The following is a 72,089-nucleotide window of genomic DNA, read 5'->3' as shown; positions in this document are numbered from 1 at the left end:
CTCCTATACCAATTTCCCCCCCCCAAACATGTCAAACAAGTTCAATTAACCCTCTTTCTTTTGAATTCTAAAGGTGGGTCAAGATTTCTAATTCACGGCAAGGGTGAAGAGCATACTTTCCTACCACCAAGAGACCATAATCACAAGTCTTATGTGCCTATGAAAGATAAATAATTAGTAAGATTATTGCACATAAAATAAGGTAAATATAAGCACTTGTTTAATTTTTATGCTTTTATGCATCCCTACAAATAATCATTAGTACCCTTTTTTCATTTGAATCTTTGAAATGTGTTCTTTTAAGGAAAATTTTCAAGCAGTTTGGGAAAAACCTACAAGTGCAAACATTAGTGAAACAAAGGTTAATTCCAAAAACAAGGTGGAAACCTATAATAAACCTCCGTCAAACAACAAGAAATCTGAAAAACCCAAAAAGAAGTTTGCTAAAGATCCAAAAACTGATTAAAGAACCCAAATAGAAACAAGTTTTAGGTTGGGTGATATTTTTTAGTTAACAAAATATCATACCATACTTTTTAGTATAGTGGTACAATATTTCTATTCTATGCAATATTTCTCCCTATATCTAAGAAAAAAACTTTTCTATGCAATATTTTTCCCTATATCTAAGAAAAAAACTTTGTATACTAGTGCAAAATAGTTGTATATGGGTGCATGAAACTTTTACTAGAAAATTATCGCACAAATAGTACTAAGATCTATTGTACAATACTGAGAAAGTATAGCCTGATAATCATGACTGCAAAAATAAAAAAGACTAGACAACAAGTGGAAAATGCAAGAAAAATGTGTAGATTAAGAGGGAAAACCATAATATTTTTCCCCACGATGGGCACCAAAAATGTACACTAAGAAAGTACACTCCTCTAAACCTTTCTATCCAAGAGATCCTATGAATTGGAATTCTTGAATGTTGGCTTAGAGCTCCCTATCCATGGAGTGTGAAGGTGCATAAAAAAGTATGGAATGAGCTCTCAAATAGGCCTTAAAGATGTAGCCTCTACTAGTAAACTATGCAATGGGAGGTTCCTTAGACAAGAACAAGAATGTGAGTTTCCAAGAGAAGTCCTCAAATATGCAATGCAAGTATGATCTATGCTAAAATGAGATGTAAAATACAACTAGACTAAGAAAATGAGAGTATTACAAAAGCCATGCTAATTAAACTAGGTGATTTAGACTATTGCAAAGAGAACTAGACTACTTGGAAAGGAACTTAAGCTAATATGAGAATGGTGATGAGAGAAATTACACAAGAAATAGAAGTTCTCCATAAGCTCTAGGAAGATCTATTGAGAAATGTACTCCATAAAAATACTCAAGAAGTGGATCCTTTGAGAAGGAGAGAGCTCTCTCTTTTAAAGGTAGATAGACAACTGAGATTAAGATCAAGAAGTAGATAAACAAGGCTAGGGGTGTCATGCCACAAATCTTGACGAAAGAACACAACCAATTTTTTTTTCTTTAAAAGATACATTAACATTTATTATTTAGATGAATGATTTGGTGTACACTATACAGGGGTTTATACTCCTATCAGGTTGTGGTTATACTTGACTATTACTCTGTGTAATTAAATGTGTGAGTTGCATTCTAAGTTTATAGTTTACGATGAAGATTTAGAAGTTGCTTGATTATTCTAAATGTGTCGATCAAACAAGAGGATACACTATCCATATTTAAACTCGAAGTTGTTTAAGTTCACTAACGGATCAAGATGGCTCCACCTAGGAATTTAGATTATGAGCCCTTATTGTTCTGTACATACACCAAGACACTCTAATGTGCAGGTGTGATCCAAATTATGCAAATATAATGGTGATAGCCCTAAGAACTACAACAAGAGGATGAATCATTAATCAATTTGCTTCCATCAGTATTAGGGTTACCCTTATATCAATTATTATTATACTTACTAGCATTAGTTAACTAGTATTATAGTTGTAACTTAAATACACCCATAGCCCATATTCTTCGATTACATCTTTCATGAAAATGCTAACATTATCATTATCAATTATTAAATAAATCAATTATTAAATCAAAGCTACTATGCTTGGACTCATTATGCAATTATTATCTTGATTAGATTACCCTCTAATCTCGTACCTCCTTATATTGACATCAAAACATCATTAATTTTGGCTAAGAACAATGGCAATGGCCAAGAAATTATGTATCAACATATTCAAAATTAAGTGTCCTACTTGTTTATCTTATCTATTCTACTCCTGACCAAAATAACCACTAAATAATATAATGTATATTTAGATAATATAATATAATATAAATAATATATATCCTAATAATATAACATAATACATATATATATATATATATATACAATAATAATAGTAATAATATAATACATATCTCTAATTACCCATTACATCCCCAAATTCCTATAATCCTTTAATGTTATCATCAAGTATCCTAAATTAATAACATATTAACATTACCATTTAAATGATTAAATAACCCAACTTTTATATCAACATAACTTGTTAACTTGTTTGCCACAATAAAATTCAATGAAGATTAAACTAGGATTAACCCCACTTGTCCTACCAATCTAGGCTTTTTTAAAACTAAAACTACTTTATTATCTTTATTTCCTTTCACTTCCATCTAACACTTATACTAGGTTTAGCCTTCATCATTATGGTACTACAGCTGTCATGTCACTCAAATCTTATGCAAACTAGACCTTCCTCCCTTTTCAAGTGCATGTGTTTTTGGTCAACTTTGTATATGGGCAGATTTTGTTTAAGAGCAAAACACCATAAAGTTTGTTAAGTTTCCTCCATGTTAACTTTCCACATGGGCACCTAGGGGTGAGTGGAGGTGGGTGAGAGGATGATGGAAGAGTGTGTGCACTTCCATAGACACCCTCCACTATATTTCCTTCCAAAATCATAAGAAGAATGTCCCTGTCATGAAGGTGAAGGACTGTTATGATAGGGTTGGAAACATTTAATTCTTCTTAGTGCCCTTTTCCATGTCCCCGAGTGATGACACCTAGATTTGGTTCACACTTGGCATTGGATAAACTTAGTTTACTTTTTTTTTTTCATCCTTGTTTATTGTTACAAAAGAGGGAACCTTAGAAGTCAAAAAGGCTATCCCAAGAGTCATGCATAGCATTAATTTTAGCATTATTATATATAGTTTTAATTTTTTTTTTCTATGGATAGTGATTAGACATTTTGGTTTTATAGTTCATTGTTTATTTTGAAATTATTTCTAGCTAGGAATGTCTTATTCCTTTAGAGTCCTAGGTAGGCTCTTAGCCAATAAAATATTACTCTGTAATAGAAGGAGGGAATTTAGTTACCTTTCCATATAAATTCTAGAGAGATAAATGGCCACCTTTAGCTAGTTAGTTTTTATGTTCCTTACACTTTATATGTATTATTTTGATTTTCTTCTCCCTTAATAGAGGTCATCCACCATAGATTATTACAATGATACATTATGAATTATTAAAATTATTCTTACATTTTAAATTAATAAACTTATTAGATCATTTGGACAAGGGACTCAATTTGAAACAACATATGGAAAAACATGTTGGAAGTCTTAGATGAATCAAACTAAATAAATTCTAATCTATAAGTATTGAAATTGAGTAAATCACTTGCTCAAGAGCTAGTATTCCATTCATCTATAAGGATCCAATGCTAGTATGCATGTATCTTAATTTATTTAAAGAAATTGAAATAAAATTTCCATGCCAATACTATTACATGATCTGATACTTCTAGTTAATTCTATCCTTTCATGATAATGAGAGTCATTCTTGCAATCTAAATAGATAAGAAGAAACACATCAACTTAAAGAACCAAGACTACATATCTCCTCGCACATTTTACATGTTTCCATCAATGATTCTTCCCATACATAAAAGGTTGTGAGATTTTTTTAGTCAGCTAGTACAATAGAAATGCTACTCCTTAAACTTATATGTTTCTCCAAAACTTCTTGACAATGGAAAGCACTAAAGCTATTCAATGTTACTCATAGCTTCAACTCAAAATACAACAAGAATGTTTCCAGCTCCTATGCACATGGAAGACATTGAGAGCTCCAAGTTTTCAAGAATCATTCAATAAGGACCTACAAATAAGAGATAAAAATAATGAACCATGGAGGCTCACCTCCCAACCTAGGCCTCAAGGAGACCACACCGCAATAGGGGAAACAAAGCTCAACCAGGATACATCCAAACATCACCAAAACAACATGAACTAACAAGATCACACATTTAGCAACACATTTACAACCCCAACCAAGGTTTGCACAATGATTCACAAATGGAATCATAACATTGGGTGAAGGTGGGATTTCAATTAGGAGACTTTCCATTATATACCAAAGCTAACATAACAATTTTCATGCCCTTTTGGGGCTTCCACAAATAAGGAAGTTTTCATGCCCTTTCGAGGCTTTCACAAACAATAAGTTTTCATGCCCTTTCGGGGCTTTCACAAACTTCCTCCAATCATACTCCTATCAACCAAAGCATCCTTGAATTTCCATACTTCCTCAACCTTCTTATCACACCATGACTCTCCTTACTATCCATAACAAATTATGAAAACATATGGCATAAAATAGAGGCCATACTCCAAGGTTCTCAACTGTAACTCAAGCCCAACTAACCCCTTCACCCAAGGCTTGCTCTTACCTCCCAAGGATGAGTGAAGCCTTCACACCCATGAAAAAATTTCAATAGGCAAACAACACAAGAAACTTTTAAAGGAACCCCAAGAAATTTCATGAACAAAACACACCCTCACAAGACAACACAACACAAGAATTCCAAGAACAATCCTACAAAAGGCACTCCTACAATTTTCCAATTTCAGCTATATGATATAAACAAAGCATGGCATGAAGCACTAACTACTTAGAGGCTATGACAATGGAATGAAGACCTCTTCCTTCTTGGCTTCCAAACTTCTCCTTTCCAATCCCCGTGTGTCTCTAAAATTAGAGTGTGGGTGAATGAATCACCAAGATTGGCACAAACTCCCTATAAAGACCTTCACTTTCATCCTCACCTACCTCTCTTACTTTCTTGTATCTTTCCACCAATTAGGACTTAACCAAGTGGTGTAATGAGGGAAGAAGTCAAGTGATAATATGATTTTCGAATTGGCTTGGAAATGACTTTCTTTTTAGGGTCCCCTAGGTCCTCTAGACCCACCTATGGTTATATTTAAACCCCCAACCCATACTATTACCATGTGAGTAACTTATTTTCACAAATTAACACTTAGGAATCACTTTAGGCTCTCTAAAGTTCCTTTTTCCAAGAAGGTGACTCTTCCTAACATTCTTCAAGGTGGTTTAATTGATTTTGCAATGAGGGTTAGGCTTAGGTTAAGTGACTTCATGCCAAAGAACCCTATTTGACATGTCATTTACTCATAGACAATACAAGTGTCAAATGACACACACACACACACACATAGAAACACTTTACACATTACGATGACATGTCCTTAATTAATCATGTTATCTATCTATAAAACTCATGCACAATCACATTATGAAATAAACACAATACAACGAGGTTTTGAATCTTCCAAAGATTCACCTTGGCTTTACTATGTCCACATAAGATTGAACCTTGTTTCCCCATTAATCTCCATGGTGAAAATTTCCTACACACTCAACTTAACATCAGTAACCCAATAAAATAATATAGGATACATAAAAACATGTACAACATAGATCCAACATCTCATACTTCTCATTAACATATACAATTAATTATCATCTAATCATTTATGTTCTAAGTACTATCAATAAAAGATTGCAATATCATATTCCATTTAACTTTCATCTAAATGCATATTCAAAACATTACATTACCATTCTCATAAAATATTTAAAACATTGAAATATCAAATATGTGTATCAATAGTAATCTTTCTTTATATAAATCCTTTTCAATCAGAGTATCACCACAACTCTTTCTCACATAACAATGAAGCTCTAAGTCATCTTTAGTGAATCATAAAAACAATATAAAATGGATATGTGTAGACTGGTTAACTAGTAACTTTAGATCAAGTTAAACATAGTGACGTTCCTAGCAATAACCCCTTTATCACATTATGAGGGGTTTGTGTGATTTTCGAGGTTTGACTCCATAGACTGTTAGAATGTTTCAGTAATTATCTCATAATAATTTAGAACCAATTTTCAAGCATATCCATATATCTGATTATCATCATAACCTATACTCATAGTTGTTCTTAGTAGGCTAAATGTTATTTTATCCTTCCTAACTACCTAGTAGATCATCCATAGTGTCTCATGGTCAAGTTCTTGTCTTGAACATTTTAAATCTCATTTCCATGTGGTCTTATCTTATCGAACTAATGTTACTGGAGAGAGTATCAAAATCTACATTAGTCTCATATAGGATCCTTTAAATCATGATTTGTAAGAAAAACAAAATGTAAATCATAACTCAATTAACTCCTAACCATTTTTATTTCATCAGGATCTAGAATAGGGTACTAGTGTGGGCCTTACAAGGGGTTGACTTTTGGTATGATCAATATGTAAGATAAAGTCAACTAATGAAAAGGAATTGACTTTTTATGTGAGATGAAAGTCTTTTCTTTTAATTTTTAAAATAGAAAAAAGACTTTATGTGTGCACCTTGAGTGGGTTAGAAGAATAAGGTCTTTTATTTTAATTAATAGAAGACATGTTCTTTTAATAAAACATGGACATAGGATAATATAGTCAAACTATAGGTTAAAATCAAATAAATTGATTTTTTTGAAATTTAGCATAGGCAAATAATTAATTGATTTAGCCAAAATGTTGAGAAGGGGTCTAATAGTCTAGATGACCATTTTTAGGTGATTACAATCTCAACTCCACTATTTCCATCTTTTTCCTTATTATTTCATGTTTGTTTCATATTCTTCTTTGTTTTTTCAATGTCTACTTTCCCTTTACCCTTTGTGTTATTGTGATTTGTTGTTAATACTTGAGTCCTACAGTTTTTGCTTGAATGTCCAAACTTGTAACATTTGGAACATACATTTTTAGGTGCACGGTTATTCCTTTGGTTTGTCCAATAGGTTTTTTTTTGTGATTTGTGTTCTTATTCTCTATGTCCATACTTTTGACAATTTTAACAATAGCCTTCAAATCTAGGTATAGTAGATGAATTTTTCATTCTTGATCTACACTCATATATTTGATGTCCTTGCTTCTTGTAGTAAAAGCATTAACCAATACACTTAGGTTTAGGGTTTTACATACCATTTTTTCTTCTGCAGATGTTTGTAGTATGACCAAGTTTTCCTTAATGATAATATGTTGGTTTTTCTTTTGACTTTGCATTTCTTATTTGTCTACTCTTAGATGATTCTCCTTGATTGGTAGATGAATATCTTGATCCAAAAGTGCTACTAGATGAACTCATCAGTTCTTCAAAGTATTCCATTTCTTCATTAGTCTTATTGAATCTTTCAACAAGTTCTTTCTCAATTTTTAGTTCATTCTTCAATAAGTCCTTCTATGATCTCAGATTTACTATTTCCATATCCTTTATGTTCAACTCCTGATTTGCATGCATTAGTTGATTCATCATGTCTAGTTGAGTTTTTATAACCTTTTGCACATCAAATGACCTTTCTTCAAGTCTGATTACTATTAGCCTTTTTCCTTCCTTAGTGAAAACCTTGTCTTCCTTAGATTTCTTCTTTTTCTTAGTCACTTCACATAGCCTTACTACATCTCATGTTCCCTTTTTAGTCCTTTGACTTCTTCATTCATGATTTTTTCTATACTAGTAGATCTACAATAGTTACATCATGTACACTCGAAAGTGTCCCACTCTAAACCCTTCTATCCAAATGATTCCATGAGTTTAAAATGCTTGGATGCCGGCTTAGAGCTCCCTATCCATGGAGTGCAAGAGAGTATATTTCAAGAATAAGAAGGCTCTCAGATGAGCCTTACAGATAATCTTCTTGCTAGTAAACCATGCAATGGGAGGTTCCAAAGACAAGATGCAAGAATGCAAATGTCCCAAGGAGTTCCTCAAGAATGCAATGCAAATGAAGATTAAGCTAGAATTAGATGCAAAGTGGAGCTATGCTAAAACATGTATGAGAGTGTTACAATACCATTATTAAGCTATGTGAGATTAAACTACATGTAAAAATGAAAGCTAAGCTAAGCTAGAATGACATGATGCCATGGATGAGAGAATGTAGACAAGAAATAGAAGTTCTCCACAAAGCTCCAAAGAAACTTGTTAGAAACTCTGCAGCATAACAATATTCAAAATTAGGATCCTTTGAGGGGGAAATCTCTCTCCGTTTTAAAGATGTATGGACGGTGGAGATCAAGATGAAGATGGTGGATGAATAACGGTGGAATTCAAAAATAGGAGTGATCCATGTGCACACACAAGTCAACCAATAGAATATAAGTTGACTTGTCATATAAGACAAAAGTCTCACAAGCTTTTTCTTTTAATTGTAAAATAGAAAAAGGACTTTATGTGTGCACTTTAAGTGGGTTAGAAGAATGGGGTGTTTTATTTAATTAAAAGGGGACATGTTCTTTTAATCAAATAATGAACTTAGGATAGCATAGTCAAACTATAGGTTATAATCAAATAAATTGATTATTAGCAATTTGGTCTAGATAAATGATTAAATTAATTTAGCCAAAATGTTGAAAAGGGGGCTAATAGTCTAGATGACCATTTTTAGGTGATTACATATCATAGTTACTTGAATTTATAGTTTCAAATAACCCTTGAGAATCAATGTCTTCATAATTCAATTCTTTTATCTGAATAGCCAACTCCTTTCTCCTTTTTAGGGATTTCCTCACTTCTTATCTTGTTATCTCAAGTTGTTGTAGTATGAGCTAGATGTCAATCACCTGATTGTCAATAACCTTTCCCAATTTATAAGCCTCCAATTCCATGATCTTATCTCTAAGTTTTAATACTTTTTCAATAGAAACTAGGCTCTGATACCAATTATTGGAAGTCTTAATTAGGAAACTAAGAAACTAAGAGGGGGGTGAATCATGATTTGTAACACTTAAAACCTTTTTAATAATACTCTCTTGCATTCACTACATTTACCATCTCATGTCTAATGCACGTATAACATAACTTGCAAAATCAAACCGTAATAACATATAGATCTAATCTATCAATCACATGCATAAAATGTAAACACATAACATAAAGATTTGGTTACCTAGAAACCCTCCAAGGTGAAGGTAAAACTAGGGTGGGGATGACACTCAAAAATCTTCACTATTGCAGTAAGAAAGTTAACTTATTAGGGTTACAATTTTTGAACATAACTAATGATCTACCATATGAGGGATCTTCCCTATTAAAAGTTTTAAGACTCTTAGGTCTTACCCTTTTAGAGGATTTTGCACTTACAAAAAAGTAAGGACACTGTTAGGAGATTTACAAAGAAATGTTAAGACCACTCTATTAAGAGATTTACCCTATCTCAATTTTTTTAAATTGATTTAGTACCTGATCCTCAATCTTCTCTGGTAAGTTGGTTTTGGATCTCCTCTCTTCAACTTGATATGATCTATGATCTGATATAACTTTACTATCCTTCACTTCTTTGATAAGGTTTCTTGCTCTGTTCTACAATAATAGGACTTAACTCTTTCTCCTTCTTCACAATTCTTACACTTGATCTCCTCTATGATCACATGAATAGCTTTTCTTCTCCTTCTCATCACATCACTATAGCTTATCCTCTATATTTAAAATAGGTTTTGATCTACTCTGTTTAATTATTTCATAAAGAGTTTTCTAGATGCTTCCTTATTTTGCCTCTTCATCTGATTGGTTAATCACAACATATAGGGATCTATGGTCCACATCATAAAATGCATAATAACCTCTATAAAAACCACTATAAAAACCTCTACAAGTACTAAATATCTTGTCAATATCACCTTTAAATGGTTTATCTCAAAGTTTATATCATTCTTGACTTGAATGTCAATTCGACATTGCTCAACATTTACTATCTTTGATTCTTGACATTTACTATACATGCTCCTGACACTCAATATTGTTGGAAATATTATGAAAATATAAGTTACTAAGATCGGAGGAGTGAATCAGTAACTTCTAAAACTTTTATCCCAATAGCAATTAATCCTTTATATGAATTCTGATCTAACTTCATGCATGAGAAACTAAAAAACATGAAAGCATAAATAACAATTTGACACAAGATTTGGTGACCCAAAACCTTCCAAATAGAAAGTAAATTTGGGGTGGGGATGATACCCACAAGCTTTACTACTACAATATAAGTTGGCCTGTTAAGGCTTACATTGATCACTTTTGATGATCTACTTTGTTAGGAGCAATAAGGACTGCTAGGTCCACCATGTGAAATGATTTACAAACATACAATAAAGTATGCACTTGGTAAAGAGATTTACATAAGACTGTTAGTCTGCCTTGTTAAAGGATTTGACTGATCCACCTATTAGGATGAAATAGTAGTTGATCTCTGATCTACAACTTGGTTTGCTAAATGAGATTCCTCTGAGTGTACAAATCACCTTGATATGATAGATGAATCTTTGCTACTCCTTATACTGATGTAGCTTTTGTAATTCACTCTTCTACTCTTCTATGATTATTACATTACTTCATTTTTAATTACATACATTCATTGGATGTGATACAATAAATTACATATATATCAATCCAATTACATAATTACAAAGTTAGCCACAATACAAGTTTACAAAAAATATTACAAAGTCGGCCAAAGTGTAGAAACTCAGGCTCTAAAGACTAACTCAGTGAAGTTCTAATACTCTGCATCCACTATTAATGCTTGGCATCATCATGCACTTGGTAGATGTAGAAGTTCAGTCCATACTAATCACTTCTAATTAGTATTGAACTTGGTCTGCATTGGTGACTCAATGAATATTGTGAAACTCAACATATAAACTAAATCACTTGATTCACATTGTATAGCTTAATAAACACTATCACCTCAAGCTCAATATAAACTGAGTCTCTTGGTTAACACTGAGTATCTTGGTCAACACTAGACTAATGTCACATCAACTATGAACTTGGTAACTACTGCATAACTCAGTTTATAATAGTAAACTTGACATACACTACAATGCTCAATTTACACTGTTGAACTTCAACTCTGTAGAAACTGCTTAGTTCAAACTGAAATCTATTCATAGAACTTGGTAGCAACTATAAAACTTGGTAGCAACTAAAATTCTTGGTTAACACTATTAACTATACAATATTCTTGATATGAACTCAAAATTTGAATAAGTGTATGTCACTAATAACAAACATGATTGGAATGTCAACAATCTCTCCCTTTGGCATTAGTGACGAAACACTTATCAGTCAAAGCTAAATTATCCATCACCTTATATGTCCAACTTAGTAGAGTATACTATTTTTGAGATTTTTCAAAATTTCTTTTTTAAAGCATACATTTTTGTACATGGTAATGCTTCCTCCAAAGATAATATATAGTATACTATACATAGAATATATATTTCTCCACACTTTCTTACAATTTTCTCTCCCTATCTTCTTACATCTTTCTCCTCTTTATATCATCTTATATCTTTTCAATATCTTCTCCCCCTTTTGACATTAATGCCAAAGAGTTATACAATATGTATTTACATAGTAATGGCAGAATGAGACAAGAAATCTAAATGTACCTTTAGTATGATTACCAAAGTCGTGTTCCAATTCTCTTGCAAGACTTTGCATATGTGTAATGCCACCTACACTTCTATTGATAGTTCAATCATATGGTCTACAATAGAGAAATTATTATCATGGATGAGATTTTTTGAATAAGCAATATGCTTCTGCTGTGCATCCATGTTAGGGGGTATCACATTTTCAATATTGACCAATGTAGATTTGATTCTAACCTCCTCTTTAAGAAATTCTACCTACATGTCTATCAAAAAACTAATCCTTTTGAAATGGACAGAGCTTGAACTCAAGTCAAGCTAAAATTGCTAAGCACTTGCCTTTAGATCTTCATCAATCTTAGACAATTTATCTTTGATTTCCTTTGTAAAACTTGGAATATAACATAATTTACCAAAAAGTAAAGTTACATTTGTACAAGAAGTTTCAAGAGAACTCAAAATAGTAGATAACTTGACTTGGTAAATGGAAATATTTTGAGCAATAAGTTCTAAGACCTTATTCTCAAACTTCTTCTCTACTATTTTTATTAATGTTTCTTGTCCATCTTGATCTTCATTATACTTCTAGACTACTTCTACCAATTGATACAAAATTGGTTGAGAAGAATCAATCTCTATACCTATAGCTTCTACCAAAATATTCTTGGCATCCTCAATGATTTTAAATTCTTTATCTCTTTCCTCTATTAGCCTCTATTGCTTGGCTTTCTTTTGGAGTAATTCTCCAAAGGTTTGCATTCGATAAGGATTGAGTTTTGAAATATTCCAATTAGGAATCATAATCTCCTCATGAAGATCAACATCTTCCTCCTTTTCTTTACCTTTGCCCAAAAAATTGGTGCTCTATTGAGGCTTGGTCTCAACTTTCCTTGCACTTATTGCTTCAATACTTGGAATGGAAACAATAGTAGAAATAGTGGGGCTTTCTACAAAAATTGATATTGCATTTATTGTAGAAATATTAGTAGAAGTACCTATTAAAGCCAAAATTGATGTATCCAAAACTATTTTATTCAAAAGTGTTGAAGAGAGAAGAGTCTATAGCGTGGTAGATGAAGTAGTTGACACTTCAGCCAATGATGTGCTCAGCTAAACTAGTGCAAAGATTTATTGAATGCTTGTGCTTGTAGTGCTTGACACAATCAATCTTGTAGAGGTTGTCTCCGTGCTTGATGTTGTCACTATTTTTCTTGGAGAGTGAGGAAGTGAGGCAATAACTACTGCAACAATCTTGATTGGGTTAGTTTTCTCAACTTCTTATGCATCTTCCTCTGTAGCCTCTTGCTTTTGTTCCTCTTCATTATCCCCATTATCAAAATGTGTTAACTCTTCATCATCTATTTTTTCATCCTTTTCTTGATCATCAACTTCATCTATATCACTTATGCTGACAAAAAAATCACTCAATTCATGAAGAAGATAGATATTTTCCCATGTGTTTGTTACATTCTTCACAACATGCTCTATTTATTTCAACAAAATAAGACAAGTGTTGAATTTTAAAGTCAAATTTTCTTCATTTTTCTTCAAAGATTCCTTGACTTCCTTGTTAGTCAAATCTGGCATCATTTTCCTCAAGATATACTCATGAATTTCCTTTGTAGTTTTCTTTGCATGTTCCCATCTCTTGGCTTGATTTTATCCATTAAAGCATTTGGAATTTGTTGAGTGAGCTGATCAAGTGAGTATTTCCATTTGCCCATTTTAGATATCAATATATCTTCAATCTGCCTTTTCTCATTAGCTATTCTGGTCTCATATTTTAATGCTTTGAAATTTTTTATCCCATAACTTAATTCCAATACCTTCATCCTCTCTTCAAATGTGGGTGTAGACCTCTTGAAAATTATGTCTCCCCCTTCTTTGTCTACCTTCTTCCCGGAGGATCTCTTGGTGAATATTGTAGTGGATGTCTTGGCAGGCTTGGTAATGATTACCTTGCCCTTTTTTTTTTTGGTGGTTCCTCTTCCTCTAATTTTTCATCCTTTGCTTCTTCATCTTCACCTCTGCCTCAGTTAACAAAAGAGTAGAACTTGTTTTTAACTTGGCAATCATTTTCTTGCCTTTTCTAACCGTGTAAGGGGGCTTGATCTCTAGTTGTATCCAAGCCTTAGCCTCATCACATGTTCCAAAATATGCAACCTTGGGGTACTAGTTCATTAATTAGTACCTCAATTATATCCTTAGTTTCATCAATATTTACCTCATATCCTATAGTTTTTACCCATGCAATTCTAGGCCTAACTACCTGAATGTATACCTTATCACTATCCACCATAAAACATACATCATCCTTATAATCTTCAACTAGTTTCTTAGGGATTCAGTATCTATTATTCATTTTCTCCTTGAAAGAATCAAAATAATTATCCATAATAATGGTATAATTTTATCCCATCTCAACAATATATTTATTAATCTAATATATTATTGGCACATCTTTGCTCCATATGACAGTGGGGTATGTGTAGGATCATGGTGTGCCAAAAAGTGGTGATATGAAAAATTTGTAGTTTTGAAATATCTCAAACCATTTCAAAATCTATATCAACTTTTTTCCCACCCACCCTAATACTAAATGAAAACAATTAATATCTTTATAAGGTCTACTCTATCTTTCGATACCAAACCTATATGATCAACTTTAAAAACATCCTTAAAACATGCTTTTGGCCTATTTTTATGTGATTTTTACTTCAAACATGCAACTGATGACTTTTTCTTCACCAAAATTTAATGAAATGAAAAGAGTTTCTTAATAATGTTCTTATCTTTGCATAAATGTAAGGTTTTCCAAATTATGAGTTTAGTAAGTAATTATTTTATTTTCTAATGGAGTTACATATAAAGTGCTGACAAGCACACTACTTGAAAAACAACTATAATTTTCAAATGGTACAACATTTTTTAAATTCAAAAGATGCATCACATTCTATGTTTCTTCTACTATAAGGAAAAAATAAAAAAATGAATTGTGGTCAGACACGAGATTTTTTTTATTCCAAAAATAGTAAAGTCAAAAATTATTTAATAATTATTTATTTATAATAAAAATACCCAAAAATATGTGTCACATCTAGGCATGAGTCTACTACTTATATCTAGAATATTATTAAAAAATATTATCATTTAATTTTGATAAAGGTGGTTAGACATATGTCTACTTATTTTTATTCTGAATTTTTTGTAATGTTGCATTGAAATTCAAAATTTTGACCAATCAATTTTTATTTTTTTGAGATAAGTCCTAGTATTTTAGAAACTAGATTCAATTTTCTAGAGATTCTTTTCTATCAAATTTTTTGAGATAAAGTTAATAACAAGTAGAAAATTTCATGTCAAGTTGACATAGCCTTGATTTTTTGATTTTTTATTGCCACTTAAGAGCATAGATTGGTTGACCATGATCCTACACATACCCAATGCCTTTTGATGGAAAGAATTTTTGAACATAAAAGAATAAACATGTCGACAAAGAGCCAAACTTACATGGATTATTCTTCGATGTTCTAATGATCTCCATGTTCTTATTGAATTGATTCAATAGTAGCTCGGCAAGGTCAAGAGAAAGATTGTTCTTGACTACTTTGTAGCTAGGTCAACTACTTTGCATGACACACTATTCAACCTACTCCAACTATAGATCTTGTGTGGAATGACATGAATGCCAAACTTAAATTCCATGTCAGTGATACTACTAATTTTCATTCCCCTACTATCCCACTTGGCTAGGGTTTTCTTCTCTAGTTTGACTTGACCTAGGGTTTTTGTCATTTTAGCTTTAGCCAGCATAGGGAGACCAATAATCCTATGAATCATCTTCTTTGTAATCAAAATATGTTGCTCCAACCACAACTATACATTGTGCACATCACTGAGAATATACCTAATCCATTTGACTTGGAAATCATGGGGCATGTGAGGAATATGGGTTAAACCTTTAGCCTCAATATGTTGGTGCTCAAGTTTCAAAATTCCATCAACACATAACTCTTTTAAACATTCATCCATTTCCAGCGTGCCAATATCTTGAATTTCACATTTAAAATGAGAATGGATGTCATTGATTAATAGTACCTTGGAAGGGATTTGTGACTGCACTCCACTTGGGTCTAGGATTTTAGTGACTATAGGAGTGAGCTTAAAATCTAGTGCCTTCCATTCTACACCACAAACTAACATGTCTATCCCTTGCTTCACCTTGTTGTTTGTTGTTGCCATCTTCACTCAGTAGGGTTTGAGAGAATTCAAAAAATTTGACAACAATTCGCTCAAATCACTTGAATGCTCTTGAAGATCACTCTATGCAATTTTCCCTCAAAAATTCATGGTGAAAATGACTTTGATTTCATTCCTTTTATCAAAATTTTCCATAAATGCCTGGTACAAAAGTTAGATGGATTTGACAATTTGTCATCCACTTTGCTTGCATTGGTTACTTGGTAAAGTCTTTCATCATTCGGTGAGCACATGTGAAACTTAGTTGCTCCTAAGCTTGCTCAATAGAGTCTATGACCCAACCTCACTTAGTAAGGAAGATAACTTAGTAGTACCTTTTACTCAGCAATCCCTTTCACATCTTGAATATTGATATGGATCTTTTGTCCTAATAGTTGAAACTTATGTAGATGCCTTCTTTGGTAGCCTAGTTCCATTTTTCCTTTGACAAATCAAGTGGAAATAGTGGAGTCACTAAATTCTTGAGTGACTTGAACATCATTTCTCAAACTTGCATTCTCAGTTGAATTTGGGACCCGTTGTTGTATCTCTTTTTTTCTGATGTTGTGAGCTTTCACCTTCTTTTCATCTTCTATTCTTCTAGTATTCATATAGTTCTTGGCAAGGTGACCAAGTTCTATATAGATGAAACATCTTTTGGTAGTATCTCTTTTCCTCATGTGATGTTTTACACAATTCATACCAATGTGTCCAAATTCTCCATAGTAATGGCATCTGCACCAGGTGTTATAGTCCCAACCAAATATAGCTTTCACAATTTGTTCTACTAGATTCAATATCTTGATTTTTTCGTTCTGATGATTTTTTATCATGCTTCTTACATTTGTGAAATTTACTTTCAAATTTTGGTTTCTCTTTGCATTCATTTTCTCTATGACCATTTTGATTATAATTGTAGCATTTTTCATTGAATTTTTCCTTCCCATTGCTCCAACATTTGTTTGAAGTATGACCTATCTTACCATAGTGACTGCAAGTAGGTTTTTGGTTCCTTTGAGCTCCTTGCTTGGATGATTCTCCTTTTGTATATCCAATTCTTTCTTTTCCCTTTTGTCTAAAGTGATTTTTTTTATTCAAATGATTCATGTTTGCTTGGGATTTCAACATTCTTTCATTGGTTTTCCTTTCAATGTTTAGATCATTCTGTAATCTTTCATTCTCTGATCTCATATTCATGATTTCTTCATTTGCATTGGTGAGCTAATCAATGAAGTCTACTTGATGAAGTGATAGGTGTTGAATTTCATTGTTCTTTCCTTCTATTTCTTCTCTTATCTTTTTTTTCTCTTCCATGACTCCACACAATCTTACTAACTGAATTTCTTGCTCTCTTCTTAGTTTTCTTACTTCCTCTTGAAGAGTATTATTATTTTTCAATAGTCTTTGATTGTTTCATCAACTTCATCTAAATTTCTTGGAATGATGTCTTCAATTCTTTCTTCAATGTAGAGTGAATCATTCATCTAGATTGCAAGATCTTTTCTTCTTTTTAGGGATTGGGAGAGAGTTTCTCTTTTGCTTTCTTGAGTTATCCAATGGCCAATTCCAAATCTAGCTTCTCATTGTCAATAGCCTTGTCAAGTTTGAATACCTCCATTGTCTTTGATCTTTGCTCAAGTTGTTAAACTTTTCACTGAGAACCACAAAGCTCTAATACCAATTGTTGGAAATATTATGACAATCCAAGTTACTGAGAGGGGAGGGGTGAATCAATAATAACTTTAAAATTTTTTATCCCAATTAGCAATTAATCCTTTATATGAATTTTGATCTAACTTTATGCATGAGAAATTGAAAAACATGAAAACATTCATAACACATTGACACAAGATTTGGTGACCCACACTAGTACATTTAACCCCATTTTTGACCAATATTGGTCAAAATTTGGACCAACCAATTGGTTAAAGTTTTTCCTGTCAAAATTTTGACCATCTTATTGGTTGGTCAAAATTTTGATCAATACTTTGGTAAAAAATATCCCAGAGTCCTAGTACAATCTACACTAGGCATTGGTCAAAATTTTGACCAATGCTTGGTTGAAAACTACTAGACATTGGTTGCAAATTTTGATTGATGCTTGGTAGGTATTGGTCAAAATTTTGACCAATGATTGGTAGAAAAATTTCAGGTATTGGTCAAAATTTTGACCAATGCCTGGTAGAAAACTTTTAGGCATTGGTGAAAATTTTGACCAATGCCTGGTAGAAAACTTTTAGGTATTGGTCAAAATTTTGACCAATTCCTGGTAGATAACTTTTAGATATTGGTCAAAATTTTGACCAACACCTGGTAGTTTTTGACCTGGAATTGGTCAAAATTTTGACCAATGGTTGGTCAATATTTTTTTGAGGCATTCTATAAAATAGTTCACATACCTTGCCTATGATTTGACATTTTGCATGCATCCTGCACTATATCATCTTGATGATGGATTACAGAGAGTGATCTGAAATGATGATGCTTAAAAACATACATAATCAAATCCAAAACAAACTTTCATTACAAATAGATTGTGAAAATCTAAGATTTTTAATTTTGCATGCATGTCTACTAGGACAATCACAATTATATATGTTTACATTATGATTGTCCTAGTAGACATGCATGCAAAATTATCAATATCAGATTTCCACAATCCATTTGTAATGCAAGTTTGTTTTGGATTTTATTGTGTGTGTTATTTATCATCATTATTTTAGATCACTCTCTCTAATCCATCATTAGGATGACAGAGTGTACGATGCATGCAAAATGTCAAATCATAAGCAAGGCATGTGAATTGTTTTATAGAATGCCTCAAAGAAGTTAAGAATATTGAAATACTTACAAGGGAATATTTTGTTTCTCTAAGTATTATAGGCTTTTTTTTCTTCCAATCATAAAGATATTTATTTTTGTACACTTCTTCCATGATAAGACATGAGTGATCATCTAAGCTCTTGAAAATTGTCACATTTAAGTCATGGGCCCCTCCTCATCTTTCATGCTTTTGTGTAGGTACAAGTACCTTCCTAAGTATGAAGGCATGTTGGACATTATTGGTTATAATTTTTTTCATTAACAATATAATGTTATCACTCTTAGCTATTTTCAAGATACTGAGGTACTACTAGGAACATCTTTTATAACCCAGACTGCCTACATATCCTATATCCACAAGATCAAGTTTCATGGATTCACACTCTACTAATGGTATGTAGTTCTAGTGTACTATGTTTAATGAAACTATATTGATAATGCAAAAATTTCAAGCTATTTGTTGATCCCAAATAGTTCTTCACTGTCACCCATTTGGATGCATCCAATAGAGCCTATCTCATTGACTACAAACATTTGAAGTGTTTTCCATATAGTTATGGTTGAAAAAATGTTTTAAGATTGTGTATGTGTGTAAATGGTTTTATTTAGATGTATACTACCTTTTCTAGAGCCATAACTAGTTCAGTATCTACCTTCCTATTTGTTTGGTGTACAGTAAATTTGGGCAATAACTTCCTAAACCTTATTTGACAATTATAATCAGATTCCTTGTGCTTATGGCTATCATTTGAGGATGATCTTTTCTATATTTTCCTATGATTTATAATGAGTTTTCAATGTATCAACATAACTTTCTATCAAGAGTCCTCTAGAAGATGATAGTTAGTTTTATAAGATTTGCAACAACATTATGTTTAACAAGTTTAATCAGCTACATTATATCACATGTCAATCAAACATATCAATTACAAAAGAATAGCAGACATAACTAATCACAATAGTTTTTTAGGAATAAGTGAATGAATAATAATAACATAGCTAGAAGAGAATCAGATATTGCTATACTTAGTGCAAAGAATAACAACACCTAGCAATAGAAGATTACTATGCTCAGTGGGGAAAAAGGTTACTTTGAAAAGAAGAATAAGCTTTTGGTAAGGGAAAAAAACTATAATTCATGTACCTGTATTATACCATTCTCTGTGATATAAATAGGTGGATTGTTGTATTTGTATTTGACATAATTGAGTAACTCCCTAGTCCCTCTAGGATAAAGATGTAGCCAATCTACTCCCCCCTAATAAATCATTCCACTTTAGATCAAATTATTATCTCAAAAATACTGAGTTACTACTTTTATAACTTTATGTTTTCCAAGCTTTACCTGAGGTCCAATCAGAACACCATCACATTCATCTGCAAAAAGGAAGGAGAGTTGTAAATAAATAAATAAATAATAGCATCTAATATTTTATTGGAATCCACTTTACTCAACCCAATTTATGAACACTAGAAATAAGAGTTTTTAAGTTTTTAAAACTAGTTATTGATAATAAAAATATATACTTCACTCATAGACTAATGTGGCTCAGGCATCCTATGTAAAATTGTTGTTCAATGGGTTTTGAGAAGAATTATCATTGATGACATACATTCTAGTATAATAATTGATGCCCAAGAAATAAAACAAGCCTTTCACTAGCTTTGCCTGCACTTGGGTAAAATGGGACAAACGGGCACCCAATATAGCTCACATTTTTGCTGGATATTCACCTTTTGTTAGAGGATCTATATACCTGTTAAACCCATAACACTATTATTCAGTCTCTCAAATGTGAAAAAAGCCATAGTTAGAGAATTTTTATGGATTAGGTATATATATATATATTCACAATATAATAGATAATTTGGAGATATATTATCAATTGTTAATTCTAAAGGAGTTTTATAATGCATTGATGCATGGTTGGAAAATAGTATTGTAAGTTAAGCAAGTCTAGTTTTATAGGAAATGCACTTGATTTGGTATATATTACTTATTTTAGAACAGGAAGAGACCTAATGCTGCACTTGTATGAGCATCGTCACCTAGATACAATGAAAGTTGAATGCTTTATCTCATTCATATAAAAGATAGATTAGATTGTGAGCTACTACTATTCATAAAATATTGAATTCTAATAACAGTATCAAGAAATTTTATAGTTAAGTAACTTAGTTTGGAGTACTAATATGATATGACTTTAAACTAAGACCCAACTGTAAATAAAAATAAAGATCACCTAAATATGATAGATACTATATATTTTATTTCATTCATATTAAAAATAAAAATATATTCTTATGAACTACTTAATACTGATAAAACATTGAGTTTTACTAGTAACCAGAAATGCTATTGACAGATAAAGTAGTATGTTTATAGTTGTAAGGATGGGTACAAACCAGTAAAAGAAAAAAGTAAAAGCCCATCGACTAGCTTTGCCATCGGCCAATGAATTGTTGTGAGGCAAAAAATGGTGGGTTACAAGTATGATGCCAATCTTTCCCTTTTGTGTTTTTTGCAATAGTATAGATAACCCATTTTCAATATCTATGTGATGAATAAGATATTAAGGAAACCCATTTGATGAAACAAAGGTGAATTTTTGAGTAAAAAAATTTATTGAAGAACTTGGCATACTTGATACTTGTCTCTATATAGTTTAATAGTGGCAACATGTGAAAGAATCAAATGGTGATTGACAATATATGTCTCAATAGCTAAGTTTCCAATAGTGCAGTTTCCAATTCACTTGGAGTAGTGGCTAGACACAAGGCTTTCAAAGTTGTATCCATACACACTCACACTTATCAACTCATTTATTGTTACCCAATCCTTCACCCTATCACCAAATTCTTTAAAGCACACGTGTACATCACAAAATCTTCTATATGCACACGAAGAAAAAAACATCAACACTGAACTCTCTAATATATTCATATAAATGATTAAAAGAAATAATATCGAGATAGTATATTGACTCAATAGATTATAGTAGTTTATTTTTATTAAATAATGAAAAATTATATTAACTAAAGGTAAATAACATAACAGATTGAATAAATTCAAAGAACACATAAAAAACACATTCAATCATGATGTGTTGCATAAGATGACCTTAACATCCGACAACAATTCACAAGACAAAATCATTGATATATGGAAACCAAATACAGAAAAAGTCTCAAAAGGTTGTAAAGGAAATTTCAAGTTAGTTTGGAAGGCTTATTAAAAAATATTTAAAATAAAAATAGTACCTTGGGGCTCCTCATATTGTGTTTTCTCGGGTTCCTTGTTCTCTACAGTCACAATACTACCATTCCCATCCACATGATGCTCTGCTGAATTATATTGGTATATATCTGTTGTATTAATAGCTTCTTGATTTGTAGTTGGATCCTAATTTCTCATGTATTTATTCAGGTCATAATTCACAAATGCCTCCATACTTTCATACACTAACTTGTTTCATAGGAGCATCCTTCCTTATTACAGCTTTGTTTCCATTACTAAAAGGAGTAGTATCTTCCATTACAAAGGCAGGAGGTTGAGGCCCTTGCTTTATCATAGAATCTTAATGGTTAATTCCTTCAATTCCACTAGATAAAGTAGATGCTTCTCTAAACTCAAAAGCAGTAGAGGGGTGTGAAGTTCCATTAGGAAAAACAACACCATCTACAACATACTCTATAGCTAGAGCTTACTGAGGCAGTGCACTCTTGTGGTCTAGAATATATTTTTTTGCATTAGGCATAATACTAGTATTATCCATTGAAGCATAGTCAATAACTAGAGGAGAATGGGAATCCTGATCTCCCATGACAACAAACTTTTAGATAGGAATTATTCACTGCATGACATAAAAATAACATAGCCTTGTAAAAAATTCCAATAGAAAGCCATTCAACTAAATATAATAATGAGACATTTAGTTAGGTAAATTCCTGGAATAAGTATTCTGGCATATCACATTGAGTAGCTAACTAGGGTGTCCTTCCTCTCAATTGTTCATGAAAAGAAGTTTCTAATCAATAGAGTAATTAAAAACCAAACATTGTAATTGCTCAAGTTTAAGCTAAAATAAAGATCAAATACATATTGATTAAATAAATGATATCTTCCCATAATACCAACAACTATCAACAAAATGCAAAATACCATTGTTCCACAAAAAATCATGTTGTTACAAAAAAAGTAGACATACCATTTGATCATTACTTGCAATCACAATCCATAGAATAATAGCAAACATCCTAAGAATTATCAAATATTATATTAATTTGTTTAATTAATTGTGTGCTCTTTGAATTATATTAACTAGAGTAGAGAGAACATTCTATGACATACTAGGGAAAATGTGAGTCTAGGCAATTGAAAATCTATATGAATCAATTCGCAAAGACCAACCAAAATTTTCATGAACTCCAAGATTAATTTAGTTACATAGAGTCCTCCTTCTGCAAGTCCCTTAGTTGCTAGCCACTAAATATGTTAAATTATTTTGAGAAAAAAATGATTTTCTAATTTTTTATTTTCTTCATTTTGTCTAATGTATAGTTTAGTAGGGTGTAAGATGCTACCCCAAACCACTAATAAATTTGCGACATTGAGCTTTTCAACTATTGAAGATATAAAAATACTCAAGAACTTTGCAATTAGAACTCCCAACTATAGATATTCTACATTCAAGCAACAAGAAGAAAGTATTTATTCAATTGAGAGCTCAAGCTAGGTCCTAAAATCTTTCCACATTTGTCATAGATTGACTTTGAACAAACTACTATCCATTCTAGTGAATTAAGCATTTAATGATTGAAAATTTCATTCAAGAGATGAGTTTATAAAGGAGACATTACTAAAGGATGAGTGTTAATATTTCTTGCCAAAATTTAGCTATTGCATTGTTTGAACTCAAACCATCTATCTCACAATATTTGAACCTTTAGCTCAAGAAAACAATTTTTCACAAGATTGTATACCTAGCAATACCTCAACTTTCTATGAATCCAAGAAGATGGGTTTGATCATTCTTTTGTTTTTTAAATCCCAACTAACTCACAAATTACCTAGGCTACTTGATAAGATTCATAACAACACTTTAATAAGCCTAGTTCAATCACCACATGCATTTAATCATTAATCTATAGAATCCACTCTATGAATGTTGCAATAGAAAGTTTCTAGCACAAGGCAATTTGAACTTGAAAATAGTTCAAGCCTTCAATTGCTTGGGAATTAAACAAATAACTCTTATAGGGGAATTCCTATAGCTATAGTGTTAGCATCATACAAAGCAATAACTTTTCCAAGGAGAAGGGTTATTTTGGGGCAATCAAGGACTTTTAAATTAGCATTTAGTGTGCTATAGAAAAGTGTAGAAAAATACAACTTAGTGTGTAGTGAAGATGATGGTAGTTTTTTTTTAATAAGAAATAGAAGTGGGCTGCAATAGTTTAGAGCTAGGTAGTGATCTGAGTAGGGTGTTAGACCACTTGCAATGAAAAGGAGAACTTGCATTGACTTGGAGTCCCAAAGAGGGGCTTGGATAGTATGACAAATCAAAATTGTGCATGTGCCAAACCTAGTAAGGGATCACTTAGGTTCCTATACAACAAAAATCATGTTTGGGAGGTATGCAAATTGGGCACAAGATCCAACTTCATTCAAGATGTTTGGTTTCCATGTATGAGCTCTTTTTCCATCTCATAATAATTATTGTGTTAAAAGCATTTTAGAACAAGAGGTTTAGCATTGATAGTAAATTCTAGTATCATCCAAAATCATCCAAGCTGAGCCAATCTAAGGGATTCCTCAAGATGTACATAGTTATATATGTATGTATATAATTATGCATGTACCAGTCCTCCCAAGTGATCATTCAAATTTCTTTGTGAGGACACACATGTCATTTTAGGGCCATTCAAATTAAACAAGGGATCCAAATTGGCCAAGTAAACTTGATTGCTATGCATGAGTTTTGTTGTCATCTCAGAATAGCCTCAGTATTTGACACAATATAAGAGAGGGGTAGATCTACAAGTCAAGCATTAAAAGTTGATTCATCCAAGCCATATACACAAGGAATATTGTGGAAGCCTCCATCTAGCTCTTGTGTTGTGCTACTAGAGAATCTCTCTCTCTCATTCAAAAGAACCTAGAAATTGCTACTCCATCAAATTTTAAAGTGCCTTATAGTCAGCTAAATTAGATTTCAAGCCCTATAAACTACAACTCACTAAGACTAGCAACTCACTAGTCAATCAGTCACCTATTATCCTACACTTCTAACTAGTAATTTAGGATTTTAAACTTATTAAGACCACAACAATTCAGTTAGACTTGTGTTCTCAAAAAAAGAAAACCTTTAGAAATAAAGAAAAATGGATTGTAACTAAAAATAGCTCTAAAGGGAGAGAAGGAATATCAAGATGGAGAGAATCCAAATGACTGAGTTCAAAAGAGTAGACACATAAAATAGAAGAAAGAAGGATATTGTGTACAAGGGAAAGAGGGGGGCACTAGATTAGATGGTTTTTAAATCTTGCCCATTGTAGGAAAGAGGAAGATTGGTACCATATGGGTATTCCAAAAGGAAGGAATTGTTACCTAGCACCTTTTTTAATTTTTAAAGGACTCCTCCGCAAAGAGTCAAACTTTATATGCAATCCTTTAGATTTCTTTAATTATCCCAAAAAAATCCATATCTCCAATTTAAAAGTATCTTTGTCAAGATATCTTATTGAATATCTTCTTTACATTTTTATGATGCTTTTCAATGATATCCAGCACTATTTCTCTTTTCTATTCTAGATGATTCAAGTACATGATTCTCTTCTCAATACCAAACTAGATTTTTTCATCTTTTATTGCCTTTTATAGATTCAGGGAATGAGTTCTAAAGGAAATGAATGGTTGCATCTACATCATATACCAATTGGAAGGTACACATACCAATAGTACTTTTGTAAATGATCCTATCAGCCCAAAGTGCATCATGAAATTTCTTCATCACCAATTTGTCAAAAAAGAAAATCAAAATTGACCCACAACACAATGCATGTGAAACAAATAGAAGCACCTATGCATTACACCATGACCATGGTAGTAAGAAAATCCCTTCAACAATTGGTACATGAAGCTCTGCACCATAATAACTTCTTAATAAGAAGGGGGTTGGGGACTAAATCAAGATAGAATAAAATACCAGCAACACGACCAAAGAGCCAGTGATTCATATAGATAATCTAAATAATACTACTATAATTCACCTCAAGAGTTTCCTTAGTTCTTAAGGCACCTTAGAACATAAGATTATCCACCAACATTGATTATTAAAAAAGAAAGTATAAAGAATTTGAATCAAATGCAACACTTGGTATCTACCTTAACTCATGAGAAACTTTAATTTATAATATGTAAAAGTTGAAACATTATTTCTTACCATAGAAAAATACCTTAATAAGATTATGACATATTTTTTCCTTCGATAGTTTTTCAATGTAATTCCTGACATCACAATCCATGTATTCAAATACCTAATAGATGAAGAGTATACCGTCATTGCATTTCATGTGATGGACATCGAGCAACCTACATAATTGCTTTAATTAGCCCCAATGAGAAGATAGGTAAATCATTAACATTTTGATCTGCTGCCACATCAACATGTTGAACACTTGGAACATGCTCCACTCATTCACCATGATGTTCAACATGCTCTGAAATATTCAAAAAAAGGATACATGTCAAATTGCAATCAAAGATGTTATTTTGTATTCATAATTGCACAATTAATTTCCAATAGAAAATTAATACCTCTACCACTATAATTCACATCATGGCCTTCGTTACAAGTAGGTTTTGTGATAGGATTTGAAGGCTATAATAAAATGTTCTGCAAATTGTTATGCAATCAATTTACGTTCAAAACTAATACCAAAAAAGAATCTTCTCAACTATTCAATTTCATTTACTTTTCATCTAACCAATTTACCTGTGAGATACCATTTGGTGCACTAGATTCTTGGGCAAATCTTTTAGATTCTTTGTGTAGGTGTGCAACCATGACTTTATAGCCTTCCTTCAAGGCAATTTTTCTATCTTCATTTGTGAGCTCCACATTGAATTCTATGCCCTGTATTTTTTTCTTAATATCGTTAGTTTTCCATGTATGGTTTCATTAAAAAAAATTGTTTGCAACATTATATAAAAAAATAAATATGAAATTTCATTGTTCCTACTTACAAGTGGAGACTGGAGATTCATATAGCCACCAGAGCCAAGTTTGTGTTGGCCAAACTTTTCTAGTCTCACTTTTGTAGCCATGGATGTGTCCTACAATCTATGAACAACTTCAAACATCTTAGATTATATATTTACAAATTTCAATAATTAGTGCATGATTACAATGTACTTAATACTATCATGACATACCTTTTTTTGGCCCTGTGTTGCTTCATTTACTCTATTTTCACATAGTCTTTTCTCCTTTGCATCTTCTATTATTTCATTCCACTCCATCAGTGGAATCAAAGGAGGATGGTCATACTTTGGGTTATCCTTAAGTGCCCTTCTATATTGATCCCTCATAGTCTTCATATGCTTTGATGCTCTTTTGAGAAGTAGGCCAGTGTCAAAAATGTTTTTTTTCCAAATTTCTCCTCAACAGATGTAATCATTCAATTTTTTAGTTCCACGGCTTGTAAATTCCACCTTTAAAAAATAAATTAGATTGTTAGATCAATAACTTTAATATAGTACAATAAATGGAAGAAAAAAAATATTATGTAGCAATAATATGAAACTACATACCTTTTACGTATGGTGGGTCCAAATAGTCTCAATGTCATATGAAAAAGATGATCAAAGAAATCATTATTACCTACAAAAACATAAAGGGATTATCAATCCAAAATGAGTAATGTAAAAGTAAACTAAATTTACACTTTAAATAATAACAATTTTAAAGCACCTAGAAGCTTTTATTCTTTTAAAGGAAACATAGTTTTCTTGTTTAACAACAATGTCCCTACATATGAACCAGTACTAATCACACAGGCTTCTCCAAGAAATGGATCAGCTTCAAAAGTATTGCTCTCTATTGCTCTATCAACTAAAACATCATGAAAATTAAAGCATACACCAAATGAAATGAAAGACAGAGAGACATCACCAGTCACACTTTTATCAAAATTACAATCTAGATGTACTAAATGATGAATTTTAATTTTTATTGCATTCATAGTAGAAAAGAACATCTATTGAGCAATAGAGAACACCTATGTGAAAGAAAGGAAATAACATTGCAACAATAATAATCAACATCTACATCATGGAAAGAATCATAAGTTTAGTGCAACAATTAATGTTCAACATTGACAACAATAATGAATACAAGTTAAAAAAAACCTATGTAGTGAATATCAAGAAATTGAATGGGGCTACTAATGTTCATTTTGATTGTGAGGCCTAATTTTCAAAGTTCTGGGAGACTTTATTTTCAATGCTTTATTCATATAATTTGTTAATCACAACTAGTATAGTTAGGAAATTTTGTAATAAGAAGAACAATGAAAAAAAGATCCTTAGTGGAGGATATTCATATTCATTTTGCTAAGCAATCCTCCATGCACCCTAATAGTACTCTTGTTCATTTTAAAATTGAGGACATCAAGGCAACCATTAAGAATTTTCATAGAGATAATATTATTGGTGTTGGGGGGTATGGGAATGTTTACAAGGGGGTTTTATCAAATGGATTAGTTGTTTCTATGAAGAGGCTCAAGAATTGTACTCTAGTGGGTGATGCAAGTTTTGTGCATGAGGTATAGGTGATTTCTAGTATTCGACATCATAATTTGGTGGCATTGAATGGTTTTTGCATGGCCTCTATTTCTCTAGAGGGCCACAAAAGAATCATAGTCTATGAATACATGCCTAATGGTAGTTTACATGATCATCTCTTTAGGCATTAGTCCCACACTAGACTGAATTGGGGTGCCCACAGCAAGATTGCAGATGATATTATAGTGTAGATATGAGTTTCATTGCTATAGATTCTTAACATAGTTATTGACATTAATCTCATCCTCTAGACCTAAAAATGGTGGTTCAAGCTTTGATAAAACTCTCTTTTGCAATTTATTGGATGAAAAACTTGTAGTTTCTCAACTTTACTAATTCACATTACAATTTTCTCCCTAGTTTCTTAGCTCCTTCATCATTTAAAGTAGATATTATTTCTTCTAGGGAAGCATCCACTTTGTTCAATGTGAAAATAATGTTTTTATAACTAGGAGGCATGCTATTCAACCAAATAGATTTTTAATCATTATCATCTATTTTAGCATTTACCCTAGTTAGTTGGTATGAAAGTTAGGTCATGAATTTGAATCCCCTCAAGTGATGCTTGGGTGGGGGCTGGGGGAGGGGGTTGGTTGGACCAATCCTTAAGGTCCCCTTTTAGATTTAGAACATGGACTAACTGTCTCTATTGGATCCATTTATCTCCGGCATTTGTATTAGGCCTTAATAGGTCAATCTTTTGTTATAATGGAAAATGTGTTCCTACATCATCTTTAGTGCAAATACCACAAATGCACCCAAACATGTTTTCTTTAAAGCGGTGGTGTGTATGCATCAGATCTTGCTCACAAAGTTCCAAATTTAGATTTTTCTTACTAATCACAATAAATAGGAGACTCAATGATGTTTCAACACTACAACTTCCAAGGCCTCTAGTCTTTGCCAAAATATAATTATACTGATGCTATCAAAATATTAGTTGCTCAAAGTTCACACAATTGAACAAGGTGCTTTGATAGTGCTTTCCCTCAACTAGGCCAATATCGCTCAAGTCATGCAACCCAAACTTTTGATAGTGAAGAATTCATGCTTTGATTTGAATATGACCTAGGTGGTACACCAAATTGATAGGCATTTTGCATTATTTTAATGTCTTTGATGCCAATTTAGTAGAAATTGTTGGGTGCTACTGTCAATCTACAAACAAATAAGTGTAAAGGAGGATTCACTTCAGTTAGTCCACCACACAAGTATGAATCTCACTTTGAAAGTGCATTTGAGTTCTAGACTTGGGAATAGACCAATGGATTTGTAAGATTCTTTCATGCAATTAAAAAATCAAGTAATATCATAGACTTTGCTCGAGAGAAACCTTTTATCTAGTATACTGCCCATAACACTACTTTGTAGATCTCAAACATGTGATAGAGAATAGATTAGAGCTTGAATGTTTAATCTTCTCAGATACTTTGTAAAAAATCATAAATCTAACCTAATAACTTGTTGGCCTTAGCAAAAGAATTGGCCCAACACTTCCATAGGTGCCTTCATATCCTCCAACACACACTTCTCCACTTCATCCATGATCTTTTTCTCTGATACCATAGTAGAATTAGGGGCAAAAATTTGAGGAATAATTTCTACATAAAATTTTATACACATAATATGCATTTATTTTCCAATCAAATATGGTGCACTTATATAGGAGCTTAACCTCCTATATTATAGGAAATTTTTGAATAGCTTTTCCAAATATATTGTGATGTTTGAGCAACTTAAAACATTTAGACCACTAATATAGTAATCTACAATAACCCATAAAAATCCTACCACATTATTATAATTTGCATCTGTGATGCAATATTCCTAACAAGGGATGTCCACTTCAACTTGCATGCTTATGCAACAATAATTCAAAATTTAGATTTGGGAATGGTTATGGACTTGACATGATGTTTTTGATGAAAATCATAGATAGGCAGAATTAGCATTTCTCAAAGAGTTAATTACTTTATTCACATGACAAGAATTGTAAAAAAATACTACATTATTGTGGAATTTCTAAAAAATACTACATTATTGTGGAATTTCTAAAAAATAATAGTAGGCTTAGAGAAATTTCTTGAACTGGCAAAAACCTGTGTTAGACAGAGACACCTCCCCATCCCTTAAACCTCCATCCCCATCTACAACAATTTTAAGATGGTAAAGGATGCCCTCTGGGTGTCTCCCCCAACCAACAAATTCATGAAATGTCTTAGAGAAATGTATCTCATTAGGGTATGTTAGGAAGTAGTTAGAGGATGCCTAGCCATCCCTGAGGTGCTTAGTGTTTTGAAAAAAGTCATTGATAACATTAAATAAAGTTAAGAGGACTCTTAAATATATCATGACATCATTGTTACAATAGTATAACATGATGGCATAATAAAAGCAGCAATAAATATATCATGATAGGCAATAGTAGTACAACAACAATAACATCAACCATTATGGTGGTGACATCAACAGACTGTAGTAAAACATAAGTAAAATTTGTGATTTAGATTTGCAGTTGATGATATAATTTCTAACACGGCAATAATTTGGATTTATGATCTTACTTTTCATAAAGGTTTTAGAATTCAAAATTCTTGATATCATTGGAGTCCATCATTATTTAGTTGAAAAAGAAAATAAAGGTGCATTAGCTATACTTTGGTATATTGTGGTATTGGATGTGGAGTGCAAACAAAAAATGTCTTTTTGGAATGTGGTTGGCATGCGTGCTTCTGTAGACATCATTTAAGACTTCAAGATAGAATAAATTTCAGTGAAAATGCTCATATTAACACCAAAACAAATACATTATGCCTACAACTTACATATGCAATACCAAAGATCATATATCAAAAGTATAAGCTCAAGACAAAGATAAAAAAATAGAATAATAACATCTTGAGGGCATAGACATTACAAAATATAGCACATTACAAAATATAGCAAAGCAAGGTTTTACCAATTCTAGTGGGCATAGACGAGGATATTTGCATGGTCCTTGTTGCTAACAATGCACCAGGCAATGTTGGACTGCCAACCAAAGGAGGAATCCACACTTCATCATGAGCTAAAGAATACAATATTGTTAGTAAAGACATTTTGAATGGATAAATATCAAATGGGATACTAGCTAGAAGTGTCCACAAAAAAAAAAGGTAAGTGTTATAATGTTGATGAAAACAAACAAAGAAATTGTTACTTACATGAAGGTTGTGCGTTACAAAACTCACCATGTTCACCATGTGATGTCACAACTATCACATATTTCTATACAAGAACACATAAAATTAGAGACCATGATCCATAAGATACTATAAAATATTAACATCTATTTAACTTCTATTATTTCTTTAGTCGAATTACTGCTTACCTTCAAAGATTGGATTCTACGGTCCAATTCTTTTCTTAGTGCCTCTTTCTCCTCACTTGTGTCACCCTTGATGATAATGTTAACAATTTCATCAGTGTCTCTTTTTTTAATTTTCTAGGTGATGAACACAGAGTTGGCACTAAAGGTGATGTCATGTAGAAATGACACCCATATTTTAGATCACATTTGATCAGCAGTCATTCTAGCTTTTTCCTATCATTTGTGACATCAAATATCAGTAAAACTTCATCAAAATAACTCCAAATCCATAAAGAAAATAACATTATAATATGACATTTGTTTCTATATTAACATTAAAAATTACAATAATTAATGTTTACCCCTACTGAAGGTGTCTAAGATGGTGCATCCATGTCACCCTATGAAAAAAATTAGTAAGTCTTAGAAATCAATAGCAAAATTAAAGTAATAGACTTACCAAAAAAAATATTAATAATAAATTAGATTGTATATGTAAATCATTTGTCTTAAGTTAGCCAAAAAATTTAGTGTAACTAATGTGTATATCTTTTAAAAAATTGACATGTTCTACTTAATGTTTATATCTGTAGATATGGTTTGGAAAGAAAAATTTGGTTGTACATGACCCATCATAGTTGAGATTGATCCTACCTAGACATTTCATTGATCATCATGATCTTCATCCATGTCATCATCATCACCATCATCATACTTGTCACTTTGATCATCATCATCACCACCACCATCTTCATCACCATCATCATCATGACCATCATCACCATGATCATCAACATCTTCATCACCGTGACCATGATTGTCATCAACATCATCATCATCATCATCTCACCATTATCATTAGCATGACTAGAATCATCACCATCTTCTTCTTCTTCATCACTGGGTAACTATCATTCCTGATAATCATTTACTTCACCTTATACTTCTTCAATATCTTCTTCTTCCATCACATTATACTTTATCGGCCTTCTTCTTGGGTCATGTCTAACAAAAAATGACCAACCTAGTTTGTGTGGAACACCAAAGTAAAACACTTTCTCACATTGGCTTAGAAGAACATAGGGCTCATCTCTGACTAGCTCAAATAATCTTGTATTAATCATAGTAAATCCACTATCATGTTCAATAACATTCCTATCAAGATCATTTCGATTCAGTCATAGCCTAAAACATTTGATGAAAAATAGAATTATTTTGAATGAATTAAAGTCATACTCAAGTATATCATCCAAAATGCCATAGTATTAATTTTTAGATTGTTGAGAATGTATGTCAGTTCTAGACAAAATATTGGTGACTGTGAAGACAACACTTATCTTAGAATCACACGTTTTCTTTGTTTCATTTGGCTTTTTTGTGCAAAATTTATAGCCATGGTAGTACATAGCTTTGTGGTGTTTGACCTGCAATTATTCAAACATGTCAAGATTATTTGCATCAATCTATGAGTTGATATTAAACTTGTGTCTCATTATTAGTAATCTTATGTGTACCTTTGTATCTCTTAAGCCATATACTAGATCAAGTACCACTAGTGTAACATTGGTATCTCCATTCTGATGCGCTTCTTTAACTAGCAATGCAACACCATCCCATGTTAATGAGTGACCATTTTCTTGAGACTGTTCAACCCATACCATCATCTAATCAAGATTGTTTGCAATATACAAATGTAGTGCATCTCACTCACGACCAACTATAAAGAACACAAGTACACCAATTAGAAACAAATTATATATATTGATGATGGATAAGAGTTATTAAACTACAAAAAAGAAAAACTTGTAATTACCTCTCACCCTCCTCAATCTACCTTTCCCTGTTAGGTACTCCCCTTCAAATTTGTCATTAGATTTGGGATCCCAAACGTGATCTACATGGATATTTGCTACAAACTTTGGAAGATATTCACTAATGTACACCATGGTCTGGTATACCATATATCCCTCTACCATAGAACCCTCAAGACATGCTCTTTTTCGAACCAAGTCCTTTATAAATTTCAAGTGCATCTCAACCATCCACATTGATCTAGTTTGTATAGGTCCACACAATTCAATCTGCTTGACTTGATGTATGAGTTAGTGTTCTTAAGCATTGAAAAAGGTAGGAGGTAAACACTTTTTCATTTCACACATAAGCTGTGGAATTTTTCTCTTCCAATATTTTATATCATTTTTATCAATTTCTTTAGATGATAACTACCTAAAAGAGATTCAACACATAAACGAGATTTCAAATAAAATTATACAATAGATTTCAGATAAAAAGCTACAAATCTAAGAAAAAACACTTCTAACTTCATGTATTTTTCAAGATCATATGTTGTCAAACTAGTGTGGAAGGGATAGAGGTAGGATGTACTACAATTATTAAAAAATGATCATTTCAAAATATTATTAAATAATGCAATAGGTAGTACATTCAATTTTACAAATATATTGTAAATAGAAAACATGACTTACCTTGACAAAGGTATGCCAATCATGTGTTTTCAACATTGGCCCAAAATCACCTCTCTTTGATAGAAGAGTGCTTATATTTGTACTAAATCTTGTTGGAAATTTTGTTTTTTTTATGACTTCTTTTAATGCATCACTTTATTGCTTCATTAATAACCAAGGAAGGGCACATGTATTTATGCGGTCTCCATTGCTATTTGATTCAATGAAATATTTTAGTGCATGATTGGATTCATGAATGTCAATACAAATTTTGGCAATTTTTTCTGTATCATAACTTCCATCCAACATTTTCATAGTGTCTCTATTACATTCTTTTCAATATGCATAGCATCAAACAAATGCATGATTGGGAGATCCTTATAGCATGGTAACCTACTAAATTGAGTAGGATGACTTTTTCATTCCTCTAGGAAGTTGGTTATTGATGCCTTGATGACCTTCACAAGCATCAATTATAGCATTAGTAGATATAAGAAAATATCAAAATACAAATTTTAAACTTTAGATGACAAATTGGACATTACTTGATGATTTAGTTGATCGTATTCCAACTTCCATAGATGAGGTATCATTCTTTGTGGCCTTGATGATGTCTCTTCTTTCCCATTTAAAAGATGTTTTTCAGAAATTCAATACCTATGATTATTGTGAAGAAGGTGCCTAAACTCATCAAGCACCTACTTTTCTAAACTTCTTGAATGACGAGATTTCATCTTTGAACCACAAAGTGGACATACAAAATTTTCCTTTGTCTAAAGATCTAAAAGATCATGTATAATTGGATCATGTACAATTATCATGTGCAACTTAAGCATATGATAGTAATGTGTAAGCACTATAACAAACTAAAAATATGTGATCTTAACAATATAATATACCACAAAAATGAGTTAGCCCAAGGGCATCATGTATTGTCCATACAAGCATTGCATGGAATTAAAATTGGCAGTGTCCTATCGGTCTCGAGATGTCATGCATAGTGATGTCATTTCATAACTTTAACAACTTATCAATTAGGAGCTCAATATACACACTCATATCTTTAACTTGGTACTTACCTAGTAATTGAATGAACATAAACATTACATAATTATTATGACCATTTTTATACACTATTTATAAATTAATTTAGATAACTATAAAATGAAAAAATACCGAGCACAATCATTGACAACATTATGTGCTCCCTCTTTAAGGACATCCAAGGAGGAATGCTATTGTTAATAACAAAAATAGGCCACATTCAGTAAATAGATCTCATATCTCCATATGGATTGACACCATCTGCTACCAATGAAAGCTTTAGATTGTGAGGTTCTTCTTTAAAGTGTGACCATGTTTCTTTTATCTCTCTAAATATAAAAACATCGGCAGGCATTTGCATAATGTCATCTTGACTTCTATTGTGTGCATGGTAATCCATAAATTGTGCCAAGTTAGCGCACCTGAATAATTGTTAAAGACATGAAATAATGGGAATGTATCAAAGAATCTTGTGAGGCACCTTTTTTGTTATTTGATCTAACTGATATCTACTAATATGACAATCAGGGCATTTTGTTGCAAATTCATGTTATTTATGATAAATAATGTGATCATTGGGACATGAATGTATTGTTTGATACTTCATTCCAATCTAATTCATAATATTAGATAATTCTCGATATGATCAAGGAAAAATGTTTGATGGTGGTAACAAAAACTCACTAATCAACCTACAACAACAAATATGTATTGTTAATATAATGAATAGTAATTGTATGCTAACATTAAAGATGACAAAAATGGCATACCTTAGCATACATGACATTGCTACATTGGATATACCATTCATAACCTTTAAGTTCACCAACAACACTATAGTTGAGAATAGAGTTGTTTGGGAGCCTTCATATAAGGGCTCGTGCGCCTTCTCAAGTAAAGGTATATCAAAACCATCTTCATCATCATTATCAGATTTGCTAGTACCATCATTGTGAGCCTCTTTATCACCTACCCCAATACCATCTTCTTCAATCATGTCCTCTGGCACATTATCATCTTCTTCCATGGGAGTGTTATCCCTTTCTTGGATATTCACACCTCCATGTTCCTCTAGTAGGAAATCCACATTTAGCAATGGAAAAAAATCATGGCTCCCTTCAACGTGACCATGTTGCCTACAATGACTCTGGGCTGTTGTGATTAGAATTCTTCGATTCTTTAAGCCCTTACACTTTTTGCAAGAACAATAATATTTATTAAGTTTTCTTTAGAACTGAGTGCACAATGCAGCCATTGTCTCATTATTTTGTTCTGGATTCATATTGTTAGGCATGGTCCTTCTTCACAAGAAAATATATCTACAAATAAATTGAACATGTTGTAATTAATGTTTATATCTGCACATATGGAAATTGTTGATTAATTTTTTCAAATGTAACTAAAATGATCCTATAATATTTAGAAGGCCTAGATGTTTGCAAAACATGGAGTTATAGACAATGTATCTTAATTATTTGCAAAATTCCTTAAAGAGATATCACAAGGTGAAAGTTACTTAGGTGTTATCCGTAGCATGCCTTGACTAATCCTGATAGTAATGACTGATGTGACTAATGCATCAACTAATGAAGATGACTAAAAAAGTGAAACATATTAATGTATAGCAATGTTTTCCTCAATGAAATATATGCTCTTTAGTAAGATACAAAAGGAAATATGAATTAGATGTCATCTATGTGTGCTCTAGGTAGATGGACATTACCTTTTGAAAATTGTTCAATAGGAGCCTCATATTTTCATCAATCTATAGCAATGAATGAGTGATCTAAATGTTGGTCTATAGTAATGAAACCAGACTAATGGATCCTTTAAAATTTGGAGTGCTCTTATAAGTTATTTTTTGCTAGTCTATTGAACTATAAGACTTTAGCCATTGATCCAATTTTCCAATTTACATGTTGCAGCCTTGTATTTTTTGAGATGAAGTCTTTAAGTATCATATTAGGACCCTAAATTGTCAAATTTTGTAATGTGGCTGATGTAAGACAGGTCTCTTGGTCAACTTACATCATTTCGTGATAGAGTATATAATTTGGCCTTCCTTAGAATCTAATTCCCTAGGGATTTGTCTAGGGAGGTACTTAAGACTAATTTATAGTTATACCCTATTCTAATAGGCATTCCCAAGTCACTTTTTTGGGTCAAATTATCCTTTCTCCTAACAGTTTCTACTATTCTAAATAATTTCTTACTTTTGGTACAAGATTGAGTTTCCCTAAAGAACCTTCCATTTCTTGTTTGAACTTAAGGCTTCTAAAAGTTAAATGATCAAAGCATCTGACCAGTAGATCAAAAATCACTTTGTTTCTTACAAGTTAAAATTTCTCATTGATTGCACTAACTTGCTTTCTACTAACATAGACAAACAATAAGTTATATATTTACATATTGCATAAATCAAATGAAATTGATATTGATTGTTCACTTGATAACATAAAACAACTACCAAAATTGGAGAGTGACTCTCTTTCATAATGATTTGTAGGTTGCTAGTTGGGGTTCCTACCTGCTAAAGAGAAATGTTTCAACCATGTCCTTTGCACTGAGGGATACACATGAAGCACAAGTACAATTTTCTCTGGAACATGGTGTTCTAGCAATGATTGGTATCATGGCTTCTAAAAGGATGCCATATCTAGCAAGATCATTTGATATGGCTCATTGCTCTCATTGTCTCATTCCATGGAAAGACTATGGTAATTATCTAAATCCAACATATTTCTTCAATAGAACTTTAGTAATTGATGGAATTTTTTTCTCTAAGCTAACCTATGTTTTTTCCCACCATATGGAATTTACTTACTGGAAGTGGATAGGGTGTTGAGGCCTAGTGGGTATTGGATTTTATTTGGTCCTCCTATAAATTGGCAAAAATATCACAAGGGTTGGGAAAGAACTCTGAAGGACTTGAAAGTAGAGCAAGATGCAATTGAAGGTGTTGTAAAGCATCTATGTTGGAAGAATGTTTTTCAAAGGGTAACCTTGCTATATGGAAAAAGCCCACAAACCATATTTATTGTGTTAAAAGAAGACATGTTTACAAAACTCCCCAAATATGTGAAGCTGACAACCCTAATGCTGCTTGGTATGTAATTTTACCCATTTTTATTTTATAGCAATATAAGTCTTCTAGAATGTTATAAGAATTTTGTATCAGAGCATCTCCTCAACATCTTTTAGTGTAAATTAGAAATATATGTCAATCTACAAGATCATCTTTATAGCTTAGCTTTGTCTGATATGTTTTTGCTACTAAAAATTTGAATTCTTGCTGAATGGAAGGTATAAGAGGATGGAAACTTACATAACACCACTTCCACAGGTGAATGATATCCATGATGTTGTAGGGGGGGGCCTTAGAAAAATGGCCAAAATGTCTTACTATTGTCCCTCCAAGGATAAGTAGTGGAAATCTCTAGTGCAGAGCACCTAACTCTTATTCATTTATATGTTGTAATTAGGTCTAGGGGTAGATCTAATGATCTCCCTATGATCCATCTATCTTGTAAAGGACACAAGACCCATTGGTATGACTATAAACCTTGGGCATCATTTGGTCCTGATGAGTGATTTTTCTTTCATTTTATGTTTTTAGGGTGTGTCTAGAGTTTTGGGAACCTAATAAGGTTCTAGGAGTCAATAAAATCAAATTGCAACACTTTCTTGCAAGTTTTTCAATATTTCTTGCTATAGCACAAAAATTGCAAAAAGTTGTTAAGCAACTTTTTGTTTGAGCAACCCAACAGTCCAAATTATTAGGTGGTTGGATAGAGTATTTGAAAATGGCCTATATAGGCTCAAAAAATTTGAATATGGATTAGTATAGAAGATCCAATTGTTATATTTCTCTCAAATCGATAGAAATTGCTATTTTTTAGTGCATTTTCCTGATTTTGCAAGAAGATGAACTTTATGTATTGAAAATTTGATACTATCTATCTAGGAGATTTTGGCTTTGGTTTGAAGTCTTTACCTATTCTCTTGCAAAAGTTATTGAATTTATTAGTCTGCTAGTCTGAGAAACCCTTGATTTTAAGGTTTGGGCAATTAAATGACCCTAACTTGTTAATCCATTGGTGGAATTCCTTCTCCACTAGCATGGAGCAAGTTAAGGGTGTATACTATAGGATTTTTGTAGTTGTGAAATAGGAGTTGAAGTTTGTGAGTTTTGGGAGCAAGCCCTAGGTCAAATATTGTCATGTATTTGACCTAGTTTGTAAGAAATTAGACTAATCAGAGTGATGGAGAGACTTTTAAGACTTGATGATCAAACAAAGTGCCCTTTTTTAAGCAATTAGAACATCCTAGAATTGGAGATTTGATCCTATGCACCCATTCTTAACCACTTGCCTTGAAAACCAAGCCTAAACTAGATTATTAGGTCTATGTACTTGGTTATGGTTATGATATGCTAGAGTATAATTGGTCTCTAGAACTTTGGAGTCTATAAGAACTTGACAAATGGTAATTAAAACTATAATTTTTTCCTCAAGTATTTTGGATATTTTTAAATTTATTGGAAAAAATCAGTGTTTGGAGAACTAATAAGATTCTAGGTCTATTCTTGCAAATTGGATTGTGGGTTGTTGTGAGTGCAACCAATGGTTGATTTGGCTTAATTGGATTGAAACTAAGTGGATCCAAGCCTTTGTTGGAAGTTTTAAGGTATAGAACCATAAAATCTCCATTTTTCCCTATTTAAGGGAGTTTTTCCTTATTGCTCAATTTTGGATCAAGCTGCTTTGTGTCTTACTTGGGGGTGGTAAGATTTGAAACCTTTCTCAGTAATTCCTAGGAAGGTAGGTACTTATAAAGAAGAACAAGCCATAAGTTCAAACCTTGAAACATTTTTGATGTGTTGATTAGGGATTGGCCTTATATTGTGCTTCCATTGTTGTGCAGTCTACACCAGTCTCCCTGGAAACAAACTATGGAATGAGAGAGTTTCATACTACAAAATGTTCAATGGCTATTTGGGGCAAGGAATATATACAAACATCATGGACATGAACTTTGATTTGGGAGGCTTTGTTACTACCTTAGCAAATGATCACTCATGGGTCATGAATGTGGTTACATTTGATGCAAAACTAAATACTCTAGATGCCATCTATGAATGTGGATTGATTGGTAGTTATCACAATTGTTAAGAAAAATATTTTTGGTCATATTCTAAAATCTAATATTGGACCCACAATTAGGAAACATTGTGCCCTGCATGTATGAAGTTTCTACAGTTTATGATACATTATTGGACCCACAATTAGGCAACATATTTCCCTGCATGCATGAAGTTTCTATAGTCTATGATAAATTTTTGGATGGTTTTTGGATTTGATGGCATTAAATATTTTTATTAACATTTCAAATCATACTCTGTGATTCATATGAATATAAAAATGATTGATCATAGAATATGATCCAAAGTGTTAATAAAAAATGGACAATGCAATCAAATCCAGAGTTAGCCAATAATATTGTGATTGTTTTATAAAATTTGATATAACATCTAACCTTGCTACACCTCATGATTAGAGTTAAGGTGAAATGGGAACAAAATGAATAGCTCCCAAATTGAAGATATTTTTTTGTTTAACATAAGAAGTCCCTAACAATTGCTTGGCCAATTTTTCTTCAAAGTTAAACCTAGATGTAACCTTCACATATCTTCACGTTATGACTTTCCACAAACCCCTACCATGAAAAATTACTACGCAAGTGCTGTCCAAAATATTAACATAAATTGTATGACATGAGATAACATGGTTTTGGTACTTGGACTCACCAAGAGTATGTTATTAAGCCTATTTGGATTGTATTACAAAGGCATTTTTTGGATTGCAGGTATGAGGCCTTTTCAACATATCCTAGAACTTATGATTTGATTCACGGCAATGGTGTCTTCAGCATGTATCAAGACACGTAATGGTCTATTTCAATGTTCATATATTATCTTATGCAGAAATCTTCTATGGGTATGTTAAAGATTAATAAGTTTTTGAAATCTTCAAGGTTAAATTGGTTTTAAGAATAATCAAAGTACATATTATGATGTCAGTAAATTTTTGAAACCTTCAAGATTAAATTGGCTTTAAGACCAATCGAAACATATATCTTGAAATAGAAAACAGTTACTGTAAAAATTTAAAAATTTATATGTTTTCTTTGGATTAGATCTTGCCTCAAAGATACATAATGAGGCTTGAACTAATTGTTGTTTGAGTGCATGTAAGGAAAATCATATCTGTAGCATTGTAGAAGCCTAGTGGAATGGGTGTTACTGGTGATCACCTAGTGAAGCATAACACTTCCTCTATATCTAAAAATCAATTTAGTTGCTAAAGCATAAGAGTGAAGAAGTATCTACCAACATCTGATAACTATTTCATTACTAGATAAAAGTGAGTAGAACAAGGTTTATTACAAAAGAAAAAGGTATGAATGAATGCAGAAATCCAATCCCTAAAAAGGCTTAGTTCCATCATTATTTTATTGTTTCTTGTATGGCTGAATCAAATCAAGATCAATATGAATCTTGAAATGAAGAGAATGTTAGATTAGGAGAATTAAATAGGAAAAATTATTTGGGGAATATGGAAGGAGATGTTTCGACTTTCAAATATTAAGATATCTCAAAAAAAATCTACTACACATTAGGAAATGCCTGTTATACCCTAGGGCCTAAAATCAAGTTTTCATCCTTTTAGATTTACAACAAACACCAAGATTGAGGTATAAAACCAAGATTGAGGTGTAAGACTGTCTAATAAATTATAACACTTGAAGTGAAGACCTAGAGAAAGAATACTATACTATTCTGTCTATAATAATCGTCATATGAAGATAGCTATGAAGGAAGAAAATCAATATAAATAGGTATAATACAATGGCTATAGAACCCCTTTAGAAAGGTCCAAATATCCATGCTCTAGTCATTTTAAAGCCTCATAGATACAAAAAGTGACTCTAGCTAATTAGGCTATTTGTTACTTCTGTAGATAATTGAATAACCCTGTAATCAAGCCTCGGATTTTATCTCTAGTAAAAAGATTTTAAGAACATAATCTTTATAAAAATAACACTAACCCTTTTTAAATCTAAATCTCTTTTCACCAAAATTTTTTAGAATCCTAGTTTCAACCAAACAAACTCAAAGGCAGAGTAGATATAGATTAATAGTCATAACATTTATAATAAACTTGTTAATTACCAATTTAACATACCTCCTAAATTGCTATGTTATATGCTGAACTGAATGTGTTTTAGTTGCTAAGAATACATATTATAGAATGAAAAGAATGCAAAAAGTAAAGTACAAGAATCAGTAAATAAGAAAATTGATCACTTTTATTTAGAATACAATTACTAAAACAATACATTTTTTTATCAAAATATCCAAAAATATTTTGATGAGGTACATAGTGTTCAAGTTTTACATAGTACTTAAATATAATGCATTTAGATATCACAAGCATTCTCAACTCCTAACATAATATTTGAATTAAACACATTGTATAAATAGAAAAGTACTGAAAAGAGATAAGAGGAAAGGCATCCATTTCCTAAATGGGAGATTTGTTGTGTTGAATGTTGAAGGGTTGAGCCTGCATCTCTGTCTGGGAATAAACTTGCAAAAAATGAAAGAAGAGAAGGGTCAATTCATATGAATTGAGAAATGGAGATCTTTCCAATCATCTATACTCTATTGTTCCTACAATATGGTTATTTAGATAACTATATTAAAAGACAAGAAGGCAAGAGAGAAATCTAAAAAATAAAACATGTTTATACTAAAGAGTTTGTTCCATGTGCAGATACAAGAAATGAATGAGTTCTTGTGCAATATTCATGTGAAAAGCCTCAGAGAAGATAGATTTCTGAACACCAAGAAAGAATAAAGATGTCATTATAGTTGTATCAAAATACAAATAGCAAGGAAGGAAAGCCTCATAGTTGTTAGAAAAGAATAGTAGTAACCTATAGTCATAAAGATGGTAATATATAACAAGTAGAAAAATCCTCGTAATGTTCAATTCATGGAAGAAATAGCATAGAATAGATCTAGTTATAATGGCATTCAACAAAGCTATATTCCATATGCAAATAATGTTAAATATTACAATAGAATGGAGTTAAGATTGCACTACCAACAACAGATCCTAAGTAAAGCCATAAATGATGATAAGGAAGATTATGCTCAAGAGCCTCTATTGGTGATTACTGCAGAAAGAAAACATGATAAATGTGAGATAAAAAGGTATGCAATATTATTTGCATAATGATGATTATGAAGCATTGAATGTAAGTTATGAATATGAAAGGAAGATGTGGCTGATTGGAGGAAATGGAAAAGACGAAGATTTTTAGTGCAACATCAATGAAGATAGCAGCTAGGCTAAATTGGATCCAATAATCAAGAGAAAATAAATTTGAAGTAGTTAGATTTTAAAAAGAAAAAAAAAATTGAATCATTTTATGGCAAACAAAGAATCAGCAAGGAAATAACTTTCAGCAAAGTGAATATTTGCAAATAGTGAATAATCAAGACTAAGAGTTAAGGGCCTTAGAATTCAAACATTTTGTAGAGGAATCACATGCACAATCTGAGATAAACTTGGAAAGCCATGGTGTTGCAATTGGTGCATTACTTCTAGTAGCAGACTACCATTTGAGTCCACAATTTATGATGGCTTCCAATGAAAATGAATAGCTTATAAACCAAATTATTTCCAATAAGAACTCAACATCATTTCATGTCAATGAGATCATTATGAATGAGCCTTTTGAAAAAGGGGAGTGTAAATAATTGCTCAACTAGAGGGAATGAGAGATAGGACTCTAATTGACATTCTTCTTTGGGTTGCACAATGGGAAAGCAAGAAATTTGTGCCCAGAACAAAAAAACAACAATTTCACACCAAGGAAAACAAGCCATGAGATATGGCAACCACAACTAGCAAAATAACCATGAAGATAAATTCTAAACTTTCAAAATAAAAAGAGAACTCGCCAAGCAAAAACAACAGAACCAAAACCCTTATGGCATCCATGAAAGGAGCTCACATCAAGAACATCAAGCTGCCCAAGATCACACCAAATGAGTAAAATGAAAGAAAACCCTCATAGCATCCTTTAATAGTAGAGGAAATCATGAACTAATAGCTCATGGTTAGTAGTAAAGATCATCAATAGAAAAAAATGTCTACCATTCACAAGCATTGCTATTAGCAGAAACCCATATGGGAGAAAACCCTCAATAAATATTCAAAATCTGCTACTGTCCAACCAAAAATGGTAGCCATACAACCAAAAGAAAAGAATCCATAGCCATATTAATGTTCCAAGCATCCAAACAAAGGAGAAAAATCCAACAAAACATGGTGCTTAGCAAGAAATTGTAGGGAAAAGCATCAAGTTGTAGCTAGGGTTTGAAGACCCTCTCATTCTTCCATGTGTGAGTGAAAATGAACCAAAAATAAATTAGCTTCACCTTTTTTTGCCTTTGGTTATGTTTTTAAACTCTTTTCCATAATTCATACAAATTTTGGGTCCATGCAATAGGAGTTAGGAGTTAGGCATTTTTTATTTTTGAAACTCTATTTTTATTTAGTTTTATGTATATCAAATGAATGATATCTTATATTAGTCATTTTATACATATAAAACTAATAAAATTATATTTTATAATTTCCTTTTATTTTTATTAATACTAATATGTTCTAAAAATTAACAAATATTAACGTTAATTATTAAACATATTATAACTAATAAAAATAAAAGAATTAATAGAATAATTCCCTTATTATATTTACTAATACTAACGTGCTTATAAAAAAATTGATAAAATATAACAATAAACACATTAATATTAATTAATATAATAAAAGGAATTGTGATTGTAAAATTAATAAATCAAATGGTTACAGTTATAAAACCGTTGATTTTATTAATTAAATAAAGGGAATTCAAAAGAGTTTTTAAATAATTGAATGCCTAAATGCAAGGAAAGCTTTCAGTTACAACAAAGAGAGACGTTCAATTAACTCTTTCATGCAAAGATGAGCTTTATTTTTGGCAAAGATGGACTGTTAGAGATAACTAAACATCACATGTAGTATGAAGACTTGAGTAAGGAGCTATTTTTGGAGGCTAAGGATAGGTTGAGATTCTCATGCAATGATGGAGTAGATTAGTGCTATTTTTAATGATTTATGGAGTGTTAAGGGAAGTTATACATACAGTTCATGACGAGAGCCTATTTTATGCATATTTTGCATAATTATGAGGAGTTATACATGCTATATTTTTGGGTTGTTTGAGGAATCTGAGTTTGGGTTTTTATGCATGATTTTGAGGAGCTAGAGGTAGTTTTCTAGTTACCTATCAGTTGGGTAGGTGGTTGAGAGCAATTTTTAGAGGCTTCTTCATAGTTTTTATCATTTTTGATTGATTTTTCCTAGGCATGATCTTGGAATTTGAGTTAGGGTTATGATTTCTATATATTGTACATTCACCTCATTATGAATCATCTTCTTTCAGATTCACATTTTTTCACAGTGCAAATTTTGAGTTGATTGTAAGAGTAAATTTGTAGCAGAGATTTTTTCAGCATTGGTTATAGAAATTCAGGGATTCCTTCTCATTGATTCTCATGTAGTATTGTGAATTTTTTACTTTAATATTGTGTTCATCTTCATTTAAGTTACATTCCTTATTGTAGATTTGAATCTTGATACGTGTGATTATAGGTCTATGTTTGTGATCATTGTCTTTTTGCAAAAAAAATGGGGAAACCTAGGTACCCCTTTCAAAGCAGAAGATCCTGGTCCTTACATAGAAACACTTTTGTGGTTACGTGTTTGTCTAAGTATTGTGAATCAATTGTGTCTTTCATAATTCATGTTGATTTGATTAAAGTTACATTCAAAATCATTGGTGTATCATCTCATTTAGATTAGTATTCATTATTCATTATTCACTTCTCAACCCTTATCTCATGTATAATTTAAGATTAGGTGATCACAATTTAGGAACTAGCCTAGCTTCCAAAGATTCAACTCTCATTTTAGGATAACCCACCACCCGAGAGAGGTTCCATGTTTCAGTAGGATGGCTAGATTTTACATCTTGCTATAGGTACACTCCTAATTGATAATAGTTTTCTGGCATGCTCAGTGGGACACAAACTAATTCTCAATTCATTTGAGTTACTTTAATTTACTGGTTTTTGGTGTGAAGATCAGTATTTCAGCCTTTGGAGGCAAAATTTACACACACCTAGTGACTCGAAAAAGGAAGAATTCACTTGGTTTCATAAAGATCAGTTGCTAGTATATTTGTTACAATTTTATATTTAGATTTTTGACTTACTATGTGAGTAGATATGTCAAATTATTATGGTAGGTTAGTGTACCCATCTTCATATTATGAGAAAAATATATATCAAGATCCTTATCAGTCATATACACATAGTCAAAATGCTAATTTTACTCGAACAATAGTTTATCCAAATGCTCAAAGTTGTTATTAGACTCAAGATTATGAGATTTAATGTGAACTCTAGGAATTTAAAGAGACTAGAAAATGACATGATGAATTAAAAGATATGTTGTAGGATTTTAACAATCAGATAAATGAGCTTAAGAGGCAATATGACTTTCAAGAACATCTAGATGAGTTAGCTCATCAAGTCCATATTCATGAGTAGGAAGCTAAATAAATGCATAAAAGTTTTGGAAATTAGTTGGCGAAAGAAAGAAGATGCTATGAAGAACTTCTTTTTGAAAGAGAATAGCAGCATGAGGTACGATGTCAAAAATATGAAGAAGGTTTTCAAAGGAAATTGAGAGCACATGAAGAATTTCATGACAAAGAGCTACAAGATCAAAATATTATAATCAAAAGGTTGAAAACCTCATATAAAAACTTAAAATATGATCAAATTTAGAATTCAAGTTCCCCATGCTTCATCAAGAAAGAAAAAGAAGAACATGTACTTCAGTAGATATTGTCATATAAAAAACTCATTCCTGAAGCTCAACCAATTATGGAAGTTCTATTTGAGCATGTTAAGGAGATTTGTAAGTTTGATTTTCTGAGTTTTATTGATTTCCTTCCTAAACAATGGGTTGAAATTGAAAAATTAGATCCATCACAAGAAGTTTCTCATATAGAAAAAATTGATAATTTTCAAGGTCCACTTGATTTGTTTAATGAGCTTCTTGGTTTTGTGAGTGAGGAAGAAGATGAGGTCCATACTAAACAAGAGGAAAATCAGAAAATACTCACATTGACTTCAGAACAACAAGAAGAGGAAGATGATTTAACTATTTTGGTCACTCAAGATAGTTCTATAAAGGTATGTAATAATCCTTTTTTTTTAAGGTTGAAAATGATGATAAAGAGGTTGCTTTTTGGGATGAAATGGAAGCATTTATTACATAATTAGACATTTCTTGTATATCAATAGATAAGGAAAATCAAGTGCAAACAATTATTATTGAGGAAACTACTAGGGATAGTCAAGTTCAAAGGCATAAACATGAAGACAATGTTGAAGAGAGATGCTAAGAAGTAGAAACAAACACAGTTTTAGTGTATGAGGAATAGGTCAATTACAAAATTCTTGATGTCAAAGGTATGAATTTTATAAGAACTAGGAAAGCATTATTGAAGACTTTTTTTCTTTCTTTGATAATGATATGATATCATTGAAGGAGGTAATTTTTGGTCAGCAACACCAGGTATATGAAATGATTCCCTTGCCTCTTGATTCTCTTGAATTTGATATTCCAAATCAGTTTGATGTTATGCTTGAAAGGAAGGATGAAAAGGTTAAAATTAGAAAGAGTGAGCTAGAATTTATCATCACAAAGGGCTGCCCTATTAGACATTGTTCTAGGATGGATCTAAAACATGAAACTTCAGACATTAAAAAGAAGCTCACACTTGCATACACATCCCAGACATGTGTTAATTTTGATCAGATTCAAGAGATAGGTGAACTAGCCTATTACTTTCAGAATATGTTTCAAGTACAGTTGATAGTTTCACTCGCATGCTATATCATTTTAGTTGTATGGATGCATAAAATCTACCCTATATTGGTTAGAAAAGGAAGCCATTTCAATTAGTCAATAAATGGATGTATTTGAGGATCTTGATGATTAAGTAGCTTAGGGTAGGTTAGGTGTGATTTAGTTTTCAAATTTTAGTAAGTGTTGTTTTAGCACATTTAGATTCAATTTTTAGCATGTTAGTTGTTAGTAATAAAGATGGAAACTACAACACATTATTATCAATTTTCCATCAACATATGAGGTACATATCACACAAAGCATGGAATGAATTTTGATGCCCTAAATCATACATACCTCATGGATTCATAACAGGTTCATGATGACATGGTGTAGTTTTCATCCATTCTACTATAAGGAAATTATAGAACATTTAGGCATATCACTGGTATAGATTCTTTTGGAATATTTTTAGAAAAAAAACAAGTATAAATTCTAATTTTGCATTATGGTTGACTTGAATAAGTATCTTGCCCCACAGTAGTAATATGATGTGTTATCCACCATCATACTAGACTGATATACCACTATATGCAACATTAAAATACTAAAAAATAGGAGGAATGGTCACTCCAAAATAGCTGGTATACCACCCTAGTACAATCATAAATAACACATCATGTTGCTATCATGATGCAAGGTACACATTCAAGCTTAGCAGTTGAAGTTTTGTAGTTGTTTTTCAATAGATTTTCTGCCAAATCTACAAGGTGTCATAATAGCCAGCAACTATTAGTCCTCACAACCATGCTACAATTCTTTTGCCATAGAAAAGAGATTAGAAAAGAAACCATGTTTATCTCTTTGCTATGATAAAATTCCATCCTAGTTATCAAAAAAATAGCTACAGGATCCTATGGCAACTAACAAATTTGTTTTTAGTTTTCAATTTTCAGTTTAGTTTCAGTTTTAGTTTGGTGTGGTGAGGTGTGTTTATTTCAGCAAAGTTTTTAGTTTGGTAATTTTCTAAAATTTTGAGAAATTTTAGTTTTCTAAATGTTGAAGATGACTCTATACCCAATGGATTTACAAGGCAGCTAGTCTATTAGCATTTAGCAAGCAAACAACACTAAGAGGTTACCAAAAATGTTACCAATTTAACATGCCACCTAAATTGCTATGTTATATGTTGAACTAAGTGTGTTTTAATTGTTGAGAATACATATTATAGAATGAAAAGAATACAAAAAGTAAAGTATAGGAATCAACAAATAGGAAAATTGATTACTTTTATTCAGAATACAAGTACCAAAAGAGTACATTTTTTATTGAAATATCCAAAATTGTTTTGATGAGGTACAAAGTGTTCAAGTTTTACATGGTACTTAAATATAATGCATTCAGATATCACAAGCATTCTCAGCTGCTAACATAATATCTGAATTAAAAACATTGTATAAATAGAAAAGTATTGAAAAGAGATAAGAGGAAAGGCATCCATTGCCTGAACAGGAGATTTGTTGTGTTGAATGTTGAAGGGTTGAGCCTACATCTCTATCTAGGAATAAACTTTAAAAAAATGAAAGAAGAGAAGGGTCAATTCATATGAACTAAGTAATGGAGATCTTTCCAATCATCTATTCTCACCTGTTCCTACAATATGGTTATTCATATAACTATATTAAAAGACAAGAAGACAAGAGAGAAATCTAAAAAATAAAATATGTTTATACTAATGAGTTTGTTCCATGTGCAGATACAAGCAATGAATGAGTTCTTGTGAAATATTCATGTGAAAAGCCTTAGAGAAGACAGATTTCTAAACAACAAGAAAGAATAAAGATGTCATTATAGTTGTATCAAAATCTAAACAACAAGGAAGGAAAAGCCTCATAGTTGTTAGAAAAGAATAGCAATAACCTACAGTCATAAAGATGGTAATATATAACAAGTAGAAAAATCATTGTAATGTTCAATTCATGGAAGAACCAACATAGAATAGATCTACTTATAATGGCATCCAACAAAGCTATATTCCACATGCAAATAATGATAAATCTTATAGTAGAATGGAGTCAATATTGCACTACCAACAATAGATCCTATGTAAAGCCATAAATGATGATAAGGAAGACTATGCTCAAGAGCCTTTATCGGTGATTACTGCAAAAACAAAACATGATAAATGTGAGATAAAAAGGTATGCAATCTAATTTTTATAATGATGATTATGAAGCATTGAATCTAAGTTATGAATATGAAAGGAAGATGTGGCCAATTAGAGGAAATAGAAAAGATAAAGATTTTTAGTGCAACATCAATGAATACAATAGCGAGGCTAAATTGGATCCAAAAATTAGGAGAAAATAAATTTGAAGCATTCAGATTTACAAAAAAAAGAAGGAAATTGAAACATTTTATGGCAAACAAAGAATTAGCAAGGAAATAACTTTCAACAAAGTGAATATTTGTAACTAGTGAATCATGAAGACTGCGAGTTAAGGGCCTCAAAGTTTAAATGTTTTGTAGAGGAATTACATGACAATTTGAGATAAACTTGGAAAGTCCTGGTGCTACAATTGGTGCATTACTTTTAGTAGCAAACTGCCATTTGAGTCCATACTTTATGATGGCTTCTAGTATAAATGACAGCTTATAAATAGAATTATTGCCAATAAGAACTCAACATAATTTCATGTTAATGAGATCATAATGAATGAGTCCTCTAAAAAAGGGAGTGTAAATAATTTCTCAACTAGAGGGAATGAGAGATAGGACTGTAATTAACATTCTTCTTCAAGCTACATAATGGGGCAGCAAGAAATTTGTGCCCAGAATGAAAAAATAGCAACTTCACACCAAGGAAAAAAAGCCATGAGATATGGCAACCATATCTAGCAAAATAATCATGAAGATAAGTGCTAAAATTTCAAAATAAAAAGAGAACTCACCAAGAAACAATAGCTGAACCAAAACCCTTATGGCATTCATGAAAGGAGCTCACATCAACAACATCAAGCCACCCAAGATCAAACCAAATGAGCAGAACAAAAGAAAACCCTTATAGCATCCTTCAACAGCAGAGAAACTCATGAACTAGTAGCTCACAATTAGTAGAAATGATCATCAATATTAAAAAATGTCTACCATTCATGGGCATTGCAATGAATAAAAACCCATATGGGAGAAACCCTCAATAAATATTGTAAATTTGCTACTGTCCAACCAAAAATGGCAACCATACAACCAAAAGAAAAGAATTTGTAGCCATAGTATTGTTCCAGGTATCCAAACAAAGGAGAAAAATCTTTTAAAAATGGCACTCAGCAAGAAATTGTAGGGAAAAAACATCAAATCATGACTAGGGTTTGGATACCATCTCATTCTTCCATGCGTGAGTGAAAATGAACCAAAACTAAATCGACTTCACCTTTTTTTGCCTTTGGTTATGTTTTTAAACTCTTTGCCATATTTCATACAAATTTTGGTTCCATGCAACAAGAGTTAGGAGTTAGGCATTTTTTTATTTTTGAAACTCTATTTTTATTTAGTTTCATGTATATCAAATGAATGATATCTTATATTAGTCATTTTATCACTAATACATTTGGCATCGATTTGCAAAAGCTATGTGTCACAATTATGACAACAATGTGTTGCCACTATGATAGTAATAGATGTCACTATTTTTTAGTCACAAATTATGAAGTCTATGCTTTGCCATCATAATTATGATGCATATCTGTCACTATGCAGCCACTTTATTGGGACATCAACCTTGTCGCAATTCTTGGGGCTGACATCATAATAGTGACAGACATCTAGGTACTTGCAACAGCAGTTGGGGCATCACCGCTACAACAACCCCATCATAATTCTTGTGGGTGACGTCGTAATTGTGATGGCAATTGGGCATCATCGCAACAACAACCCCATCGCAATTCTTGTGGCTAACATTGCAATAGCGATGGATACAAAGTAAAACTTTTTTAAAAAAATTATTGGCATCTAGCTACGTCAAACCAAATCAAACCTCCTAAACCCTGCATAACTTCATTTGGTCACATCTTATATTTGAGCAGGATGGTGTCTTATTATTGCTCCTTCCATTATTTCATGATATATTATTATCAGGCCATCCAATTAGCTATAGGACAAAGATGACTCCTAAACAATTGAATTAGCAATATGGTTGATCTACATTATATTTGGACACTTGGTTTGAGGTTCATCTCATCGATTCCCATTCATCATAGGATCTTCATCTGATTAGACCTCGATAGAAAAAATGAGATTTCTCGAGCCCCAAGCCCAAATCATGCAGGCTTCAATCTCCACATATCATAAAGCCTGTATATAGAGCTGAGCATTCTCACACCATTCGAGAGCCTTCACCTACATCGGCTCTTGGATGGTGTGAGAATGCTCAGCTCTATATACAGGCTTTATGATAGGTGGAGATTGAAGCCTGCATGATTTGGGCTTAGGGCTTGAGAAATTGCAATGTTTTCTATCAAGGTCTAATCAGATAAAGATCTTGTGATGAATGGGAATCGATAAGATGAACCTCAAACCAAGTGTCCAAATGCAATGTAGATTGATTATCAAACCAAGTGTCCAAATGCAATGCAGATTGATCATATTGCTAATTTGATTGTTCAAGAATCATCTTTGTCCTATAGCTGATTGGATGGCTTGATAATAATATATCATGAAATAATGGAAGGAGCACCAATAAGACACCATCTTGCTCAAATATAAGATGTGACCAAATGAAGTTACGTAGGGTTTAAGAGTCTTGATTTGGTTTGATGTTGGAGGTAGTTGAGAATGACGTAGCTGGAAGCTTCACCTCCCTTGTCTCCTCCCTTTGCCTCACTCCTTCTCAGGCCTTAATATGTCATACTTATGTTGCTTAAATCATTGAGTACTAACAATTTTTCTAAAATTGATTCCTTTTATTTCTCTTTTCAGAAGCTTTCTTATAAAGATAAACTATGATAGAAACAATCTCTTGAACATGCACACACTTTTCCAGTTATGGTGGACTAGGAATGTGCAATATATATTTTGTGCACTACAATATCATGTAGTGAAACCAATTATACAAATATAGAAGTAGTGAAACCATGGAAGCAAAAGCCAGTAAAATTGGGAAGGTTCAATGAAAATAAATATTATGAAGAAATATTGCAATGATGTGGCATTAGATTGAATACATCGATATATGTAATTAGATCAAAAATATCTCTAGATATTAATGCTAGTAAAGCAGCATCATAATTTTTTGAGATGTGCATATTGATCTCATAATTTTTTATTTAATTAACATTACTTGAATGATTTGAACAAAAACTTACACAAAATAATAAAGCTACTTTGATTTTTAATCCATGTCACTTAGGTAGAAGAAAAATAGAACAACTTTCTTTTCTAATATGTATAGCATACCTAAAATGCACTCGTAAAGCCCCATCTTAGTTGATTTGTTGTCAATCTTGGGATGACAACAAAAATTACTAGCATAGTAGGCATGTACTTAGTAATCAACCTGGGGAAAATAAAACATAAATATCGTGCTAAGAATCAGAATGTGTAGATGTCTTATCTGTATATCAAAAAATCAAATTCAGATATAGAACAAACCTTAATTGCATCATGAAATTTATTTGAAAGTTCCAACCATTTCTGTTGCCCTTCTGTTGAGACCTTTCTACATTCTTCCTATTAAAAACAAAGCCCAACCATCAAACTATCATGATCATACTTTAAAAATTTACTATTTAGCTTTTGACTTCACATTTCAGAAGTTAAATCACAACAACAACAACAACAAAAAAGATCCATTTTGCAAATTTCATGAACACCCCTGAATCCAGAGGGGCATGCTTGGCAATTAATTTGTTCCTTATCACCTTAGAACTGAAATAAGAAACTAGTTTGTGTTCAAAAGAAACATTGAGACCATAAATAGACAGAATGACAAAATAACACAAAATTTAGATATTGTAATTTATTATCATAGTTTGAAATAGAAAAATTTCATAACAACAAATGATTAGGGAGCTCCATGAAAGTTGGCTTACATGTGCTTTTTAAAAAATGTAATTTCATATTAGCCCTTTGCAACTTTCACTTAAATAAATACACAAAACATATCAAGATACAACCCAAGTTAACTTCAGTAAATAAACAAGAAACAATGTTTAGGAAAGCCATGAATAGTAATAGCTCTTTTAAATAAAAGTTGCAAGAAATAGTTTATATAAAACACCCTACTAGGAAGCTATGGTGAAATTTAGAAAAAAAAAAATGAGTATACAATTCATAACTTTTTTGAATGTTGAGGACACAAATCTAGTTAGGAAAAGCTTGAACGGGAAGATAGTTGGATCGAAAAGATTAAACATTGAATCCGTAATTTTTTTAAAATGTGGAGTATATAAATTGAATAAGGATAGATTTGGATCTTTTCATTAAAGAAATTTTTAATCAAACCCTATCAGAATCTAATAGTTAAGATCGATCTTCAATCTCTTCAATCCAACTTTCCTATTGTTCAACCCAGCTTCTTGAATGCTTTTCTACTTGAGCTTCAACCCATATCAATGGCTTTACCTAAAAAGTAATAAAAACATATGATATGAAACCTACTTTAGAGAAATAGAGAAATATTTAGTATCTTATTGAGCTTCACTTTGTTTCAAGAATAGTTTAATATTCTCTACCAAGCAAGGCCAACCACATGAAGGTGGAAGCTCATTTGGCCCCACCCCCCTCCCCCTAACATCACCCTACATTCCTCGTTAACATCTAACATTCATTCATTCTTTCAACCATTAATAAAATGTAACATTCAATAAATATCACATGATAACATTCATTAACACATTAGATTCGTTAACACGCAACATTCATCAATATTCTGCATTAACACATAATTCATGAACATTCATTAGCACATAATTAAATTCATTGAGACATAAAATTCAGTCATTATCAATTAAGTTATGTAGATGAAAATCATTTCTTTTTTTTCTTTATATTTCTTTTTTCTATGTAAGCTGTAAGAGGAGCATCAGTGTCATCATCAATTCCCCCCTCATCACTTGTTCTATTCTCTATTCTTGATGATCTCAAATTCCTATGCTATTGCAAAGGGGGGTCCTCTGCAATAACAAATAAAAGATTTAAATTAAAAATAATTTATTATAATTGTTACAAGTATTTAATTATTTTAAATAGCATAACTGTGGTGCTTTTTACCTGATCTGACCACATCATTTTGTCTAGACTCAATGTCAACACACTCATGAACATCGACCCCTCGATCCTCTATAACTGCTATACAAAATGTTACGTTAATCCAAACACCAATTGTAATTACATAGAAAAAAATTAATAGCAAATGTATACCTCTACCACTAGGATGCACATCATGCAAACTTTCAGCATCCATAGATTATGTAGAAGGATTCTCAAGCTGCATTCCAACATCCTATGCATTGTTATCATTGCTTGCTTAAAACATATATACTCACTTTATATTGGAACTTAACATTAAATAGACTAATTGGTAAAGTATTCAATTTGAAATAAATTTCATTTAGCTTATTTACCTGTGGCTCAGATGCATCATTATTAGAACCTTCCACACTGATTTCAGCTCGTAGCCATTCAGCCATGGCCTATAGCCTTGTTGGAAGCCAATTCTCTTATCCTCTTCTATGAGGCATCTCTTGAAATCTGAGCCCTACATTTTTGCATGGTATGGTGAAGTTTATTTCATTGTTTCATCAACCAATGGAGGGTAGTTAAAATATCAAAAGGAAATACAAAAGTTGCAAAGTTGCATTAGCAACTTTTTGCAAAATGTTACAACTCTTAATAGAAACCACTCCCAACGGCTGCAACTACCATGGGGTGGTTCTACCCACTTTTTACAAGCCTATAAAGGCTCTAAACATCCATGGGATGAATAAAAAGCTATGTACTTGCTTTAAAATCAATAAAATTTGCTATATTTGGGCAATTTTGACTTTTTTTCTGTACTGTACAGACTCCTAAAGGTTGGACAGTGGTTGTTTTGCATTGAAAAGTTGGAGTTTGCATTTTAAGAAGTTTTGGCATTGGTTTCAAGGAAAGATCTGTTTGCATTTGCAAGTTATCCATTTTTCTTTCTTGCTACCTGTGAAACCCTCAAAACAAGGGTTGCGGCCAAAGAAATGGCCCTAGTTTGAATTCCCACCTTTGGAATTTTCTCCAATTTGATATGGAGAAAACTAGGGCAATTTTTTATCATATGTCAAAATCCTAGAGGCAAGAGAAGGCAGCAGGTAATTTTAAGAGCAAGCCCTAGGTCTAATAAGACCCATGTATTAGACCTTGTTTGTTGCAATTTGCTGAGTTAGAGTGAAAAAGGGAAGTTGGGACTTGGTGTGGAGGCAAGGCATCTCAAATTTGGCTAGGAGGACATATTGAAGTTGAAGATTTGACCCATGCACCCATATTTACCAAGCCTAAAGTTGCTAATTAGGCCTGAGTGCATGATTGAGGTTAGGGTATGCTAGAGTGGAGTAGAATTTTGAAACTTTGGAGTCTTTTGGCACTTTGAAAAGGGTGTTTGAATTTTTTTTTTTTTCCTTATCCTTTGTAAAAATTTTGAGTTGTTGGTGAAAAAAAATGTTAAGAAACCTAAGTGCTTGTTAGGTTGGTTGTAGTGGTTTGCATGGTAAATAGTTAGCAAGGTTTCCAACCCTTGTTACACCTTATTTTGGTCATGCTAGAGTTGTTCTAAACTATCTTTGGTGTTTGGGAGTCTTGGAGGATCCAATTGCACTCTTGGTTGGGTGTGTATAATAAAGGTGAAGTGCTACAATCTGCCCAGTGACTGGTAACAACAAGTTTGCCTTAGACCTGATTTATTTTGGGTTGTGTTGATGTTTGTTTTGGTTTCCATTTATGTTAGAGGGTTGGAGTTTTCCAAAACACTTAGTTTCAAGGTTGGGTGTATGAGGCTTTGAATGGTACAAGGGAGAAGTAACTAGTATGTAGCCTTATGTGATGAGTTGGGTCCATGAATTAAAGGAGGAGTTGTAACATCAGATTAGTTCCTTGTTTGAAGGTGAATAAAGCCTTGAATTTTCTTGTGGAGAATAGAGGATTGGGGTGATAACTTTAATTTCTTAGTTATTCGAAGGTGCTAAGAGTTTGTTGGTGCTTCTAAAGCATGTTACTCTGCATCGTATATTGGTGTGGAGGAACACTGAGATCCAAGTTGAGGATCAGGAGCATAGACAAGCTAGTCCATCCTAGCATTTCCCATCACAATATATAAAAAAATTGATACAATTTTTCATTTACTAATACTTACAACTCGTGCTTGAAGTTTCAAAAAACCACCAAAGCTGAGCTTGTGTGTCCTGTGCTTTTCTAGTCTTGCCTTTGTTGCCTTTGATGTGTTAGGCAATCTATGAAAAGTGTGAAATATGTTAGATAGTATAAATATAGAGGTTAATTAGTACATAAATTACATTCTCAATAGTATCACATACCTTGCTCTACTCTCTACTAGTGTAATTTCTTGTTTCATGTAAGCTTTATACTTTCCATCCAAAATTAGAGCCTACCACTCAACCTTAGGAACATAGGGCAGACGCTCGTACCTAGAGTTAACCTGTAAATTTTTTCTGTACTAGTCCCTAATATACTTCAAACATGAACCAGCTTTTTCAAGGAGATTTTTTCTCTTGAATGCATGAGGTCCAAAAAGTTGGGTCATGCTCTCTATAAGATCATCCTTCAAATTTTTTTCTTGGTTATTCCACCTTTTAAGTAAAAAAAAATGTTAGACTCATAAATGAAGTGAAGCTACCTTTAATATAGTTCAACAAATGGATGAAAAGGAAAACTATTCTAGCAATGATATGAAATCAAAATAGTGGTTTGGGGTTTTAGTTAGGATATGATGTTCCACCAAGTACGCAGGGTGGGACCGAATATTCACGAACGCTCATCACCAAGTTTTCTCCAAAAAATATTATTCCCTACAAAACAATCATGGGATCATTAGTCAATGAAGAGTGATCAAAAACTAAATTACTATTATATCACTATAGAATAATAATAACTTTAAAGTACCTGGAACTTTGGCTACTTTTAATGGAATGCCTTCATCATCACTAATGATCAATATGACATCCTTCATCCTGTACTAGGAACATTAGAACATCTAGGAAATGATGCTGTAGCTCCTATTGCAAAAATTTTCATAAGTTTCATAAGTCTTTTTCACGAAGTATAAAAGAACAAATGATAATTGATGTTAAAAAGTTGTAAAAAAAAAAATTGGTTGTTGCCATCATAAGACAGTTATAAAGGGCAGTTGGCATCCAAGGATTCTTTGTTTAGTTTGATGAGTTAGTTAGATGGGAAAAAGGCTTGAAAAGAAAGGTCTTTATAAGACACAAGTGTTGTATTTGAGAAAAGGGGTGTGTGTGTACAAAGAAAAGATATAAATAAAAGAATTCTGCACTTCACTATCATAGGGACAGTTTTCTAATTTGCAAGATTCAGACTGGTAAATTAATAAGGTTCTTTCCATTCAAAAGTTACTATTTTTCTTCTTGAAGAGATTTTCATGTTTGGTTAACTTTGTGCAAGGGTTTTGTAAGTTATTCTCAAGAAAAACTACTTTTTAGATCTCTGTTGTCACAAGAAACGTGATAGTCTATCACTATTTTGAAGTAATTTGGGAAAATGTGCCTCTCCCACTTTCTATGATTAAAATATAACTTGTGGGAGAGGTAATAAGGCTTGTAAATATGATGAATTTAACATGATTTAGATGCAGGTGACAGTGAACAAAGAAAGGAACGGCAGGGTGACTGTTAAACCAAATAGTGAAGGTGCATTTACAAGGCACCACATGGTGAATATGATGATCTGAGGGTTGGAATGACTAAATACTACTTGAAAACATCTAAGAGAGTTTGTTTAAAAGTGTTTGATCCATTAGAAAGATTTTATAAGTTGATTTAGGGTCTGTTCTAGGAATCCCTAGGCTAGAAACCCTTAAAGGGAGGGTTTGATGGAAAAGTATCTAGAAATACATGGAGGGTTAAAAAAGTTGAGGAATCCTACTATTTATTAGATGCCTTAAGGTTGTGTAAAGGTTTGGGAGGTTGGTAATAAGCACAAAAGGTAGTTTCTTTTTTAGGCAAGGGCTAATTAGGCCTAATTGATTGTAGAGACGGCCATAGAAGGGTTCATCAGATACAAGTTGAAAGATTGATATTTGCAAGGGTTTAAGAACTTGTAAGGACCCTCCTTGCATGTAATTATAAATATGAATTATTTGTCAAAACTATTATAGGAGATTGAATGGTTATGAAGTAATGCTTATATTGTGAATGTCCTAATGGAAGCTAGAGTAGTTGATATTTCCATGTTTTAATACTCAGTGATTCGAGAACTACTACATTATCTCGACTGTTTAAATATTAAAATTTCACTAATGATGATATGAGGCATTTTCACCTGATGATAGGGGTTTTAAATTTTGATACCTCAATGATTAATTTTTGTGCTTCAAATAGTTCAGTATTATGTAATTAATGATGTTTATGATATTTAATTATATGCATGCCTAATGATGATTATTCTAGTATTTTAATCTGAATTAATGAATAAAGTTATGTTGATTATGTAATTTCAAATGATTAAAGACATGTAGAAATAATAAAGGATTGCTTAAATGAAAGATTCATGTTTTGATTTGTGAAGCCTCACCCCAACCCAACCTAGCACTGATGATACATTATTATTTTTGATATTCATGACTCGATATGTCAGAACATTATTTGATGCACTGAACATTATTATGCTATTTATGATGTGTGATGCTTTACTTTTCGATATTTGATTTTTTCATTTAATGCCTTATGAACATGTGTGATGATCAAGTAAATGAATGCAAAACTAACATTTTGATTACGTAATTTTAACAGTTGAAAATATGAGTAGAATTAGATAAATAATTGATAATTAGAAAAATAGATGTTTTAATTTATATGATTTTTCTGATACGTAAATTACATAATGCATGTGATTTCTTGAACCTACTGATGTGTGCAATGAGTGTGCAGGATATTCAGATGAGAAACCTAATGGAAAGACAGAACTAAAACCCCTTGTTAAATTGTACTATCTTTGCATTGTCTTCTTTGAAGGTTGTTAATTGGTCTTAGAATTTTCTTAGCTTTTGTTTGGTTCATATTAAGTATTTAAGGCTTTAAAACATTAAATTTAAGTGCCCTAGGGGTAAGGGTATGGGTGGGGAGTACTTTCCACCCCCTTAGCCTCTTAGTTTGACTTTTAGGGTCACTCAAAAGCCCTAATTTTGATGGATTGTGAAAATTGATTGTCATCTACATGAGTTGGTGACTCAAACTCCATCTTGAGTTTTCTTGAAGTCTAGTTGAGTTAAGGATCATACTTAGAGGATTTTGGAAGAGTTTTGGAGTTGTTACCCAATCTCTAGTCTTAGAAAAAGTTTGAAGATGGAAGGAAGAAAAGGGAAAAGCTCTTCTCAACTTTCCATTTTACCATAACTCTTTGTGAAGGTAGGATTTCTTCACTCATTTGGTTTTTTATTCATGTTGTTCATGCTTGAATCTTGCATAAAGTATTGTGTTGTTCTTGTTTTTGCTTGCTTGTGTGTGGGGATGGATTTGGAGGGATTTTTGTTTGTTCTTGATGCATTCTTATGCTTGTCTTGATGATTTTTTTTGAGGGGATTTCATGGGGATTGTTTTGACATTACTCACCTTTGGATAGGGAAGAAGTGGTCATGTTTGGGGGAAGGGCCTTAGTTGGACTTCAATAGTGTAGAGTCTCCTCTCATGGTGAGAGGAGGAAAAAAGGGTAGGGTGTATGGGTCCCTACTTGTCATCCCATACCTTGTTTGTTATTGAAAATTCTTGAATATGGAAAGGAATGAAAATTCTTGTGGAAATAGCCTCAAAAGGGCCTTGTAAAAGAATGGAAGTTCTTGAAGTTTTAGCCCCGAAAGGGCTATGTTATGGTATGGTGATTGACATCTCCTATTGAGAAAATCCACCTCCCCCCTATGTTGGGTCATTGTTGAACCTATTGTGAAAAAAAATGGTTTGGGAACGCATGCTTGAATTGTTCATCTCATGGTGTTTTTTCACCTGCATGTTGGTTCTTGTCTCTCTCATGGTTCCCTTGATGCATTGAAGACATTGGAAAAGTTCTCTTGTGAAAGCCCTTGAAAAAAATTCAATTGAATTGTAATATTTGTGAAAAGATGTATTTTAAATTTTGATGTATTTGGCAAAGACATCGGATTTTCTTACTACTTCTTTCCTGATGGAGCCTTAAACCAGGATGAATAATAGAGAAGGAAAAAAAATATTATGAAAATCTCCTTGCATTGTTTTTATGTGGTTTCAAACTTTGCATATGGATGTGAGAAAATAGAATGATAGATAATGTCTTTGAATTATTAATGTTCAAGTTTTCAATTATGTTAAGATAATTTGCATTTTATTTGTACTTAACTTTCATAATTATACATGAGTGTGAGGAAGTAAAGTAGTTCTATTCAAATATGTATGTATTACTTTTAATCCAATTATCACCCTTGTTTTTTAAAACATAAATTGTTAATGTGTTTATGCCATATATTTTGGGCATGATAGAACTCATTAAAGGATATTTGAAGAGGTGGAGAAGTCACCATGGTGTTTGAGAAATTTGGAAGAAAAATGCAATTTGCTTGCAAGATAGGGCTAATAGGACAGTCCTACAAAAGGCAGTTTTGAAGATTGGTATAGATTTGATGCTTGGTAGGGGTTGGAACTCTTTAGTTATATTGTTTGAAGGTTATTGAGGCATTGGAAGGATCAAGAGAATCCTTGAAGATAGAGATTAAGTGTTGATTGCATGAAGGGTGAATTAGGAGTGTTCCTAATGAAAGGGAAGTTGAAACATGGACAAAGTTAATTAAAAGTTGTTCAAAATGAATCAAGGCAATGAACCTATTATAGAGGAGTGTTTGGTTGATATCCTAAAGTCAGGGACTTCTTATTGATCCTTGAGTTGAACTCTAGTTCCTTGAGTGGATTCCAAGACATTATTGAATCCTTGAGTAACTTATGAAGGGTGACTATTGGGAAGACGACAAATCAGATATAGATTAGAGCCAATAATTACAACATAGTTTTGGCAATGGATATATATAAATTAAAGATGATGAATGCATTGATTAATACTAAGGAATATCAAAGAAAGACAACTCCATTTATCATGAAGTAACTCATACACATTAGAAACAGAATCATACTTGATGTAAGTTTATAAGGCTCATCTGAAATATCAACTACATCACTATAGATTTATTATCACATTAACCATTCTATGAAATCAAGGACATTATATTGGACAATTATATCATCAATAAAAGAAATATTTATTCACATCTCATTGCATGATCAAGCACATGAATATGGTGTAGGGCACCTAACCTAGGAGGTCTTGGGAACCCACCTAGTCCATCCTTCCTTGAAGCCCTAGCCTAACTTGATCAACTAGGCCTAGGTACCAAGTAGCAGTTTGGAGGGTGCTAGAGCAAGATCATCCTAGAAGATTTTGGGATTCTAGCAAGTGTCTTAAGAGGTGCCTAAAATAGTGGAGAATTCCCTATGCTATAGAGGGATAGTTGGTGAAAATCAAGAAAATGGATTGGAAAGGCTACAAGGATTGTAGGCCTAGAAGTGCAAAGGATTGTTATGGATTTGGTAGATTCCAAAAAAACTAAGGATTGTGGTTGGACTGAAGGTCCTAGTTTCTATCACCATTGCTTGTGTTAGTGAGTGAATTTTTTGAAGTGGATTGCCCCATTTGGGCTCAGTAGTTGTGTATACCCGGTGTGGGTAAGGGGACTTATACCAAGTCCTAGATCCAAAAATTGGATTGTGAAAGCCTTCTAAAGGCTAGTAGAAGAAGTGGCTGCTAGACTCTGCATTAGAATATAATTGCGATAAATACTACAAGAGAAAATGATCTTCAATATTACAATCTTTAATAACTAAAGACAACTAATTGAAGTTTGACCTATAACATAACCTTGTATATCCAAGCTATGAATGAAGTCAAGTTCTTATGGTTTGGAATCATAAAATTGTGAAAAATTTTAAACATTGAGTGACTACCAAAGGGGGGTCATTACAATCTACATCGTAAACACATAACACTTAAACACATAGCAAAAGAGAGAAAAAGAGGGATTTTTGTACTAGTAGATGGTGCAACAGTTGATGCCTATAAGCTACGTGTTGCTGACTCAGTAGTCAGAAAGAGATTTTTAATTGTCCTAGATGGAGGTAGAGTCGCCATAAGATACAATTGATTTGAAGCTAAGGAATAAAATTTTTAGAGCATGCATAAATATAGAATCCGTGGGCTAGCATGGACAAGATTGTTAGAGCATTAAAAAAAAGGATTGTTCAAGCATGTATTGTCAATGATTATGATCATTCCTATATATATTCAATGGAAAACACAAGTGGAGAATGGAACATGTGATCTACCTGAACCACCTGTAGCACCCTCGTCATGGGAATGGGGCTCAAAATCACGCAAAAAACTCTGTAAAGACAATGCATCCATATTTTAATTAATGCCATAAAAGAGCATAACATAAAAACCATTATTGAACTCTTGTTATAATTAAAAATTTCATTAATACTTACTTTTAAGGTTTCAGAGGTGTGCAACAATTCAGATCCCCTATCTTTTATTTCCTAAGTAGTAGGCTTTATGGTTTCCAAACATATAATTTCTCTGCCAATTTTCTTTAGCACCTTTTTAATCGAACCAATCAGGTCATTGGTCTCATCTAAATCAATATAGAAAGGGTCCTCCTCAGGGGGGAGCTGTTGAGGGATTGTAAGTTCCTTTTCCTCCCTCCGACCATTGGCCCTCTGTGACAACAATAGTATTAGTATTATCAAAATTACTCCAAAACAATGAAGAAAACAACATTAAAAAAATAACATTTTGCTTCTATCTAGTTTGCATAATTACAATGAGTTTTACCTTCTCACGTGCAGATGAGCCGAGAAAATTGCCAGCATCCCCTCTAGGTGGTTGCTCCATATTGTGCCCCTATGTCAAAGATCAAGTATAAAAATGTTAGCCAAAAATTTATTGACTAAATGGTATGTTGGAGTCATTGATTAGAATTTGGTTTAATAGTATGTACCACCCCCATGATAGTAGCCTTGTTTATCTATGTGGTTCAAATTGTAATCAATAAGAAGCTCTTCCCTTGGACGTATTGATCTTATCACACAGATGAATACATGATTTCCCTCGTGCACCTCAAATATGCAATTGGGTTGCTTTATAGTTGACCCAGGTTATGTACTATTTATAAAACCCACAATATTCCCTATTGCTTTTGGCCTTCCATCAATGTATATAGCCACACTTGTACTTTGATTATTGTCTTGTTGTTGTATATAATTTTCTGAGAGGGCATACCTACACATACTTTTTTTATATAGAAACAATATGCATTCAACTTTTGTAATCGTAACATGGTCCAACATACTCCATCAATTCAGAAACTTTGTTGTAAGACATCTTTATGTTGTCCATACAAAATAGGCCCAAACCATGTAATGATGATGGTGCTATGCGATATATCCTCTCATTAACACAAAAATCAGTGTTTATTGGAGGAAGTTCCTTGGGTACCGAATGTTTCTATAGATGTTGGTACCTCAAGGGCACCTCGATGTTTCCTTCTGTCTCATCATCATAAGAACATGACCCCCCTTGAGCAAGGAAAAATTTCATGTATTTATTGAATTTCCTTCTAGTCCTTTGACCTCTAGTTAATCTCCCTATTCTAGATAAACTAAATGTCTCAGTTTCCTCTTCTATTCATGTATTTCCCTCACTCGAGGAAGACACTTATGACAAATACCTATTCGCTAGTTCCTGCAAATGGGAGATATCTTAAAAGACATCAATCTTAATATTGATAAGTGTATTAAATAGACTATTTATAAGGAGTATTGACTTATACCTATTGATCCATGAGACTATGCAGGATGCTTCTGAAAGGGGTTCAATTTCCTGCAAATGTAATTCAATTATCATGAGTATAATCACATCATAATCATAATCACATCCATCATAAGCATTACATATAAATTAAAAGCATTAAAAGGTACACAATATAACACTTAAATCAAGCTCACATTATAAGCCTACTAGGGAAGTAGGATTAATGAAGGGCTAAAACTGGGTTTTTGTATCAGCTAATGAGTTGAGGGCTTAGCCACCTTGGGGACATGCTATTTGAAGTTGTTTGATGTGTGTGGAGGTGGAGGAAACACCTAGTTAAGGTGAAGTCAATTTTGGCACCTATTGAGGCATTTTGAGCATTTGATAGTTTGTTGATTAGATTACTTGTATGAATCCATTGGATGGATTGAGGGACATTCATGGGATTATTCCAAAGATGTAGAAACTAAGGTGGCATAAGGATTTAATGTGCACTCTGATAAGTTATGGAGTTGGCTTGGATCAAGGAGAGGGATCTTATGAAGATGCTTGGTTGGTGTCATCATCATCATCATCATCATCATCATCATCATCATCCTCGCCATCATCGTCATCATTGTCATCATTGTCATCATCATCATCATCATCATCATCAACATCATCATCATCAACATCAACATCATCTTCATCATCATCATCAGTAGAAACATCATTGTCATCATCTTCTTCTTCTTTTTCATGAAAATTTGTGTCAGGAACATCATCCAATAACTGTCGATCATGATCACCATCTACGTCATCTTCTACTTCTTCTGTATCTTCTTCTTCCATCACATTATACTTTATTAGCCTTCCTCTTGGTTCATGTCTAACAACAAATGACCAACCCAGTTTATGTGGAACCTTTGAGTAAATTACCTACTCACATTGGCTTGGAAGAACATAGGGCTCATCCCCAACTAGCTCAAATGACCTTGTATTAACCATCGTAAATCCCTTATCATGTTCAATAACAGTTCTATTAAGATCATTTGGATTAAGTTGTATCCTGTACCATTTGACAACAAAGAGTACTAATTTGAAGGAACTAAAGTCACACTCAAGTATATCATCCAAAATTCCATAGTATCAATTTTTAGACTCTCGAGGATGTAAGTTGTTCCTAGATGAAATATTAGTCACTTGAAAGACTACAGTTATTTCTGAATCACAAGTTTTCTTCATGTCATCCAACACTTTGATGCAAAATTTCTAACCATTACAAAACATAGCCTTGTGGTGTTTAACCTGCAATAATATGTGAAACATGTCAAAATTATTGTATCATGAGTTGATAAACATACGGGTGATTAATAAATTTGTATGTACCTAGAAATCTCTTAAACCACATGCTAAATCTATTTTCCTTTGTGTAACATTGGAATCTCCATTACGATGAGCTTCTTTAACCAATGAAGATACACCTTCCCATGTTAATGTGTGACCAGAATGTTGACATCGTTCAATCCATATCGTCATCTAATCAAGATTGTTTGCAATATACAAATGTAGTGCATCCCACTCTCGAGCACCTGTACAAAAAAAAAATAGACAACTTATAATTGATTTATTTTGAAGATTAAGAAATAATTTATTACAATAACATCTTATAATTTATTACCTCTCACTTTTCTCAATGTACCTTTCCCCATCAAGTACTCCCCTTCTAATTTTTTAAAAGGCTCGAGATGCCAAATGTGATCTACATGGATATTTGATGCAAACTTAAGAAGATATTTAGTAATGTACACCATAGTCTGGTATACCATATATCCCTCTACCATAGAACCCTTAGGATGTGCTCTTTGTCAAACCAAAGCCTTCAAAGATTTCAAGTTCCTCTCAACCATCCACATTGACCTAGTGTGTATAGGTCCACACAATTCAATCTCCTCAACTAGGTGTATGAGGTAGTGTTCCTGTGCATTGAAAAAAGTTGGAGGTAGACACTTTTGCATTTCACACAGTAAATGAAGAATTCTTCTCTTCCAATAATTTATATCTTCTTGATGGATTTCTTTAGATGACAATCACCTACATTAAGAGATTCAAGTCACAAAAAATATATAGATATAAGATTTTACAAAATAATATACAATAGATTACATAGCAAGAAAAAAAAATTGCGAATATAATAAATATATACAACAAATTGAATAGATATTACTGCTTACCTCATGTATTTTTCAAGATCATATATCACTTGTTTGATGTTATTGTTGAAGTGCTCTAGGAGAGATAGAGGCAGCATGTACTATAGTAATTATAAACCAATAATTTCATTATTTTTTAACATAATATAATGAACAGTACATGTAATTTATGAATATATTGTAAATACAGAAGAACATAACTTACCTTGATGAAAGTATGCCAATCATGTGTTTTGAGCCCTGGCCCAAATTCACTTTTTTTTTATATATGAGATTGTTTATGTTCGCAACAAATCCTGTCTGAAATCAAATTTTTCGTATGACTTCTTTTATGGCATCATTTTTCTGCTCTGTTAATAACCAAGGAAGGGCACTTATATTAATCTAATCTCTGTTTCTATTTGAGTGAATGAAATTCTTCAATGGATGATTGGATTCATGAATGTCTTACAAATTTTGACATTTTTTTCTTTGTCACACCTTCTATCCAATATTTTCAACAATGTCTCTATTATATTCTTTCCAATATGGATAGTATCAAACAAATTCACAATTTGTAAGTGCTCATAGTAGGGCAACCTACTAAATTTTCTGGGATAGCTTTTTAGTCCCTTTAGAAGGTTGTCAATACTACCTTGATGACCTTCATGATCATCAATTACACAATTAGTAAACAAAAATCATAATAAAAATATATAAATTACAAATATAAACCATTAGGTGGAATGACATTACCTTGACAATTAATTATATTATATTCCAACTTCCATAGGTGAGGTGTCATTCTTCATGGCTTTGATGTAGGCTCTTCTTTCCCATTGAAAAACTATTTTTTCATACTTTGATACTTATTATTCCTGTGGAAGAAGTGTCTACACTCATCAAACACCTACTTTCCTAAACTTTTTGAATGAAGAGATTTCATCTTTGGACCACAAACTAGACATGCAAATTTTTCCTTTGTTTGAAGACCTACAAGATAATGATATAATTGGATTATTAAATATGTTGATTTTTATAATTATAATTATCGTGTGCAACTTGAATTCACTATAACATACCACAAAAATGTGTTAGCCCTGGGGCATCATGTATTGTCCATGCAAGTATTGCATGGAATTGAAATTGTCTTTGTCCTATTGGTCTAGACATGTCATACATAGTGACATCATTCCATAACTCCACCAACTCATCGATAAGAGGCTCAATATATACATTCATATCTTTAACTTGATATTTACCTACTTGAATGAACAGTAAAATTACATAATTATTGTGACCATTTTACTGCAAGATTTGTAAGTACATGTAAATTAATAACTATCAAATGATAAGATACCTGAAACAATCATTGCCAACATAATGTGCTCCCTCTTTATTGACATCCAAAGAGGAATGTTATTGTTGATAACAAAAATAGGCCACACCAAGTAAATAGATCTCATCTCTCTAGATGGATTGACACTATCCACTGCCAATGAAAGCCTGAGATTACAAGGTTCTTCTTTGAAGTATTGCCACTTTTCCTCTATGTGCATAAATGCAAAACCATCTGCAGGGATTCGAATAATGTCATCTCGACTTATATTGTATGCATGATAATCCATAAATTGAGATAAACCATTCATAACCTTCAAGTTCAACAACAACAATATAGCAGAGAGAAGAGTTGTTTGGGAGTCTTTGTATAGGGGCTCGTATGCCTTCTCAAGTAGAGGTACATCAAGGCTATCATCATCATCATGATCAGATACACTCAAACTAAATGTGTCATGGATCAATGTATTTATACCATCATCTTCAATTGTGTTTTCTAGCACATAATAGTCATCTTCCATGGGATCATTATCTTCACCTTGGATATTCACACCTCCATGTTCCTCCACTTTGAAAACCATATTCTTTAGACTGTTGTGGTTCATATCATCTACTTCCCTGGGGAGATCAACCTATATAAAATTGATTAACATAAATAAACCATGATCATCAACTCATCATCAAGATATTTCATATGTATATAAATTGTTAAAATGATATAATGAAAAAATTACCAGTGGATGATAGTCATGCCCCCCTTATTCCTAAGACATTTAACCCAATCACTTTTTATAACATTCAGTCAATTACTCTAGGCAAATTTTTGGATAAGATTATTTGTAAAATTTTGACCAACCACTTGAAGGTCTTATTTCAAGAGACCTTACAACATTAAGCCACTAAAAGAAATTTCAAAACATATAAGCTAAAAGTCTAGTTAAAATATACATTAGATTAAAAAATATACAATTTTCATACTCGAGGGTGAGGCTATAACTCATGCAATGGTCTTCTTGCTTAGCTCTAGAAGCTCTCTAGCAATCAAATTATATAAGCTACAAGGCCTAATAGAAATTTCAAAACATATAAGCTACAAGGAAAGACATATTACATGACATGGAAAAAGGAACAAAATTTACAAGCTTTAGCAAGACATATTAAATGACATCATAGTGCTAGAGAGATCACAATTATATGAGTCAAACATAGTCATGAAAAAGCACATAAATTAGTTATTATATGCAATTAAAAGATATATAGTTAGATAGGGACATCCATAGGGCATATTGAAGAAATGAAATGGTCATATTGATTTCATATAGGATTTTGAAGATGATAGTGTTCTAAGTCAAAGAATCCATTGATATAACCATAATGACATTAAATGTTTAAGCATGGACAATCATCAAATATCAAAATAGAGTAGCAATAAATCATTAGCAATAGTATTTTCTTGAAAGTTTCTAAAGCCTTTTCAAAAAATCCATTTTGTACATATCATGCAATCATGGCATTCCATGATACCACATTTCTTAGATGAATTTGTTCAAAGAGTTCATGTTCCTCTATATTTCCACATTTTGCATACATGTCACAATTAGTTTTGGTTCTATGATGAATACTAAGGGGGATCTTGGTCTCAACACAAGAACTAGAGGTACCATAAAGAAAAATGATAAGTGTGGTGATAAACAATGTCAAGACCATTAGGAACTTTAACAAAAATATAAATTTATGTTGTCCTATCCCTTAATTGTTAAATCCAACACTAATATAGTTAATGGTTCATTTGTAATTATTTGGTTGTCCAAAGAAATGCATATCTACATTCATCATTACCTTTTTACAATGATTGGTAATTCAAATTATTTTAGGCCAATATCAAGAATGTTTCCATGTCTGTTGTAAATTTCACTAATTTCTTTAGAAAATAATATTGTGTTCATTTTTAAAAATACATCATGTTGGTGCGAACAACTACCTGATGTGTCTGATACATTTAAAGTATGTCAATTTTTATAATATAACACAGAGCCAATATACTTGGAAAGAGATTCAACAAGAGTCAAAGTTGATCCATTGTACTGTTCAAATAGATGTTCAAGCTGCAAAATATTGGAAGATAAAAAATTAGATTGCCTCCATTCTTTTGTTTGGATGATTTGTGAAACACCCCGCTAAGGAACCCAAGACGACAACACTAATCTAGCCAAAATAAAGGTGGAAATATTTTGTTTAAACAATCAACTACATATTCATTACATATGATTAGAGCTTCTATTTTAACATTAAGTTCAATTTACATTCTAAGAAAGTGGAATTAAGGATATATCATCACATAACATAACTATTCATAAAACATAAATGGAAAATAATTAACTTAATCCTAGGTCCTTTATGGGTTTCTTAAAGTCGCTACTTGAGCAGTGCTACTATAACATATCTAACCATCTAGGTACATTAATGAATCACATAATAAGAACCTTAAATATCATTTTCTTAAACTACAAGTTCATTTTATAGTACCAAACCCAAATGTTCCTAGATTCTTTTCATCATCATCATGTAATGACGTAGTTCACTAACTCTAACTATCATTTAATGATTTCTTATCAATGTATCAAATAACTATGCAACAAAAACAATTACGATATCATCTTATGCTACCATTACAATTTGTAATGGCATAAATTTTACACCCCTTTGTTGAATGCCTTTTTTGCATCTAGACAAACACAAAAACTCACCAACCCATGATCCTTGTCATTTACCAACTCATTGCTCAACTCAAAATCCTGCAATGAAGCCCTAGCAGGGAGACATTCATGCAGTGTGCTCCTGTTCACAAATCTATAAATATGTCAAACATAGTCATGAAAAAGCACATAAATTAGTTATTATATGCAATTAAA

General features: G+C 32.3%; 1 pseudogene; it reads left to right on the top strand.

Annotated features, from left to right (window-relative positions):
- Window positions 1-19,893: 19,893 nt before the first annotated feature.
- On the top strand, window positions 19,894-41,478 carry LOC149538711 (putative methyltransferase PMT17; annotated as a pseudogene).
- The last annotated feature ends 30,611 nt before the right edge of the window (window positions 41,479-72,089 follow it).

The sequence above is a fragment of the Cupressus sempervirens genome, chromosome 9 (assembly GCF_028749045.1).
Source record: "Cupressus sempervirens isolate cs-2001-9-10 chromosome 9, ASM2874904v1, whole genome shotgun sequence".
Classification (NCBI taxonomy): Eukaryota; Viridiplantae; Streptophyta; class Pinopsida; order Cupressales; family Cupressaceae; genus Cupressus; species Cupressus sempervirens.
Note: the sequence above shows the minus strand (reverse complement) of the source record. Positions and strands in the feature narration are given on the sequence as shown.